The sequence below is a fragment of the Cyprinus carpio genome, chromosome B22, assembly GCF_018340385.1.
Source record: "Cyprinus carpio isolate SPL01 chromosome B22, ASM1834038v1, whole genome shotgun sequence".
In the NCBI taxonomy this organism is placed as follows: Eukaryota; Metazoa; Chordata; class Actinopteri; order Cypriniformes; family Cyprinidae; genus Cyprinus; species Cyprinus carpio.
The window spans coordinates 35,324,533-35,396,266 of NC_056618.1; the positions used below are offsets into that span (position 1 = coordinate 35,324,533).

The 71,734-nt window shown below is 36.5% G+C and overlaps 2 protein-coding genes and 1 pseudogene across 6 annotated transcripts; 2 read left to right on the plus strand and 1 right to left on the minus strand.

Moving 5' to 3' along the window:
- Window positions 1-1,885: 1,885 nt before the first annotated feature.
- On the plus strand, window positions 1,886-34,472 carry LOC109071215 (protein TASOR-like). 3 transcript variants are annotated; one of them, XM_042748838.1, is made up of 24 exons: window positions 1,886-1,990; window positions 4,662-4,754; window positions 4,910-4,982; window positions 6,216-6,307; window positions 6,391-6,522; window positions 6,639-6,772; window positions 8,312-8,343; window positions 8,669-8,774; window positions 8,852-8,955; window positions 11,006-11,112; window positions 11,184-11,256; window positions 11,345-11,422; window positions 11,966-12,544; window positions 15,936-16,303; window positions 17,625-17,675; window positions 20,037-20,087; window positions 21,163-21,289; window positions 21,920-22,944; window positions 26,344-26,466; window positions 26,589-26,748; window positions 27,982-28,090; window positions 28,226-28,404; window positions 30,541-30,696; window positions 33,148-34,472. In XM_042748838.1, exons 2-24 carry the CDS (start codon window positions 4,665-4,667, stop codon window positions 34,116-34,118), a joined length of 4,920 nt encoding a protein of 1,639 aa, XP_042604772.1. In that variant the 5' UTR covers window positions 1,886-1,990; window positions 4,662-4,664; the 3' UTR covers window positions 34,119-34,472. The 3 variants fall into 3 exon arrangements, with proteins under 3 accessions (XP_042604772.1, XP_042604773.1, XP_042604774.1); XM_042748839.1 differs by lacking the exon at window positions 20,037-20,087; XM_042748840.1 differs by lacking the exons at window positions 17,625-17,675; window positions 20,037-20,087.
- A 113-nt stretch (window positions 34,473-34,585) lies between these two features.
- On the minus strand, window positions 34,586-48,685 carry LOC109052095 (coiled-coil domain-containing protein 66-like). Of its 3 annotated transcripts, none has more exons than XM_042748859.1 (19): window positions 48,532-48,685; window positions 47,968-48,026; window positions 47,314-47,354; window positions 46,899-47,199; window positions 44,863-44,980; window positions 43,777-43,883; window positions 43,196-43,296; window positions 42,718-42,828; window positions 42,482-42,613; window positions 41,040-41,257; window positions 40,470-40,554; window positions 40,222-40,383; window positions 39,221-39,383; window positions 39,059-39,151; window positions 37,696-38,099; window positions 37,475-37,518; window positions 36,396-36,604; window positions 35,217-35,317; window positions 34,586-34,914 (listed from the first exon to the last, which is right to left on the minus strand). In XM_042748859.1, exons 1-19 carry the CDS (start codon window positions 48,546-48,548, stop codon window positions 34,819-34,821), a joined length of 2,562 nt encoding a protein of 853 aa, XP_042604793.1. In that variant the 5' UTR covers window positions 48,549-48,685; the 3' UTR covers window positions 34,586-34,818. The 3 variants fall into 3 exon arrangements, with proteins under 3 accessions (XP_042604793.1, XP_042604791.1, XP_042604792.1); XM_042748857.1 differs by having other exon boundaries at window positions 34,587-34,914; window positions 36,396-36,607; XM_042748858.1 differs by having other exon boundaries at window positions 34,588-34,914; window positions 36,396-36,607; window positions 44,863-44,977.
- A 1,184-nt stretch (window positions 48,686-49,869) lies between these two features.
- The window catches only part of LOC122141433, a 49,253-nt pseudogene continuing 27,388 nt past the window's right edge, over window positions 49,870-71,734 (plus strand).

A 71,734-nucleotide genomic window follows, 5' to 3' on the forward strand; every position in this document is an offset into this window, starting at 1 on the left:
TGCGGTGCTGCGGGACACAGGACAGAAAGGCTATCAACTTGTTAATTCGTTCCTACGACTTAATTTGTGGCAACTGTCCATGTTTCATTAATTTGTTTCTTAAATAACCCTTGATTTAACTGAAATAAGGGAACAAATTAATAAATCGAACAAATTCTTAATTCATGAAATCTTTCATTTCCCTTCCTGCATGTTTACCACAGGAAGAGATGCGAAAACAGTGATTAAAAGTGAAAGACAGTAAAATAAACCTGCAAAATTATAGGGTTAGACGGTGAGGATTTAGGAAAAGAAACAATGCCTAAATATTATTGAATTTGTGGAAATTCGGGACCGACCGGCAAACCAGAACAAAGCCGCGTAATTGTAGGCTATGGGCTCGAACGGCATCCAAAAGCATGGTAGCGATGTAACATTTTCCAGCTAATCAATTATTCACTTGTCATAATCAGAGCTTATAATTTGTAAATAAATAAATGCTGGATTCAAAACAGCAATTAAAAGGCGATGTGACTGACACAGACAATACGTTTTCCCGGAGCATTCAATGATGTCACTAAATGGTTTTCTGCATGGACCTAACTAGGGCACAGGTTTTCAAGCCCTGGGACAAAATGGAATGCTTTAAGGAAAATGTATAGCCTATATAAGTAATAGGCCTAACTTAAAAATAACAATTTGTTTTCATAAAAAAATAAAAAATAAAAAACCAAAATATATCTGACTTAAATAAAGATAATGAATTTAAAACAAGTGTGGCGGCGCTCCATAAGTTCATATAAAAAAAAAAGGATGACAACCACTGATCTATATACATTATAAATAATAGTTTAACATTTAAATACATTGCGAATGTGGAAACATTTGGATTTGTGCCGAATGAGACGTGAGCAATTACCTCCAAATACATCCAAACGCGCTCGCTCGCTCTTGTGTGCACGCACACACGCACGCTCTGTCACGATCTAATGCACTGTAAATGTTGGATTTTTAAAAGCAGCTCCAATGGAAGGGATTTTCTGACTGCGCAGCACAGCCACACGCGCCACAGTTAGGCCTATGTTTGGGATGATTTTATTTTAAATGCCATAATGTCAGTTGAAATCATTAAGTGACAGTGAAAGTGAAAGTGACGTGACATTCAGCCAAGTATGGTGACCCATACTCAGAATTCGTGCTCTGCATTTATATTACGAAGTGCACACACACAGAGCAGTGAACACACACACCATGTGAACACACAAGAGGGGGCCAGCCATTTTATGCTGCGGCGCCCGGGGAGCAGTTGTGGGTTCGATGCCTTGCTCAAGGGCACCTAAGTCATGGTATTGAGGGTGGAGAGAGAACTGTACATGCACTCCCCCCACCCACAATTCCTGCCGGCCCGAGACTCGAACTCACAACCCTTCGATTGGGAGTCCGACTCTCTAACCATTAGGCCACGACTTTAGAACACAGTTGTGTTCTAAAAAACAACAACGAGCACCACGAAAATTAGGTGCGTTCACCGGTCTCCGTGCAGGGATAGAAAACAGTCAACAAAGTAAATCTAAAAAACAACAACGAGCACCACATTTTTCAAGTGATCTTTCACACCTATCCTGTTATAATCCTGCTACTAGCATTTTATTCAGAATAAAACCCCTTTAATTCAAGTGCGGAAAAGCAGTTATTTATTTTTATGAGTGGCTTTGCAATCCTGTCAAACCGGTGACTAAATGCCACTGCCACGCAGTCACCGGTATGAAAGGATTTGTTGATGGTTATTTTAAATGAATATATAGATATAGATATTGACGATTGTTGTCATTAGTTGTTATGGTTTTTTTTTTTTTTATTAGCTGTTTTTTTTTAGTTGTTTTCTGAGTATTGTGGGTTTTTTTATGTCGTGCTGCAGATTCTCTCCTCCAGCTACAAGGACTCTTCCTCCACCGGGACGTTTGTGTACTCCAAACCTCGCCTCGTCCACAGTGAACCGCTGGAGAAAGACGTGAGTGTTTGATTCCTCTACTGCGGTGCATTTTACTACATGTTATGGGCTGTTTGCCAACGTGAATTCTTTTTTTCAAATGGCTGCAAAATGTATTGAAGCATCATTATAAGTGAGGAATATTAATGTAGATGGATTGTTTGTCACTGTAGCACTGAGTGTAACATCTAATAGTGGACACTTAACATGATGGGAATTCAGTGTGTTTTATTTTTTTGTTCGATGCTCAAGGTCAGTGCACACAATCTTATCAAGAGAAGGAATTGCCTCTCAAGACTCTAACAGTTTTTTAGGCTAGTAGTTCAGATTTTCACTTGCCCTGCCGTTGCTGCAAAAGCTTGTTTTTCTATGTACATATTTTTAAGCACTGAATTTGTTTGTTTTTATGTAACATTAGATTTTCTTTGCAAGACAGTTTATAACCAAAAGTGTTTTGCTTTCATTGTTTTGGACCATGTAACATTGTATTGCATGGCTCTATGATTTCCGTAATGCGAAAAACATGGACAGAATCACAGCATCCAGTCATTGGAATGTCATTGAATTTGTTAAAGTTTAAATTAATTAGTCAAAAGTAGGTCAGCATACTTGAATCAAAGCGTGATATGGACTAGTAGGGCTGCACGATTATGACAAATCATAAATGTCGATTATTCCCTTGATTTTCAATGTGTTTTTATTAATTTGTGTTTTTTAATTTTTGTTTTGACAGTTTTTTTTGATGTTTTTTGTTTTGTTTGATTGATGTATTTTTATATGAAAATAAACAAGCTGAAAACACTCTAACTGAAAAACTCTTAGTGCTTTTCTATAGTATTAAGCCTCAAATGCCAACTCTACATCGGATTAGTTTCTTCTTTAAATTATAAAAAAAAGTAAAAATATGAATGGTATTATTGTTATACTTAAACTAAAATTGAAACAATGGAAACCCTTAAGATAACATGTAGAAAGAAAAAAACGTATCTTAAGCATGTAGAATAACATTGGATTTTGTGGATTTTGAACGATTAATTGCCGCTTTGAATGATTATGTAATTGTGGCATCCATAATTGTAATTGCGTTTAGAAATTCGATTATTTGTGCAGCCCTTTGTGTCTGTAAATACTGAGCCACTAAAAGACTTTTTAAATATGAATACTGCATGTGTTGTGTTTCTGTGTGAATGAATGGCGCAGATGCGCCAGGAAAAACCCTGGTGTGTAGTAAACAAAACTGTTGTTTACACTTGGTTGTACAAATGATGGTACCATCCTGATCATGTACACACATTGCACCCATTATTTATTTATTTATTTTTTTTTGCCAAATTCTGTTTTCCGTTAACTTTATGGATTTCATAAAATTTTATTAATCAAAATCATCTCTAATTAATTGGTTTTATTTTTAAAAATATTATTTTACTTTTTTCCAGAAATACTGTATTTACATTTTTCTGCTAAATAAATGATGGTAAATAATTTTTCAGGTAAATATTCCTTTACAAATAATGATTTAATAATAGTTTTATTAGCAGTAGTACTATCTTTACATAAAGTAATATATGTTTGTCACTGTTCTTCAAATTAACTCAAATACATCATATCATATAAACACAGAAATTTATAGGTATTCACGGCAACCCGTCAAAATAAAAGTTTGGCTTAACTTGAAGAAACTGTAACAGAAATATATAACTATTGAGCAGTGGAATGTACAAACTAATAAAATTATTAAAACTTTATTTTTAGGAATAAATAGAATTTTTCTTCCATGTTTTATGTATAATAATAAATCCCCATTGAATGCCAAAAAAAAAGGTTGTTTAATTTTCATTAATTAAAAGATAAATTAAATTAATGTTTTATGCTTAATGCCATTATACAACATAACTTTCTTTCTTCCATGGACGACAAAAGGAAATGTATTGAAGAATGTATCTGGCTGCTCTTTTCAAGCAATTAGAGTGAAAGGAGACTGGAGCTTTCAAACTTCAAATAGTCAAAAATAGTCCATATGTGACCCATGTTCCTTCAACAAGACCAAGTACATTCTGCTTGTTTTGTGTGGTAGAAATCAAGAAATCATGAGTTTGGAACAATGTAAGGGGAGCAAATTATGACAGGATTTCCATTTGGGTGAAATAATCCTTTAAAAACACGTATTCAAAAAAAAAAAAAAAAAGGTGTAAAGCACATCTTGGTCAGAATTGCAATGCATTTTATTGGGCGAATGCGCACACATACACAGACAAGGAATTTGTTATAGTATCTGGGAGCTCTGGGTACTTGCATGCACATGTGGATTAAGTAATGTACGTAAACTTCAATATAAATATGCATTTAGATAAATAAAACATCTACTGATAGTGCATAGACAACATAACACATTACACCATAAAAGTAAGATGACAGTAACACACTATATTCATACACACAATTATCATCCCAGTGTGTCTCGTCAGACTGTTGTCTGCACAAATCCAAGTAATCTCATTCTTCATTCCTTCTGAATAATTATTTTTATGCGGTCAACTGAGATTCAAGCGTGGCTTTAATGTTGTGTGTGTAGTTATATCTGTGGTTATGAGACCAATTTTGAACAATAATACTTTCGGCTTTGTCTCGATGTTTGAGATCGATCTTTGTGCGTCAAGTACAAAAGTAATATTGTGATGTTTTGAATGTGCAGTTCATGGAAAAGCGAAGGGAGCTCAAGCAGGATGGGCGCACAGAGAAAGAGCTGTCTGAGACTTTCTGCTTCCTGCTTTGTGATGCTCAAAAGGTAAACAACTTCCTTTGTTCAGCCATTCATTAGTTCAGTGCATTCAGAATATCACGCAGTGACGTTCAGCTAAACAGATGATCATTTGTCATTCTTTGGTCACTTTCTGATGTGGTTTTTCTCTTGTGTGTGTGTGTGTTGTGTGCTGGTTGCAGGTCTCGGTGGTGTGTGAGAGAGGACTGTCTGTTGGTAACAGCTGGATGAGTATGTTGGGGAATCCATCTAAAGGTGAAATAACACTTCCTGACACTTATTCTTGAGTTTGGTAGGTCATATTTTGCTAGTAGTCACAGGAAATGAAATGAGAACCACGCTTTATGAGTGTCAAAAGTTCTTAATGTGCATTAATATTATATATTTGTGTGTGTGTTTTACCAAAACAAAAAAAATAAAGTTCTTTTTTAGCAAAAACTGAAAATTTTCAAATTTTCCTTTATAACATTTTGGTCGTATTTCGTTAGGAGTCACAGGAACTTTTTTGCTGTGCAATACTATTACTAGATTAATATTTCTTTATTTTCTGATAGTTAGTTAAAAAAATAATAATAATAAATAAATAAATAAAAATACAAACTATTTTAATTTGTGATGCATCAACATTTATGTATGTTTTATCAAAACACCAAAATTAAACTTTTCATTTAGCCTTAACTGAAAATGTAACCAAAAACCAAACATTAAATTTGCACCCAAGGCAGTTTTTGTCAAATTTATAATTATAAACTTCTCATAAAATTAATATTTATAACAGTGTTTCTTCTCCAATTTATTCTTGAAATGTAAACAATTAAATGCTAGATGTAAAACATTTTTTAAACGTATTCAAATTAAATAATGAAGACAACAGGTTAAGTAAAAATATCATGAATAAGTAATATAGTGCATATATTTAGGAAAATGTTTCTCTCTAGGGTTGTTTGTTTTTATAGCTGGATAATGAGTTTTGGACATTGAATGGACTTCCTAAAGTAAATGTAATGTTATATGGCATATTGTTTAAAAAGATGTATTATTGACAAGTTTTCGTGGTTGAATCACTGATTGAGTGATTACATCAGATGTTCATTCATGTTTATTTTGTGCTGTAACTAGTAGTAAAGAAACTGTATACAGGCGTCTACACAGCGATCAGTCACGCCACAGCATCAAAACGGCTTTTAATGTTTGAGTTTCATGAGGAGTATTTTTTAAAAGAGAAGACTGGATGTGGGTGTGCCACCAATGGAAAAAAATCAAGAACATAATAAAATAATTGTGGTGAGAGATTGGTAATGAACTGCTAGGAACAGGAGGAAAACACTCGTGAGGTCATTTATGAACTGTGTGAAATGGAGGGCTGTTTTTGAGATTGTTTCATGTTCTGCAGGAAACTCAGCTTTGTTGTCTTGACCAGTGAAGTGTAAGTTTTGGCATCTGTAGTGCATCCAGTGAGTAATGATTATGTTGCTGTTGCTGTTGCAGGTGTTTACCTTTGTCAGTTTTCTGATTTACTTCAAATCAGCCCCATCGAGCCTGGATTTACAGGAAACATCATCATATTTAAAGTTATAAAGGTACAGCAACAGCTTGAATGATGTTGTTTTCAAAATAAACAGTGTTGTTGAGTCTGAGAAATGTCCGGCCTTTTGTCCTCCAGGGTAAAGTGAAGAGTGTACATGACTGTATGTCCAAAAATATGGATCCTACACCTAAATTTGACAGCCATTTCTCCAAGAACTCAACCAGAGTGACGTCCTTACAGTCGTACAGGGCATTCGAGTACACTCAGGTAAAGTCCTTCAAATAAACCAGAGTAAAATATCTCCTATAGGAATAAATATATTTTTTTTGATCAAATGATCATGATCACATGTATTTGCTGTAAGTTGGCTGCTTTCTTCACAGCAATACTTCTACGAGTATGTGGATTTTGAGGTTTCGTCCAGGCCGAGACACGTGTGTCCGTATGCGGTGGTCTCTTTTTACTTTAAAGGCAAAGAGGCTTCAACAGCGGCCCCCAAGCCGCTGCCTCCTCTCAGGTATCTGACTGCTCTCTTTTACTCTCAGTATTAAAACAAGGACTAGGAGACTTAAGGACAGTTCCTTTCCCAGAGCCGTAAACATTATGAACTTTAATATGCACTGACCTCATATATATATTCTTCACTCTGAATGTCAGTCTTTGTGTAATACACTTTCTTTTCCTACTTTGAATATACATCCTAGTGCAAAAAAACTCTTTGTGCAATACAGCCCTTTATTTTTTCTTCTTATTATTCTGAATGCAGTACTCTCTTATTTTGCAATGTAATTCTTAATTTTCTTATGTTGAAAGTTGGGCTGCAGCAAACAATTATTTTGATTAATGATTATTAGAACGATTAATCGACTAATCCTCGATTACTTCTATTAGATTTTGATTATTCAGCTTTTGCAATTAGTTAAATTAGTTATACATATTTTAACAAATAAATAAAGGTAAACAGCTTTTAAAAATTATAATGCAATTAATTTATACAAATAAATATACACAAAATGAGATGACAGACAGAGAAACTCTCTCATTCACCATTTAATTATCTCTATACATTTACATTTACATTTATGCATTTAGCTGACGCTTATATCCAAAGCGACTTACGGTGCATTCAGGCTAACATTTTTTATTTTACCTAACATATATATAAAAAAAATAGCTGAATGACACATCATTCTGCCTAACATCTTTTGTAAGTCATATGGATAAGAAACAAAATCAGTTAAGTCATAAGACACTTTATTTTAGTCACAACACAATCTCAGTCTCTTAAAATACCTTATAGGGTTATGTTAATCAAAACAGTCCTGAGCTAGTTCAAGCTTTGATCTCTGAAAACCAAACTGTCACTTTAATGAAATAATTTGTTCCCACTAATAAAAAGATTTTAATCATTAGCTGTAGCTCCACACTGGAGAGCTGCTTTATAACAGAAAATCAAGTAGTAATTCTAACTGAAAGCAACACTGACTCTGGTTTTTCATGCTGTAAAGCTGCTTGATTTAAGGCTATCGACTATATAAAGTACTATATAAATAAACGTGAGGTGACTGGACTTTACTGGAGTACCGAACAAACATGCACATTGCTGTAATCAGTTGTGTTCTTAACTGCTGCTTTCTCACCGCTGTCAGTTTTTGTTATTTCATTATTGAGAGGAAAGCGCGCAGCATATATTTTCATATTCATCCATACACCGCTCATATGCCATCAACTAATGCTTAAAATGAATGACTACTAGTCACCCAGAAAAAGCTTTAGTCAAGGGCAGCTCTAAATTTGTCAACAATTGTTTAGTAAACATTGTCGAGAATGTCAACTAATCATTTTAGACCTAGATGAAAGTAAGTCTTAGTGCAGTTCAGCTCTTTAATGTACAAGTATGTAACACAGAGTAACGTTTGTAATTCATGTTTTGTTCTATGTGCACTATGTGATGTATGTAAATTATACTGAGGGGAAGCTATGCTAATTTGATTGTACATGTGTTAAAGGAACTCATCATCATTCATCATTAAAACTCTCTTGTGTTGTTCCTCAGGTCTAACAGTCAGCCATCAGGGACGAGCAAAGGTGGGCATTACTTTATTCAGCAAACAGCATTTTGTTTCAGTTATTAAAGGAACAGATCACCAGTGTTTTCTGTGGAACACAAAACCATTTTTTTTTATGAATTCTCAGATCTCTTTTCTATACTGCTCCAAAAAGGACAAAAGAGCACCATAGAAGTAGTTTGTAGTAGTTTTACTATCACAATAAACTGTCGTTGTATTGAAAAAAATCTTCAAATTGGCCTTTTGTAGAATAGGAAAAAAATAACCGAATAGTTGTTTGGAATGACATGAGGATAAATAAATAATGACAGAATTTTGTTAATTTCCCCTTGTTGTTGTGATAGGTAGGCGCTGTTACACGGTATGGCGAGGGCATTTTGTGAACGGGGGGAAAGACGTGTACCAGGCCAGCCTTCGATCGCTCTCTCAACCTTTCCTGCCCTACAAACTGTGAGTCAACAGCAGTCACCATGTGTGTTAAATGACACTGGGCATGTGATAATGAACGATGGCTCTTGTTGTTTCAGGCCAGAGAAGATTGAGATCGGTAAAGTCATGAGCCTGCAGCAGGTCAAGCAGAAGATCCCATCAGCCCTCTTCTCCTGGAGCCTCTACACGGGCAGCCATGAAGGTTTGTGCACTAATTTAAAAGCCTGTGCTTTAATCGCCTTGCAGAGTCCAAGTAGTGGTCAACCGATATATCACCAGAGCCGATATTATCAACCGATATTTGCCATTTTTTTATGTTCTGCATCAGCCGATACGTTTTATTTTTTCTGTTTGGCTGTTGAGTGTTGTAAGCAGGACTTTTATTTTGATAGAAATGGGAACACAGGATCTGAGTGCAGGCACACAACTCCCATTCTTCAGTAAACTTCAGTAGTTTACTCTTTGACCATCAGTTCTTTTTGTTATACAGCGTCCCAAGTTCAAATCCCGGCTCGAGGACCTTTCCCAATCCCTGCCCCCCATCTCTCTCTCATCGCCACACTGTCCTATAGTAATAAAGTAAAAAAAAAAAGGGAAATGGTAGAAAACTTTTTTTTTTTTTTTTTTTTCATATACTGTCTTCATTCAGCAAACAGAGCTGGGTAGTAACTGATTACATGTGATCTGGAATATCACGTTATCAGATTCCAAAAATTTAGGATTTGTAATTAAATAAATTTACATTGTAAAATACTTGTATTCAGACTAGTTACTTTTTATTGATTACGTGATTACATTGATTATTTACACGATAGCAAAAGAGTATTCATTTGTAATTTTTTGATTCTCCCTAATTCCTCTTTTTCATCTTTTAAATGTTCCTGTCTAAAATAGAGTACTGCTTATATGCACTCAGAAAGTCTTCAGGTTTTGTGGACGTTCACACAGGGATCAGTCATTAGTCAGGTTTACACAGCATTTGAGAACTGGATGCACAAAAATCATTTCAGGTTTAAGAAGTGTTTCAACATTGCATCAACACATTAATGCACACCATTTATTTTTATTTGAAGAATCACTCAGTCGGTTGTATAACCATGTATTACTGTCCTTGGAAGGCGTTTATCTTTCAGTACTTATTTCTAATTCACCAGAGCCGATATTATCGGATCCGAATTTTTAGGATCGTTATCACATGATCCTTTAGAAATCATTCTAATATGATGATTTCATTATCAAAGTATTGGAACAGTTGTTTCTGCTGCTTAATATTTTTTCAGAACATGTGATACTTTTTTAGGATACTTCGAAAAGATGGAAAAAAGTAGAAAAAAAAAAAAAAAAAAAGAAGCTATGGTTTTTCAAAAATATAGCAAAAAAAAATATTTGAACAATGTAACAATAAAATAACTAAATTTACTTCATGAATTAATTTTCATATTCTGTGATGCAAAAGCTGAATTTTAGGTCGGTCAGTATGATAATTGAAATTATTCTAATATATATGATTCTTTCAAGTTGGGTCAGTATCTGTAATATTTTTTCAGCACAGGATTTTAGGATCTTTTTTTTTTTAAATAAAATTTTAGAATACTTTTATTCAGTAAGGATGTTAAATTCTTTTTTTTTGATAAAAAGTGATATTCGCAAAGTGTAAAATAAATATTATTAGTAAATATATATTATTAGAATTGTTTTTTTTTTTATTTTGAATAAATGCAGTTCTTTTTAACCTTTTATTCATCAAATATATTAGACAGCAGAACTGTTTCCAACACTCATAATAAAATCAGAATATTAGAATGATTTCTAAATGATTATGTGATTAGACTGGATGTTACATGTGACACTGAAGGCTGGAGTAATGATGCTGAAAATTCAGCTTTGCATCACAGGAATACATTATTTTTTTAAAGTATATTCAAATAGAAAAACTATTATTTTAAGTTGTAATAATATTTTCACAATATTACTGTTTTTTTCTGTATTTTTGATCAAATAAATGCAGGCTTGATGAGCAGAAGAGACTTCTTTCAAAAACATTAAAAATAGTAATGTTTCCAAACTTTTGACCTGTACTGTATATGTCGACAAGTAGTCGTCATATGACATGATTTTCAGCTAAAGAATAGTATATTATTGTGATATGTATGTTTGTTTTGTTTCTTTGTTGTTATTTTGCATATTAATGGCAGGATGTTATTGAGAAAAGATGATGTGATGTAAATAATGGATCTGCTTTGTTATTTTAGTGTCTAAAAGTGGCATGTTCTGCAGTCTGTTTGACGTGGTGGAGAAGGACAGAACTTCTCCGAAGAGCTTGACTGCATTGCTGCAGAAGCTGGAGGAGGAGGGTCTGGTGAGCATCAATCCTGATTCATATTTCTGCAGCTGCTTGTGCTTGAGCTGACTGTCATCTCGTCACTGCAGGTTTTGGTGAATATGGTGAGGGACAGAGGTTTCCTCTTCTTGCTTTCTGCCAGTCAAATGGCCAACTCCAGCGGTATGATCTAATGATGGTGAAATGCTAGTGTAAAAGAAACTGATCTTTGAAATATCTGAATGAAATCGACTCTATTTTGATTTTACAGAGCGACGAGGTGGTTGGAAAATGTCCTCTATACAAGCACTTTTTGTTTACCGTGAGAAGCGTGACTGGTTGAAGAGCGGTGAGTATTTAGAGAGGTGCACACGGTTAAACTGATGCATTTCCTCTTAAAGCCAGACATATATTTAATGCAAGTATGCAGACACAGACGGGAGTGCTTGGCTAAAACATTGCAAGCACTTAGTCTCACTCTTAACGGTTCTTGTGGAGAGAATAAACTTGCATTGCCTTCAAATGTCTGTGATATTAAACAGATGTTATCGTTCATGTAGATAGTCATTAATGTACACAGTTTATCTTAATTCAGCTAACTTGGTCAACGAGGTTCTCTTCAAACTAATGTTGTTGCAGTGCTGCCAAAATTCAGTAGACTTACTAATACTAATGAGATTTAAAGAGTCTCAATACCAAAGATGAAATAAAATACACATTTTAACTGTTTAACTTGGTTTAATTTTTTTTTGTAAATAATAGCACTATTAAAATAAATGAATATAAACTTAATAGTAAGTTAAAGCAATTAACAATAACACTTTGCTGAAAGCCTATAAGTATAATGCATTGTAAATGTATTTATAATGAAACCGTCTTTGTCTTGGTAAAGCATCGAATCCCTCTGAGAGCTGCAGACCTGTGTCATCAGAGCATCACAGTCCCATCATGCCCCAGCACGACTGCTTCGTCTCCGCTCTCCACTGCGCTCTGAGCAAGGCTCGCGGCGAGCCTCCCGCTGACCTCAGCGCCGCTGTAGAGCAGCAGGTTTACGACTACCTCACTAACCTCCGCGAGGGCAAGCCCCTGCAGCGCATCCGCACTGACTATGACCCCAAACTGGATGCCAGGGAGAAGCTCTTTCCTGCGCCCCGGCAGAAGACCAACTGGGAGAGCTTCGTGCGGCCCTACATCTACAAGCCGGCCGTGTTCACCATGCTTCTGGAGAGCGTGAAGAAGAAGGTGGAGGAGCTCCGGGTTCAGACTGAGAGAGCAGCCACTCATAATGACCCGGACAAAGTCCAGGAGCTGCTGAAGCTCATCCAGAGGAACAAGAAGAGCTCGAAGGGACAGGAGGGAGATTCAGAGCTGGTGGAGGACGCCTGCACGCTGAAGAGGAAGCTGGATCTCGACGCTCATGAGGGAAGCTCAAAACGCCAGAGAAGTCAGCCCAACGCAGAATTAAGAGAAGGTGAGGAGAACGAAGAGTAATCGTGAATCATGATTTCTGTTGCTCTCGATTCATTACGCATAATCAGCTGCAGTATTTGCCCGTTGGTTGTTTATCATGTAAATATTTTTTGCCATTTGCATTATCTTGCATCAAGCTTCCACAAGCTTTCATGGTTGTGGTCGCCAGATTGTGTGTGTTTTGAAGTTCAGTGATCTTTATTGAGATATTCTGCCCAAACAGGGCAGGGGATGTTCACACAGAACTAGTGTTAATTTTGTTTAATTTAGTCGTAGTTTAAGACTACAAATCGTAAATGAATCTCAGTCCTGTGTCACATGTGCTTTTTACTCATTATTTTAAGCCTCAATTTAGTCCTGAAGAAGCTCTAGTCTTCCTGGAAATCAACTTTTTAAATTTTTGTTATGCTGTTTAATGGTTAAACTGATTTAAATTAATTATTTGTGCTCAAAAATATAATTGCAGTGATTGTTGTCATTTGAGAAATTTATCCTTGCATTTCAGGTTTTGCACTTTCACTAGTAAGCACAAATCAATAGAACGTGGACTTATACAAATTTGATTTATATACAAAGTTTATCTTACCTCATCTAGCGTACTGATTTATTAAAAGCTATTTGTTATATAAAATAATAACAATGACTTAGATATGCACTCTCTCGGTCTACATTATGAACACTGGTAAAAAATATATATATATATATATTTCAGTAATTACAATAATGTTTCTCTGTTAACACAAGAGTACCGGTAAAAAAAAAAAAAAAGCAAAACAGTTGGCAAAAAGCTCTGATTTGAGGATTAAAACTTTTGATATTTAGCAACTCAAACATGAAAGATCACGTAGGAGAGGCGTATACAGCAGTCCAAATATTTTCTCTCTCTTTTTTCGACAAAAATAAACACAGGTTTTGGTATAGTTTTTATTTTTTAAAATACATTTTAGTCTCGTCTTTTATCGTCAACGATATTCCATGTGGCATATTGCACGAGCGCCACATTTTTAAGAAGCTGTGTCAGGTTAAAATAATTTCTACTTTAACGCTTGTGCCGCTCATCAATGTCAGTTCCAAAACAGTGGACCAATCAGTAGTTCTGATGTAAAAGTGCAATAATTTTGAGGAAGAAATGTTCCAAAATTTTATGACCGCAGCCATGATTAAAAAATGTGATTTATATTTTTGAGCAAAATAACTGTGATTAACCATTTTACCGTTATCATGCAGCCCTAATGAAGATGATCTTGTAAAAATTGACAGGAGATGAAGATGCAGCTTAGTCTGAGTTTGAACTAGGGCTGTCAAAATGGCTGAAAAACTAAAGTCAAATTTTGTACTTAAATATGATCAATATTCGAATTTAAAATGCATAATTTCAGTTAGGGTGAAAAAAGCTTTTGGCTTCTCTCCTGAGGCCACAAGAGGGCACATAAAGCAAAATATTGCTAATGCACGTTTCTTCAACGCAATAAAATAGAAAAAAGTGCAGAATGTTTATAAACCATATATAATTAAGTTGCTTAAACAATTAGAAACAAAACAGCATCATGTATGTATGTATGTATGTATGTATGTATGTATGTATAGTTTAATACAGTGGTTCCCAACCTTTTTCTACTCGCGGCCCACACAACCAAACACATATGTTTGCGCGGCCCACTGCAAAAAAATTAACTGACCCCGCTATTGTTGGGTTAATAACTTAGTACTCAGAAGCTAGATTGTTAACTGTATTTATTGAATGAACTAGGGCTGTGCAATATGGACACCAAAAAAAAACCTATCGCGATTTCTTTGATCAATTTTGCGATGTCGATTTTAATCACAATTTTGACACACACAGATATGCTTTACAGTCATAAATGCATTCAGGATGAATTTGAAACATTTTTCCAAAAGAAAACCAATTAGAGCTTTATCAAAAAGTTGTAACGTCTCTAGAACAGACATAAGTCAAAATAATCACTATAGTAAAGGTGTAACAAAATTTCTAGACTTATGGCAAAAAATATAAATAAATAAATCCTGTGTCCAGGGAATTTTTTTCTTTTTTGCCATACATTGTTCATAGAGCTCATTAATTGTAGCGGTGCCTCAGGTGTTGAAATAGATTTGTTATGCAGTGCGTATACAGTATGTGTATGCGGTGCAGAAGCAGCAGCGAGAGCGCATAAATGTAATGCGAAAGCACATTAAAATAATGCGCGAGCGCGAATCTGTCCGCACGCAGATTTCTTTTGCTCTGTCACAAAACCAGACGCGCTTGCTCAGATACACGCTGCTCTCGCCCGGAGAAAGTGCGCGCACTTAAAACGTGTCTTCTCTCGCTCAAACTGCGTCCTGTGCAGTCACAACTCTCTCTGTGCTCATGTGCTAGATATTAATTCTTTTCGCACGTTTTTATTTCTAGCCTTTTACCGCGTGCAGTGTGAACGCTCTGATCCGTTAACATGGGCTCGGAAAAAGGCGCATCACATCTGTTCTCGCGCTAGGCGTGTTGCATTCTGATTAGATCGGATGGCTTACTGCGGGAGGTCAGGGCCGCGGAAAATCGTGCTATAAAGCGATTTAGAAATCGCGCACGCTCAAATCGTGATTTTATGACAATTTCTATCGCACAGCCCTAGAATGAACTGGCAATTAACAGAAAATAACTCGGGCTTATTTAATTATATATATGAAATAATGTTATTATGTTATGACTTAGACGTTTTTACATATATTAACAATATTATTATTTATTTTAATAGTAATTGGCGGCCCACCTTCAATACCATCGCGACCCACTAGGGGGCCGCGGCCCACAGGTTGAAAACCACTGGTTTAAAACAAAGGACTGAAAACCGATCACAAATAGTACATGCTTCATTTAAAAACATGAGATGCAGTGGGATAGGGAACAAAAACCGGCATAAATTCTCAAAATATAGACATGTTTTGAACTAACATTAATTTTAAACATGTGGCTCTCTTGTGCGAGATGCAAGTACAACGCTGATAGATGTCCCTATCAGAAAATGTGATAAATATGCGTTCTTTGTGAACGGCTTGGTTTTGACGTAAACGACATTATCTTCACATTGATGTTCTCTTTTTCGGCAATACTTTGAATGAACAACGCAGCAGCGCCGCATCTACTGGGTTCAACTAGATAGGACATAAAGATGCAATGACAACTACATGGTCTCTTCGCATTTCATGCGCCACTGATAAGGCTGTCTGACGCACACATAAAATTCAAATGCAACGTTTTTGCATTCGAATGTGAATTTTTGTTAAATTCAACACACATTCTAATTTTTATTTTATTTTTTTGACAGCCCTAGTTTGAATTGTGTGACAGCTGTTTACTGTTGCTGTCAGTGGTTAATCTAGTGTCCTCTCTTCATCAGCGGACGACAGACAGTCCCCTCCATCTCTGGCTAATGTTCTGAGCAGCGTCGGTCTTCAGGACACAGACCTGAGGAAGAACAAGACTCAGGGAGTGCTGAAGATCATGGAGATCCTGGACAGCTTCGGAAAGCCCAGTCTTGACACGGACCTGCGCAGAGGCAAGAGGCAGGGCGCGCTAGAGGTCTTAAGAATGATAGACACCCTGACCAGAGGATCCGCAGAGGCGCCTGAAGACACCGAGACGACAGACATTTCTGACACCGCTCTGTTCGACAGCATGTCGAGACTCGGCCTTCCGACCGACCGCGACATCGACCTCAGGAAGAGATTTGTGGAGGATGAACCCGAGAGGAGCGACTGTCTGGAGGTAGATCAGTGTGCTCAAATTTGAGATGTAGTAATGAAAATCAAAACTCAACATTTACACCCTCACAAACTGTACTTTAGTAGGGCTGCCCCTAAATAGATGAGGAGAAGAGGCTTAGTCGAAAAAGGTGGTCTGTGTTCGTAATGGACAGATGGCTGGTCTTTGCGGTAATTACATTATATCGGGCAGGAAATACAAACGTTTGTCTATCATTTATCCATCTCAAATATGGCTTATCATTTCAAAGTGAAACATGTACCCTGCCATTCAAAAGTTTGGGATCAGTAAGATTTATTTATTTTTTTAAAGAAGTTTCTTTTGCTCATCAAGGCAATCTATTTGATCAAAAATAAAGGAAAAACTGATATCTTATGAAATATTATTACTAATTATTAATAAACTTTAAAATGTAATTTATTCCTTTGAGGATGAAGCTGAATTTTCAGCAACATTGCTCCAGTCTTCAGTGTCACATGATCCTTCAGAAATCAGTCTAATATGCTATACCTGGGTGCTTTCACATAGAGCAGCATTAACTACACAGGGTCGTTGTTCACTGACAAGCTGCGCAAAAACACAATTATATTTTGTGCATGTTTTGCGCAGCTTGTCAGTGAACAACGACCCTTTGTAGTTAATACTGCTCTATGTGAAAGTGCGCAGGTGATGGAGATTTACCGCTGATTACAGAACCGGCTTTACTTACGAGATGCACATTAAATATCGCATGCGATTTATGGTGCAGCCCTACCTAAAATGAACCAATTAAAATGTAAAAAGAAATACTGTCTGATTATGTAATACGTATAAATGGTGCATTTCTCTCGCAATGTTCGTTCACTGTACTGCGGAGATCGTCAGCTTCATCTTCATTTTTCCCGACACATTGCTTCTGTCATTACTTATGCCGGTGCATTGCAGCAAGCTTTATGCATGTGTTTGAGTGCAGAATGGGCTTTATATTAAAGGCCCCCGAGTATATATTTAGGTAATTTAATTAATATAAATGTGTGATTAGTCAAACAACTATAAGATAAAATCTGTAGTCTGGGGCACCTCTAAAGTTAAGCAGTACTTTTACTTGGGCTTTAAATAATTTTGTTATCTTGATGCAACAGTTTTGACACATGAATACATTGAAGGAGAGGTTAGTGTAGAAATTTAAAGGGAAGAGTTTGGGGTGAGAGGTTTTACAAGAAGGGTACTAGATGCCATACTGATGGTCTAATGTTGACCAAATAGCATTCCTAAAGTGTCAGTTTTGGTTTAGCTTCCATTTGTTTTGAGAAAAGCTGTTAGCTGAAGTGCTTGATTTTCACAGAAAGAGCGTGCAACAGACTACGTAGAGAAGACGCAGGTGAAGAGAGGAAAGGTGGGTGAGAGAGAGAATTTTATGCTGGTGATGGGACAAGACTAAACAAGTGAAAGTCACTAAACAAACTTAAAGGGGTCATGAAATGAACTTGTTTTTTTTGTTGTTGTTTTTTTGTACTGTTCTCTGAGATCCATTTATAATGTTATCAAGATTTTTACATCAAAAAACATCATTTAAAAACTAATAGGCTCTTTTCTGTCCTGTTTTTGACCCCCTTCATCAAAACACTGTTTAAATCGGCCTGGAGGATTGTAGACTCGGAAGTAAACACCCACTGCTGTGAATGGCTAACAGTTATGTATGTTTGACAGCCTATATCCTTCACAGATGGAAGCTGCTGTGATTCAAGTCAAAAACTTATCAATACATATCAAACCATTTGTGTAGACAAAGCAATAGTGACCACAATAAATAGTTACTCACTCTACTGTTTGCGACATTACTGTCAGATCCAATAGTCACACAGCATCGTCTTTTGGTTTCAGTCTTTCTGAAAATCCTGCGTTGAACTGTGCCTTTGTTTGTAAACGTATTCTGTTATATTGTAACAGGGAGTTATGTAGGATCAGTGGGCGGGGCTAAACAGACAGTGCGGTAGAATCGGTGGCCGTGGCTAAATAGGCAGCACTGTAGAATCGATGGTCGGGGTTAAACAGGCAGCGCTTTAGAATCAGTGGGTGGGGTTAAACAGGCAGTGCGGTAGAATCGGTGGGCGGGGTTAAACAGGCAGCGCTGTAGGATCGGTGGGCGGGGTTAAACAGACAGTGCGGTAGAATCGGTGGCCGTGGCTAAATAGGCAGCACTGTAGAATCGATGGTCGGGGTTAAACAGGCAGCGCTTTAGAATCGGTGGGCGGGGTTAAACAGGCAGCGCTGTAGAATCGGTGGGCGGGGTTAAACAGGCAGCGCTGTAGGATCGGTGGGCGGGGGTTAAACAGGCAGCGCTGTAGAATCGGTGGGCGGGGTTAAACAGGCAGCGCTGTAGAATCGGTGGGCGGGGTTAAACAGGCAGCGCTGTAGAATCGGTGGGCGGGGTTAAACAGGCAGCGCTGTAGGATCGGTGGGCGGGGTTAAACAGACAGTGCGGTAGAATCGGTGGCCGTGGCTAAATAGGCAGCACTGTAGAATCGATGGTCGGGGTTAAACAGGCAGCGCTGTAGAATTGGTGGGCGGGGGTTAAACAGGCAGCGCTGTAGGATCGGTGGGCGGGGTTAAACAGGCAGCGCTGTAGGATCGGTGGGCGGGGTTAAACAGGCAGCGCTGTAGGATCGGTGGGCGGGGTTAAACAGGCAGCGCTGTAGGATCGGTGGGCGGGGTTAAACAGGCAGCGCTGTAGGATCGGTGGGCGGGGGTTAAACAGGCAGCGCTGTAGGATCGGTGGGCGGGGTTAAACAGGCAGCGCTGTAGAATCGGTGGGCGGGGGTTAAACAGGCAGCGCTGTAGAATCGGTGGGCGGGGTTTAAACAGGCAGCGCCCAGTGATGTAGAATCGGTGGGCGGGGTTAAACAGGCAGTGATGTAGAATCGGTGGGCGGGGTTAAACAGGCAGTGCTGTAGAAGCAGGCGTTGATTTTCTGTGTAGGCGGTGCTTATCCACACTATTACATCATAAAGTAGAACATTCCACAAGCGATTGTTTTGGCAGATTGGCTTCAATATAAGCTGTTTTTAGACTCACAAGATAGTTTTGAGTTCTGAAACTTACAGTATGTGTTTATATTAAAATGACCATTTCTGTCAAAGGATCAAGGGAATTTTGGTTTCTCAGTTCATGACCCCTTCAATGATTATTCATACACTAGAAAAATATTTAGTTGGGGTCAGCCCTAATATTACTTGAACATGTACCTTCTATTGTCATCCCAACCCTGTGAGACAATGTCTTTCTTATATCTTAGAGAGATATTGGGATGTTTACAACAATAATCTGTCAAGCTTCAAAAATAACCATAATAGTCCAGCTTATGCATTATGTACTGTTTTTTTTTTAGTTTTAAAGTTTTAAAACTGTTCATCATATTTAAATGAGGGCCCAGAAAATTCTTAAAAAATTCAGCCTTTGTGTTCCTCCGGAAAAAAATACTTTTTTTTAAATCATACAGGTTTGGAATGACTTGAGGGTGAGTAAATAAGAACAGAATTTATTTACTTTGGCTGTAAATGGTTTTATAATGTTGATGCAACAGGTTTGTGACTAATTCTTTTAAGAAGAGGTTAGTGTAGAAATGTAAGGATAGAGTTTGGGGTGAGAGGTTTTCAAGAAAAGGTAGATGCCATTCTGCAAGTCTATTGTTGACCAAATTGCTTTCCCGAAGTGTCAGAGAAAAAAAGCTGTTAGCTGAAGTGCTTGATTTTCACAGAAAAAGTGCACAACAGGCTTCGTAGAGAAGGCGCAGGTGAAGAGAGGAAAGGTGGGTGAGCAGAAAGAGAATCTCATGCAGGTGATGAGACGAGAAGTTACAATGTGGCACTAAACAAATAAAAAAAAAAAAAGCTTTTGTCATGACATTATGACATCAGATATCTTCATAAAATTCTCTGTAACAGTTGTGTGATACTGTACATATAACAATGACTATCTTGAATCACACCTGCGTAGGCTATGTTTGGAATGGCATACATTGCGTACTTCATACTACGAACAAAGGTTATGTAACCGTAAGCATTTCAGAGAGTGGCATTCTACATCGACTTGATTTAAAATGTTGAATGTAAAATGTTTTTTTAAACTCGATGCCATAATTTTACAAAACATTGTCTTGTGCTTTAGCTTGAAATCATCAATCATACTGTACTCCTGTACTAAAGCCTGAGAGGCACTATATGTGACCCTGGAGCACAAAAGCAGTCATAAGTAGCATAATTTGTAGCAATTGCCAAAAATACATTGTATGGGTCAAAATTATCGTTTTTCTTTTAAGCCAAAAATCATTAGGATATTGAGTAAAGCTCGTGTTCCATGAAGATATTTTGTAAATTTCCTGCCGTGATATAACATATATCAGAACTTAATTTCTGACTTAAATTTTGATTAGTGAATGCTTAATTTTTTATTAGTTTTCTGTGAATGCATATGTGCATTGCTAATAACTTTATTTGGACAGATTTAAAGGCAAATGTAGTATGTCATCGGGTTTTCCATGCATAATGAAAATCCACATACTGTACTCGTCACAGTATATATTCTGTGTAGCAGTGTGCTGTTCCTTTCATAGCCAGTGTTGTGCAGTGAATGTAGAGCAGTGAGTTGTTCTGTTTCTCCACCTGTAATTAAATTTATGTACTCTGTTTACAGAACAAAACAGAGCAGATGAGTTAGAGTACTAGAAAACTACTGCATATGATTTATGCTCTTTACTTAAATGACAGTTGCCAGGTTTGCATCTAGACAAAAGTATTGTTTATTTTTATGTATTTATTCAGTCATTTGATTTGAAGAGTCCAAAACTGTTAGTGGTGGTTTTGATGATGTTTTTGCCATTTCAGGAGGAGACCGCTGGTAGTTTGAGTAGTTTAGAAGCATTTAGCCCTTGTTCAGATTCTGGAGGACAGCAGCGTGGTGTTAACCTGCTCGGGGAAAAGACCATTCCATGGGTGCTGATTCCCATCACAGGTAAACTCACTTCATATGATGTGAAGAACAGTGCAGAATGTCTAATGTCTAATAATAAGTAACACTGAGGGGGGGAGAGACTTATTTTCTTATTAGCATGCATATTACTAGCACATTGACTGTATATAAAGCACATGTTAATGCCTTATTCTGCTTGACCATATTCTAGGTCCCTTAACCTTACCCAATACCGACACATATCTCCTACAACAGCTACCTAAAAAGCAGCAAATGAAGAATTAATTGAGGGAAAACTCTTAGTTAATAGTGAATATTATCTGTATTCACTAATCTAATGTCTATACAAGTTCTGCCCTAATAAAAGACTGTAAAAGAAATTCAGCATTTTTCAGTTTGGAAGCTGCATTAACGTATTTGAGGTAGAATTGGAGGCAGTCTTAATTTCTGATCTCTGGAAATCATATAGATAGATACATACATACACAACTCGCACACATATATATAATGTAAACAAAAACTTTTATTTTGGATGCGATTAATCACAATTATTTGTTTGACAGCACTAGTAAAAAGTAAACCTCAGTAATTTTCATTGCATGCCATTTGTTTGCAGTTCATAAAAATACAAAATACTTTAAAGAATCTGGATTTTCTCAATTGCTTGCTTAGGTCTGAAAACAGAGAGATATTCCCAGAGACAGATGGACTATCCTGAAGATCCACGCTTCGTTCAAAGCCCAACCGTGTCTACACATGCCACACCTGACATTAAGGACCTGTCCCCTCCCTACCAGCCAGACAGCAGCAACACAGCGATGGATCTGGATGTGCCGACAGCAGCAGAGGTTGAGGATGAAGAGCCCGTCGCTCCAGCTGTGACCACAGAGTGTCCTGCAGACGGCAGCGGTTTTGACCACATAGTCGATGAGCTCGTCTCTGGTTTCTCCAGTGAGGTTGAGCAGCTCTTGAGGGCCAAACGTATTTATTATGTCGCTTGCTCCAGCACCCAGGGCTCACGGGAACCGCTCCAGACTCCAGCTGTGCCACTTTCCAATTACGTCTCAAACTACAACCCTCCGTTTCCCGTCAGTAACTACATCAGCTCTTTCCACGACAGCCTGATGATGTTCATCGACCCTCAGCACGTCAGTCGAATCCCCGGAGCTCAGGAAGATGTGACTTCTTCCTCATCTGCTGCAGAAGTTCCTTCAGATGTCCCTGATACGTCCTCCAGCTTTAATCCGTGTGCTTCCTCGTCTTCCAACAACACCTTTGAGTCATCTCTGACACCATGTTCCCCTTCTAGTGCCCTACCTGAGCAGATGACACAGCCTCAACATCACTCAAGTTTGCCCGACCCTGATCTCCAGCAGACACCCCAGCAGATGTGGGCATCAGAGCAGGACTCGGTGACCCAGAAGACGCAGGAAGTAAACGTCCCACATGATCTTCATGAGATAAATGGTAGTTTGGCTGCTGAGACTACAGGTGCTGTGGAGGGTAGCCCTGGCATGCCAGCTGAAGACGGCCAGATAGGACATGCTCATTCTGCCATCAGCAGTATCATCGATCAGCTGCAGCCCGAGGTGATCAGTAACCTGGTGGAGATCATTAAAGGAGTTCAGAAGAACATAGTCTACTTCTACATCCATTCCACGGATGAGGAGGAAAGTGACGTCTGCTGGGAAATTAAGGTACATGTAGTGCTGCGGTGGCTCTTTGGCCTTGTCCAAATCCATAGTTGCGGGAACATATTTTATCTGATGTTGGGGGTGTGGCTTGATGTTGCAGGGAGGGGCCTCTGTGTTGGTATATAGATCAAACACTTATAGCTGAACATACAAATGAATGAAGACAGGTATATGAGAACGATAATTGTGCTTTTGTGGTTTTATCTTATATTTGTATTATTTTAAATTTTACTAAATAGTAACCTCTAATTTATGCACCATTTATCATCTGCAATACCACGGTGTAACCACTAGATGGCTGTATAGCCCTATATATAAACACGTATAAACCGTTTGCTGAAAAAGTACGTGAGAGCGTTAAGACAAAGCACGTGTATTAGGTTATTCATGTGGATATTTTTCAGACATTTTAAAGAGTGCTTTTAGTAAAAGTTGACTTTATTATTGATTTGAAGTGTCAGTTATTATTATTGCAGTTAAATCTACACATAGAAAAAGCATTCGTTACTCACACTTGCTACAGCGTGATCAGTCACATGAAAGTCATCAATAAATATTGGTTCAGTGTTGCATTCCATGAACAGAGATGTCTGCGGTCGAGTTGCATGCAATGAGTGACTGGAAAATTCAGACTCAAGTAGTTAAAAAGGTTTTACAAAGCACTGACAGCACTTGGAAACAGTGGTTGAGCATTATGAAATTTCGAGGCTAAGCGAATCATGCAGTGAATGACAGTGCTCTGATCCAGTGGCTAAAAAGCTATGTATGTATGAAGTTATGTATGTTTGAGTATCCTTGTAAACATTCATTTAGTTCTTAAGTTAAAGCAAACAGCTGAAAAAGAAAACTTAATAAAAAAAATTCAGTTGGATCCAAGCAGCTCTTAAAGTGATAGCAGTCTAATATTCCTGCTGTCTGTCATTCATGTTAATCAAACAACAGTGAATGAAAATCTCTCACTGCTCTTGACTAAGTCAATTTTGTAAATTTAATAATAAGAAATTTAATTTACAGTGAAAACCATGTAGTGCCTTTGATAAATGTATACAATGTATGTTAGGGATGGGCGATAATTTCTGGTATTTATTGCGATAACGATATCAGTGATGATTATTCAGGGAATCTTATGCATCCACTAAGAGACAAAAAAAAATTAATCCTGTTTATTTAGAGAAAAGTGTTGTCTTTCCTATTTTTACCCTCGTGTTGTGAGCATTACTGAGTACACATGTAATGACTATTTCATACTGGAAGCCGGAGGGCGCCCTTGTGCAGAAACTCCACAAATTCATTGCAGAAGTATTAGCACTGAGACACTCTAGGAAATCCCTAATATGGACAAAGGTATCCAGTTATCACTGTAGCTGAATAAAACACAGAAAGAGAACTGAGGAAATTTAAAAAATAATAAACATACGATTGCACAAAATCATCTTGGTATTTTAATAAGGATAAAGTATATTTATAATGCAATGCTAATCATCAAAGCCTTTATCACTGTATGTATATGATACTATAAAATAGTATGATTTCTGCCTCATTCTCTGATATGAAACCACGTCTGATCCGAGCGGCAACCTCGCGCTCTCTCTCGTGAAGCCAACAAGGAAGTGACTAAAACTGTAATTCATGGACTGGCCGCTTGAGGCTGGCTGCAAAAGGGAGTCAGCCCAATAGACTCCCCATGTTAAAATGCCCAACTTTACAGCAGAAAAAACATGTTTACAGCCTGTGTTCAAAAAATGATTCTGGTCTATATTGTTAATTTTGCCCTTCATGACAACTGTGTCGGGGGGTGATTTTTTTTATTTTTCATCCGTTTAAATTATATTAAGCCTTTTAAAGTTCTGCATAATTAAGGGCGTGGCCTTGAGTGACAGGTGGATTGCCGCTGCTGACAATGCCGTCGCGCTAGGTGGGCGTGGCTTCAGCAGCCAGCTCCCGCCTTTTTGCCCATTTTCGATTATCCGGGAGAGTCGCGCGGTGACGCGCTGCCAAATGGCGACGGCCCGCTCTGCACACTTTGAGCTTCAAAACCGCTATTGAGGAGTCTATGGGTGACGTCACGGACACTACGTCCATATTTTTTTACAGTCTATGGTCTGATCACAAAGTTCTTTCAAACACTCGACTGATGTTATGAAGTTAATTTGTAGAAAAAGCATATCAATAAATGATATCTTTGTTGGACAACAGGTTTGTAAACAGGCTCATACACATGCGAAACTGTATCGCACATGTGCTACTGCACTACATTTATTCAAGGCTCAGACCGATATTTTTTTTGTGGCACTGTACAGCTTTTACCAAACCAGTTCCAGCTTAAGGAGCTCCTCGTTTAGTGTAATACTCCTCGGTTTCACATCTGCCTCCCGCCATGTCGCTCCAGTCGCACTCAAAAATGTGTCAACAACTAGGCTTTATTATAGGCTTTTTTAACACAGGAAGACTAATTCTTATCATGGGAAGAATTTTTACTGGTATATCCCAAACTATAAATTATCACCCATCCCTAATGTATGTAGCATTTTTATTTCATAAAATCCTTATTAAAAGCTAAAACTATATCATCATTTATATTGTTATCGCGATATAAAATTACTCAAAGATTTTGGTCAACTTGCCCACTTCTAGCTTAATGTTAATGATTATTAAATACTGTTAAAATGCTGGCACCAAAAATAAACCTGCATTGCACATATACACTTAACACATGAATTTTATGTTTATTATTTTTAAGTATCTTGAAACTCTCCCGAGCATGATGACAATAGTCGTAGAGTGCCCTTAGTTTATTTTACATGAATGCGCTGCCTACAGGTGATTAGCGAATATATTTTTTAAATCATCCATCGAATTATCATCACATCTCTGTCAAGTTAACAATTCCACCTCAGTAAAACTGTATTGCAAACTGTATTGCTGTCATTGTTTTATTCAGTAAAATGTAAAATCGCCACGGGACACTCAAATCAGATCTGAACGCAGTTGCGATGCACAATGAGGACAGTCAGTCATTTAGATCAGATTCTAAGCAGATGTGCACACAAATCGGATGTGGACAGTGCGAACAATGCTTTCTTACACTTGTCATAAATGTGTCTCTAATGCATATCCATGGCACAATTTATAAAAATAACCCACACCATTACAAATTCACAGCATCTTTACACCTGTATTAAGTGCTTTTCACTTGAGGTCAGATGTTAGTAGCAGGTGTAAATATGGCCAATTAGGCAGAAATGTGTCACTGACTTGAAGTGTGGAAATGTAGCTTCAGTGCGGGTGTAACTTACTAACAAGTGCTACATGAATTGAGGATATAAAGGCTATTTGTCACACTTAAGTTGCCAAGAGGTCTGGAGACATACTAACCCTGTACTGTATTGACATTCGTAACAGGAATATTTGAAAAAGTTGGGGAATTTGGAGTGTAACCCACATGGATTCCTTGAGAAAAGCAGCAGTCAAGACAAACTGCTGGTCATCATTCAGAATATGGACATCGCCGCACAGGTTCACAAGGTGAGCCAGAGCTCAGCACTTCGATATGAGATATATTATTAAAAAGTATGTTGATTCCTTTTCAATATTGCAACCGGTTAGAAAAACTGGAAAGCACTAGATGTTGTGTTCTCTGCCCATAGATACCTTCTCTGGTTTCCTTGAAGAAGCATCCGTCTGTGAGCTTTGCTGGCGTAGACAACCTGAGTGACATCCAGAACCACACCTACAACGAGCTCTTTCAGTCCGGAGGCTTCATCGTGTCCGACGAGCACGTCCTGAACTCAGCTGTCATCACTGCAGGTAATGCAGTTTCAGCAGGTTTTCCCTGGGGCTGGGACGATAAATCCATGCATCGCGATTCGTGAGATTGTTGGAATCCATCGCCATTCTCTATGAAATAGATTCTGAGTTTAGTATTTAACAGCAGGTGGCGCTCTACGCTAGTTGTTAACCACACACTCAAATGCTCATGAAGAAGGGCGCTTGTGTGTCATGTAAGTGTTTAAAACTAATATCACGTCATAAAAGCATAAATGCCAGGGTGCAAGTAATGTAAACACAGCCCACTATGAACACCCTTGTAAGTCCCTGTGTGTCAAGAACTGGAAGCAAGAACGATTTATTAAACTAAACTAAAGCATAAACTTAGCTCAGAATCGATTCCAGAGAGAATCGCGATGCATTCCTACAATCTCAGAATCAAAGCACAATGATTTATTATCGCAGCCATAGTTTTTAGGTATATTATTGAGTGTTATTGACATTTAGGTTTATTTTATCAACTTAACATAGGGCTGGATGATTAATCGAAAAACAATCGAAACCGAAATTCAGAAACTCTAACTGACGTAATTATCTAATGCCGATTATTTATTTATTATCCTGTTAAAATTTTGCCCTTAAAACATGCTACTGTTTGTATATCCGGCACTAGACACTTGTATGGCCGTTGCACTTTTTTTTCAGCTTCTGCAAGTTATTACTTTCTACTTTTCACATTGCATTTACTCACTTAAAGAGTTATTTAGTATCATTTTGCCAGAAAAAGTTTTCGAATTTTTTTTCAAATGTTAATGTAACGTATCTTGTGTAATGTAATAAAACATTTTTTATTGTATGTGTCATACTTGTATTTTTTAATGGTTTTTGCCATGAAAATAACCTAAGATGCTGACATGGCATTAAATAAAAATATACTACTACTACTCACATTGCATTATTTAACATGTTTATTTACAAGAGTATTTTCTGTTTTGTTGCGGTTTCATTTTATGCAATGTGTGCTATATTTCAGTTGTTCGAAATATTCAATTAATAACAATAAATAGTTTTAAAATCACAGACATGCATAGTTTCATTAGAAAAAAACAATATCCCACCTTGTCATTGAACAAAAAACTAAATAATAAATAAAAATAGTTCATTAACCGTAATCAAGGTAAAATGTGCAATTAATCGAGCTTTCGATTTTAAGTCTTATCTTCCAGCCCTAACTTAACACGCGTTTCAGCAAAGCATTTTTTCTGTTTTTAGAGAAACTTCAAGATATCCTTGAGTACATTGAGCAGCTCAGCTCTCCTCAGAGCCCCTGGAGGTGGAGGGTGCACTTCAAATCACACAAGAAACTCAGAGAGCACAGCAGGTTCGACACTAAACCCTTTAAAGTTTGGAAGCACAAGCACCGTATTTGTTTATCAAGTGGTAACACAGAGAATGGAATCTGGGTGAAATAGTTTGATTGCACTGTAAGAACTGCTTGTTTCTGTGTCGTTTCCAGGCTCAAACCTGATGCTTTGAAGCTGTTCGAGATCCTCAGTGAATATGAGAAGAGACACATCGTTGAGATCCTGTCGTACCACGACTGTGACACTCCATCACGTCAAGCGCCTGACCTCGATTGTCTAGTGGATCTGCAAGCCAGATTCATCAAACAACGACACCTGATATTTCTGACAGGTATAATGACACAAGTGTACTGCCCAATTCATGTCTTGTGGTTTGTTGCCAACATATTGCTTCTACATTTGCATGAAATAACTGCGTTTAACCCATGTTATGCGACTAAAATGTTGTTTTTTCCTCTCGCGATAAGTCATGTCGATGGATGTTGGTAGGTTTATGTATACAAAAGTGAAAAAATCTTTTCCCATTGTAGTTTTGCGAAAAAGTCATTTTTCAGATTGCCTGAAAAAAGTGATTTATGGGAGTTTTTACAAAATTGACGTGTTTCCAGTTTGTGCAATTTGAACGGTAATGGAAACGCAGCTTCAGTCTCTGTATATCATGTCTGATTCGCCGGATATCCTTCCGCTGTCGTCTTCTCGCACTTTTCCCCTTCGTCATTGTAGCTTTTGTCAGGCTTACACCCTCTTGTGGTTTTAACACCTTCAATCCCATGTCGTCTTCTTAAGATCTGTGGTTATCTGCAGACATTAGGTTCATGAAATCACTCATCACACCCTTTGCTCATTTTTCATCCTGTTCTACTTTATAAACAAAGTAGGTCAAGAACATTTATTTAATCTCTACTTCAGTATAATTTTAAGTATTTCAGGCACTTTCAAATCACATAGCAACCAAACATTTTGTTCAAGCATATATATTGCATTAATTTAAAAGCAAGCAACATAATGTTTCTTTGAATTGGGTAAATAGCAATAACGTTATCAAAACAGTTGGTAGGGAGGTGTATCAAGCAAACTTTGTGCCATACAAGGAACCCAGGGAAATCCAGCACTAATGCAGAGTCAGTGTGGTTTTACAAGAGTAAAAGTTAAACTAAGGCAGAACAGAAGAACAAATAACGAAACCAAGCTCATGAATATCTTAACAAAGTGCACACACACAGCAGTGAATGAACACACACACACACATCCGGAGCAGTGGGCAGCCATTTTCTGCTGCGGCACCCGGGGAGCAGTTGGAGGAGTCAAACTCTCTAACCACTAGGCCACGACTTCCCCCAACTTGTAATCAAAAAGTGGTAGGGAATAACAGTTAGCAGAGACAGTAAAGGCTGTGTTTGAGATTGAACAGTTCAAATTCTGTTCTAGGAACCAGAGGCTGTTGGCAGATTACGTAGGGCCCTATGAAATCTGTTTTATTTATTTCCCAAATTCCATTTACTTTATTTCTAAATTCAGTTTTTTCTGTTTTCATTTTTCTGGATTCCGTTGTTTTTTTTTTTTTTTTTTTTTTTTTTTATAGTGTTTTTTTTTTTTTATTTTTTTTTTTTTTAAAAACATGTCTAATTAAAAATTTAAAACCTACTTAAACAGCAATTTATTGAAATTTTAACGAAAATGTAATTTTTGCAGGCCCTAGGAAATATATATATTTTTTTTTTTCACAAATTATTTTTAACAAATTCTGTTTTCCATTAGTTTTCTGAATTCCATTTTAATGGTTTCATTAAATATTAATAATCAAAAGCATTTCAATAAATTGATTTTATTAAAAATCTATTACATTTTTTGTTTATTTATTTATTTTTCTGAAATAATAATTGTTCTGGTAAATATTCCTTTAAAAATCATGTTTTAATAATTTTATTAGTAGTAGTAGTGCTATCATTACATTAAGTTATATATCTGTTACCATTTCTTCAAGTTAAACCGAACTTTTATTTTGACGGGTTGCTGTCAAGACCTTTAAGTTTCTGTTTGAATACGACTCTGAAATCTTTGTGAGCGTTGTGCACACTTCAGTATGTGTGTAGTAAACAAAACCGCTCATCTGTGCCATTCATTCATACAGAGACATGCAAAGAATCATGCAGGGATTCATATTTAAAATGTATTTTTGTGGTTTAATATTCACAGACACTTTCTATATTTTGATTTGAGTGTGCTGACCTACTTTTCATGTATCCGTCCGCATTGCGGAAATCATATTTAATTATCTTCAAATTGCTTTATATATATATATATATATATATATGTATATATATATATATATATATATATATATATACACACTATTTTAATCAATTGTGTATTTTAACAGTAAATTCTTGGGGGTTTTATGATAATGGAGTTACTTTGGGTGAATGCTTATGACCAAAGTAATGTTTGTTTAAATCCCGTCCAACAGGCTGCCAGTTTGAGATGTTTCCCCAGTACTCCAGCAGTGGCTTCGTCATTGCCAATGTTGATGACATAAAGTTTGTAATAAGCAGTTTAGCGTCTGAAGGAAATGTGGACAGCGCTCCATCAGCAGAGACTTGCGGCTCTCCCTCTCCAGCGTCATGTAAGTGATTCTGTGGTAAACCCGTCTGATAGCATCTCAAACTACACTGAGTCTTGCTCTCACTGTGAATGAGCCTGAGTGATCTTTCTTACTCGTCACTGAGGAGAGGCCAGGTAATACTCGAGTCAGAGAGAAGCTTGTAATGTCCATGAACTGCTGAACAAACAGAATAGAAAATAACAGGACTAAATGGTGTTTGCTAGAGGAGTACTGAAGCTTCTCGAACATGCAGCGGCATTATGCCATGATAATAACAACCGAAGTAGGAGCCGAGGCTGAGGACAGAGGAGACTGTAAAGCAACTGAAGTTCATGTTGTGCTTTGTAAAGCCTTTTCATCTCGTGGGTGGACGAACACGGACGAAACACTCAATAGAAATCATCTGTTTACCTTTGGGATCAACTGGTCTTTTGTGAACATTCACCATCAGCTGTAACCAGGGTCCAAAATAAATATATAGTGGGTTTTTTAAAATGGTTTTTCAAATTTTAAGTACCTTAAAACAATATCAAATATTTTTACCAAATTTCTATATATTTTTGGCCTAATAATAATGTGAATAAATATAGATTTTATTTTTTTTTTTTAAACAAGACGAGGCAACAGCGCCTGTCACAAAAATTTGACAACATTTCCTATTCGTAATATATATTTCCAAATATATTCATTTTGGTAGGTAATGTCAGGAGTCGCCACATGGAGTTTTTGGAGGGAAAAAAGGCATCCTAGATATATTTGTGGTGATAAAATGATGCAAAATATGTCTCAAGACCGCATTCTTGCAGTGCACCTGTTTCAATGGCCCAGGTGTCCTTGTTACAGTGTGATTATACATTTAAGTACTGGGTAACGTTAACTACATGTACTGTACTTACTGTATGGTTAGGGTTAGGATTAGGGGTGGACTTAGGGTTACTTGCATGCAATTATGCATAATTAATTTTTATTATAATAATAAGTACATGTAATATGTACCTTAAAATAAAGTGTTGCCAACATTAATTTTAAATTTTCAACAAAATATCTGCTGCTTTTTCAAATAAGTAACAGCAGTTACATTGTTTTCCCATTTATTCACTGACAACTCTTCTGTCCCCTTGTTGAGAGGAATTCGGACAAGTACAGAGGCACTTCCTTCAGCAAGAGGTTTATTCATTTCACGTTTGATGTGAAAGAGCCTTTACAGTTACCAAAAACAAATAAGCAAGCCCAGCCCTGCTGACAAAAAGTAATGTAAGAGTAACATCATGCATTATTTTTCATAAAAAGTAACTAATGCAGTTAGTAACTTTTTATAGAGAAATGCAATATTGTAATGCATTGCTTTTTTAAAAGTAACTTTCCCCAACACTGCCTTAATGAGCCAAACTAAAAGAGAAAATGTTCAGAAATGCTCACAATGAGCCAGACTTTAAATATTTGATAAACCATCCATTATGCTGCAGTCACTGAAAGCTACCAGTCAACTGGACGGTAACTCAATTGTTACCTGCTGCTTTTTGCACTTGGCGAGTGTTTGTTTTGGACCCTGTGTGTGTGTGGGTTTGTAACCTTTTGCAGGTGTAAAGATTGTTGTTTTAAGATTCAAATTAGATGTAAAAGTTTGCAGAATTCTATACGTCTTAAAAACACAAAGGAAAAAAAAAAAGTTGTTTTAATGTGTAAATACAGAAAGGGTTTCTGTTTGGAACCATAACTTTTTAACTGTTACATCACAACAGAAATAACCCTTAAAACCAATAAAGTGAACTGGCATGAGTAATACTTTTTGTATCTGGTTAGGGAAAAAAAAAAAACTGTATATATATAAAACTCTTCCAATAAATGTATTTTGATAAATCCTAACTTTATCTCTTTATTCTTCATTACATTTTCTGTGTGTATTTCATGGTTCATGAAAATAAATAACTGTAAATGCCAGCAGAACTGGTGCTTGGGATACTACAGTAACGTGAATGCAGCTCTTCCATTTTTAGAATTAAAATTCATTTTGTGGGGTGTAGAGTTATTTTGGCATTGTAATCAAAGGCAACGTTTAATGTACTGAAAATGACCAATAATTCTGAATCTGAATTTTATTTTGCCCACCAACATGCAAGTAGCCATTTTGCCGTCATTTGAGCAAAACTTGATTGTTACACCACTTGACAATCTTTGAGTCTTTTATTGAAAATGACTGTTTGAAAAAAGAATCCATGAAAGCAGCTTGAATATAGAGATTATAGACCTATTTCTATGCTCAAAATCTCTTGAAAATCTGTATTTGTCACTGACTTTATGATCTAATGACTCTGACTGTAAGGCTAATGTTGTGATGGATAGTTGAAAACTCTGTCAAACATATTGAAATCAAATTACGGATCAAATCCAGTTTATTGGGAAACTGCTATGTATTAAATTCATCTGAAGCTGTGATCGTTGATGGCTGTAACCTCTCTCTTGTCCCTGTAGTGAGAGACGATAGTATGTCCTTGGACTCGGACCTGGATTCTCCAGATAACCCTATCCTGGTCTCAGTCTCACCGGAGACGCCCTGTGTTGTCCCAGACCAGCGGCCGCTCTCCGAACCCTCTCTCCAGGACCAAGCCAATCCAATTCCCGTGATCACAACCGCCAGCGAGACGCCAAAACCAATAGACTTCGTGGCTCTCAGTGAAGCGATTTCTCAGTTCAAGACATCCAGGATGCTTTCCAAGTTGGACTCGGGTGAAACTCTTCAGACGTCTTTTGGAGTCGATCCTCACCAGAGCTTCCTCAGCCACAGCGGTCTGTCTGATTCCTATCCTCGTTGCTCCTCGGTAAACCACAGTGTGTCTCATACTCAGCCTGAGATGCTAGTCAAAGCTGAAGCAGCTGGGGCTCCACTGAGCTCTTCTTCTCCAGTTGAAGCCAGTCATGAACTGGTCCTGTATGGAGAAACGGCAGCTAAGAGCACCAGCAGTATACTGGATATTTCCAAAGCTTGGGAGCAATCCAGCACAAGCTCCACGGTCACGGCTAATGCTGGACAAATGTCCACTGAAAGCGGCGTTTCAGAGAAAACTACAGTGAGCAGCGCTAGTTCCTCTGAAGCAGCAGGACAGGGCTTTTATCCAGCGCTGCAGGGCTTCACGGCGGGCCCAAGCTTCATCTCTCACAATGCTGCTGTTGGGCTCAGGCATCCTCTTCTGAACTGCACCGTTCCCAACAGCGTCGGAGTCGTGGGAGCTCCGGCCTTCACCGGGTTCTTGCCCAATCCAAGCATGCAGATGTCCTGGAGCGGTGGTTTAGCGCAGGGCTCGGCACCGGGCCTCTGGGGGGCACACTATGGCGTAAATATGCAGCAGATCCAGGGTTCGGCATTCCTCCAGACCTGGCAGGGAAACCCTGCCTTCCAGGGGGATGCATATCATCCCAACAGAGGAGGATTCAGTGGCTGGTGACCCAGCGGCGTGTGTAGATAGTTTTCAAACTCTTGTTTACAACTCCCAGTCTCAGTTCGACTTTTTTGTATAATAGAAATCAAACGAGATAGTTTTCAAACTCTTGTTTACAACTCCCAGTCTCAGTTCGACTTCTGTATAATAGAAGAGAAATCAAACATTTCTAGGTTTTCACTGAGCGTGAATTAAAAAAGTGATTTTCATATTTTTCAAGAGAGCATTATATTTGTATTTTGCATTTGCATGTTGGTGGAGCTTATGTCGGTTCATTTTCCTCTTTTGTGAAGAAGCTCAAGGCCTTGGTTTTAATATTTTTACAAAGCCGATAATATACATTAAACAACTTTCAAACTAGTCTGTGTAACTGAGTGTGTCTGTATTGCTGATTCAGAAGTAATATTGGTCATGTATATTGAGCAGAACCAGCGTGAAAAGTATGGTCAATAGTAGACACAACTTCAAGTTTAGTTTAAATACATTTAATTCACATTTAGGGAAAACTTTAAAATTCACATTCAAGTCATAAAAGCCATTCACATTCAGTTCAAAATCAGCCCCAGAAACGTGGCTGATGCGTTACACGTCTACAACGAGTCATTAATAAGAGCGTCTAACAGATTCATGTGTCAGACAGCAACATCTCCACTGTTCATATCTTGTAGTATAAAGTGCTGGTCTTGTTTTTGGAAGCAGCTCTGGATCAAACGGGTCTGAAAGGTGAGAAGTGGTTTCTGTGTTGCGTTTGCACTGCAGGGTTCAGACTGGTTTCTAGCTCTCGCTGTCTCTGCAGCAGACCCTGAAATAAAAAAAATCAACATCCGCATTTCATTTATGGACTGCAGTGTTTCCTGCTGGGTTCTGTTTGTTGCAGACAGGAAGCGCGTCCTTAATAACGTCCGAAAGTACACAGAATTAAGTATGTGATGCACAGTTTTGTTACAGTTAAATCATTACAAAAAAGGAATCTTGTGAATGCATCTTAAACTGCATGTTATATAGAGACTCAGTAAATGAGTCCGTTTGCTATCCATGGCATGCTGACAGACTCAAACAAGAGAAACGCTCTGAGCAGTCCCTATCTTGTTTTGGAGCATTTACCTGTCTCAGCTCGGACAGACCCTTCAGGATGGCCTGCTGCCGTTCAGTGCTTTTAGGAGGATGCTGGACCCGAGGCGGCGCCTGCCTGCTGCTGCTCACAACTGCAAGAAGCATCATAAACTTGACTTGTGCATTACATACACCTGCAGTTTGAGTCTGCTTTGGCAGAGGGAACGATTGGTACTGTACCATGACTTTTTCATCACACAGCACAGAATCATGTATGTCCATTAAGATTCAAAAATAGATCTGATATTGTGCAAACACACCACGACCGGTCATTTAACAAGCAGAACCAATGCCTCTTATGGTATGACTTCTGTTTTGAGCTTAAAGGGTTACTTCACCCAAAATTAAAAATTCTGTCAATTACTCACCCTCATGTTATTCCAAACCCGCAAGACATTCGTTCATCTTCGGGACACAAATTAAGATACTTTCATGTAATCAGAGAGCTTTCTGATCCTCCATAGACCGCAAGGATCCTAACACGAACAAGGCTCAGAAACATAAGGACATCAATAAAATAATCCAAGGGTTCAACGGTAATTTTACGAAGCTAAAAAAAACTTTCTGAATGAAAAAAACAAACAAAAAGAATGCCTTTACTCAACAATTCTGAACATAATGCTGAACATAAACAACATTGATTACGTTGATTATGTTCTGGGGTACTCTCCAAAATGGCAGAAGATGGTAACGATGTTATTTTTGTTTTCTTTGCACACAAGAAGTATTCTCGTATCTTTGTAAAATTACGACTGAACCACTGATGTCACATGGACTCTTTTAACAATCTCCTTGCTACGTTTCTGAGCCTTGATCGTGTTAGGATCCTTGCTGTCTACGGAGGGTCAGAGAGTTCTCTGATTTTATCAAAAATATCTTAATTTGTGTCCCGAAGATGAGGTCTTACAGGTTTGGAACGACATGAGGGTGAGTAATTAATGACAGAATTATAATTTTTCGATGAACTACCCCTTTAACAGTTATTATGGACCACTGTATGGAAAAGAACTGCGTGAAGCTCTTTCTTCATAGGGGCACAAAAGGAGGGAATGTCAGGTTTGCAACAAAAGTAGCAAAATCCTTGCCGCATTAGATGCAGTCACATTTACCGCTGTTCTGCAAATTTTCACACTAGAAATAGTCATTTCAATAGGGATCCATGCAAGTCACCTGTAGTTTGCTGATCTGTGTCAACCCTGTGCTGGGCTTCATGTGTCGGGGGTCTGGACAGCGGAGCGAGGGGGTCCATGTGATACACCTCGTCTGTTCGCACATACGGCACATAGTCTAACGACGGTGGGCGACCCGTGTCCTCCGTCACGTGGTGAGAGGACTGATGCACACGGGTCTTTACTGCAGGAGCGGGAGGAGACAGCACCCTGCTGGAGACACAAGACACTCTTTTAGCACTAGAAAACACATCAAGCATGCTAAAAACATACGCGTTCAAAGGTAATGCTTCATTTTAGAAAGAAATTCATCTTTCTGTTCACCAACTGGACTACAAAACAAAACGGTACACATTACTGTTTGTTTAAAATAAAGTCTCAGCTGCTAGACATCAGGCTTTGCCATCACAGCAATTACTCTAGTCTATAAAGAAAACCTTGTGTTATATAATTCTTGAGAAATCCTTCTCATGCTGAATTGGAACTCAAGAAACCTTTCTTTTAATTCGTACAGCTGGAAAAGATTGTACTGCATAATGAGAAGAAACAGTACCACAGTGTCTTTCCAATTTTTGCATTTCTTTTATGTCACACACACATACATTAAATTTTTCATATTTATTTGCACTTTATGTAAGTAGTCTGTTAGATTAGATTTACATTTGCATCATTCCATACATTTTACAATGTATGGTTCTTCCCCTCTTGAGTATAAGCTCCATATTCCCGAAATATCATACTATATTATCCTTTAAAGCCTGATGTATCAATATATGATACTGAACAAAAACACAGACCTGTAAACTTTATTTTATGTTTAAAAAGGTGTAAAATGGTTTAATATACCGATTCTTTAAAAATGGTTTAAAAGGATGAAATAAGCAATAATAACAAACTTCCTATACATTTTTTTTAAAAATCAGTTGTTCATCAGTGATAATGTTTGTAGTTTAAAGGGCATCCATTGCCTACAAATTGCCTTTGGCTTACGTTATGATTTATGATCTTAAATAGTAACTGTAGTCCACAGTATAATGTTTAAGTAAAAAGAGATGAAAAAATCTGGCTAAAAAAACTCACCTTCCAGCGCTGAAGGCTGGTGCTCCTTGGAGTTGATTTTCACTCTGAACAGAAGAGAGAAACTACATCAACACTGAAATGCATTTATCAACATTTGCACAACATGCATTAAAAAGGGATGGCAACTGTGAGGAATTTAACAATGGTTCTGGTTTCAATCACATCAGTCTTTTAGTACTCGACATGTCACTGTTCTTAACTACTAAACTAAAGCGACATACTCTTTGCCCCTGTGCTGGAGGAGCCGTCCTGAGTGTCTGTGTTTGAGGTTTGTGGTTATGAAGCGGCTGCGGTGTGCTTCTCTCCAGCAGCGTCATCAGCTGCTGCTGCCTCTGTTTCCTGCTCTCCTGCCGGTGTCTCTGCAGGGCTTCAGGGTAGCGCTCTGACGCCGGGACGAAGGCTTTGCTGGGTCTCTGTGTGTTCCACTCGGGCCTCTTCTCCAGGCTGTGGATCCTGCCGCTCCGTGCGTAAGGCTCGTAAGCGTCCGCTTCTCTCAGATGCTGTTTGCTGTGGCTCTTTGCAGATGCTTTCACCTCACATCGCTGGGAAGTGTTGTTTGGTGGAGCCGGGCATGTGACTGCAGCTCTGGGAATAACGGTCTCATTCTCTGGCTGAGGAATGATCTCTGCAAAATCACAGAGTGATATTGAGCCAGTGCTCATACTTTCGTTTAGCAAAATTTTTTTTAAAAAAAATTAGGTTTTTAAAAATGAGGTTGCTGTCATTATTTACTCACGATCCTCTCATTACAAATGCTGTTTGTACTTCATTTACTCAGCTCTTTTCCTTACAAGTGAAATCAAAATCAGACTGGTCATTTACGAAAATCTTCTTCTCTGCCAAAGCAGAAATTTCACAACCATTTTCAGAATTAATTGCCATATGGATGCAGTTTTGACGTCATTGTCTTTAGAATGTCAGATTAAACCCTGGACAACAAAACCAGTCATAAGGGTCAATTTTTTAAAATTTAGATTTACTGAATAACTAAGCTTTCCAGTGATGTATGATTTTTTTTTTATGATATTTGGCCGAGATACAACTATTTAAACCTGGAATCTGAGGGGGCAAAAAAATCTAAATATTGAGAAAATCGCCTTTAAAGTTGTCCAAATGAAGTTCTTAGCAATGCATATTATAATCAAAAATTACGTTTTGATATATTTACGGTAGAAAATTAAGCAAAATATCTTCATGGAACATGATCTTTGCTTAACATCCTAATGACTTGTGGCATAAAAGAAAAATGTATAATTTTGACCCATACAACCCATTTTTGGCTATTGCTACAAATATCCCTGTGCTAGATATGACTGCTTTTGTGCTCCAGGGTCACAAATGTGAAAAATAGATCATATTTGAGAGCTTTGGCTGAGAACATTTCTCATCATTTCTCATTGAAGGCTTCTCAAAAACTTTTAAAGTTAAATTCTTTTCCTGCTTTTTGGAACTTGAAAGCCATTGTCAATGAGTGTCTATGAACATGATGTTGTTGTATAAAATCATTTATGCATTCAGAATCTTTCAGCAGATGAGGATGAGTAAATGATGACAGGATCTTAATTTCTGGATGAAGTATCAAACCTGTCTGAACAGCGGTGTCTCTTCTTGGAGATGTTGTGGAATGAGCTGCTGTCCCCATCGCTGATGGAGCAGGCAAGTCTTCAGCGCTAAGGGCTAAAAGACTACCTTAGAATAGTGCATACACAATCTAGTGAAAACAAAGAAAGTTTATTTCCCTCATACCCTGTGAGACGGAGTCTGCTTCCAGGCTGTGCAGTAGTTTGGACACATTGTGGCCTTTCTTGGCCAGGTTTCTGATTCGTTGGATGTGTTTGTCTTTACAGGCCTCCTCCTGGGCTCTTTGAATGCTCAGATACAGCTCCTCCGTTTTACGAGACTGCACCTCCTGGAACAGAGTTCTCACCAATTTCATACACCGCATTCCAAATTATTATGCAAGTGATTTATCAATAGGATTTTGGTACAATAAAGAGTCAGATTTTTGTTTGTATGGTTTTTCACATCTTTTTAGATAACTGGTATCAATCTCAGACAGGTTTGCTCAATAGTTTGCCAGGTCTTCAGAGGTAAATGGAAACCCTACTTAAAGAGGTTGTTCCAACCAATAACAACCTCTTTAAGTTGGGTTTCCATTTACCTAAGAAGGTCAAGTGTCAAAAATGTCAGAATTGTGTGATGTAAACTCACAATTATGAGAACGCCTGAATGAACATAAATCTGAATTGTGAGAAAGTCAGAATTGTGAGATAAAAAAAAGAACACTTACCTTTTTTAATATTTTTATTCTGTAGCGGAAATAAGCTTCCATATGCACAAAGCAGGGACATTTTATATGTGCTACATAACCTTTCATTAAAATAAATAATATATATATAAATTAGTGCTGTCAAATGATTAATCACATCAAAATCACATAAAAGTTTTTGTTTACATTAATATATGCGTGTGCAGTTTATATTTATTATGTATATATAAATACACACATACGGTATATTATATATGTATATATTTATATTACAGATAAATATATTTAATATATAAACATAACATATATTTCTTAAATATATACATTTGTGTTTGTAATATAGACATAATAAATATGCACAGCACACACACAGATACTATGTAAACAAAATCTTTTGTTTTCAGATACGATTAATCGTTTGACGGCACTAATATAAAACAGATTTAAATTATTTTTGTGTAGTGCATTTGTGTTTTACCTCTCTGTGTCTCTGTCGCTCGGTGTCCTTCATATACTGCTGCTGGAGTTGTTCTCGCTCTCTTTCAAGCCTCCTCTCCTCGTCTTGTTCCTGCGCCTGTCGTGTGGCCTCCTCTTTCTCTTTCTGGCGTCTGCGCTCCTCCACCTGAGCCTCAATGGCTCGCTGCACATCACACAGTGTCACAGAGCTCAGGAATGTAAGTGTACAGCAGTGATTTCCTGTGGGTTTGGTCGAGGGTTGAATCTCACCTGGTGCTCCAGCTGTTTGAGTTTTCTGCGTTCTCGCTCCTCGATCTGAGCAGGGTCCAGCAAGGCTGTCATTGTGCGAAGATAACTAAACAACGAATCACAAGAGCATAAATCCCTTGAACAAGCCAGACTAAGAATATTTAGAATTGATTTAGTTATTCCAGAAAAAGTCTAATTTTAAAGTCTTTAGGCCAAGATTTTTATTTTGGTACATTATCATTATAAATTAACTTCCATTCTGTTTAAAATGATTGAAATTTAAACAAGAAATTTACATTAAAAATCCCAGCTGTAGTTGCCAGAACTTTATTATATAAAAAAAACAGTAGCAACAGTTTAGGTTTAACAGACTGAGTACAAAAATAATTATCATTATCTGAAGTCGTATTATACTAAATTACTAAAATCTGTTTTCCATCATAATATACTGACAAGACTTATCATTAACCAATTAACAGGTTTTTAGCATAGCATTTTCATCATTTAATGTTATGAGCACACCTATGATTGTTTTTTTATGGTATGATTGATCTGTTCTGCCACCTCAGGGTTTGTTGTGAGCTAACACACCTGGATCTCTGTTGGTTTCCCTGAGTGGTGTCAACGCTGGCCCGCCCCAGACTGTCCCCTCCAAACGCACTCGAGCCGTCCCATGCCGTGGACAGAGCTCCAGAGACAGAGCGGTGAGACAGACAGCTGCTGGGGTCAGGGACCCCTCGCTCGGGGCCCACAGCTGAGGGCTGATGAAGAGAGTCAAAATGAACGGCCCAGAGCTCGATGTCCTCAGCCTGCGGAGGTTACAGGATTGAGAGAAACGACTGTGTGACAAAGAGCACTGTCAGAGGATTGTATCGCACCAAACAATCTGCTGACAGCGGGTGCAATGCGTGGTCTGTCCTGCGGTGGGCCCCGTAGAAGAAAATTAAAGACCAATGTGGTGAGGTGAAACCGTATGAAGAGAGAGTGGTGCTTGCAAAGCTGTGGCCGTTTATGAAGGATTCATCCCTCTGTCTGTGTTTAAACAGTTATATAGTTCAGTTACGCTTTTTTTTTAGGTGTCCTTGTTACAGTGTAATTATACATTTGAGTACAGCTACATGTACTTACTATATGGTTAGGGTTTGGCTTAGGGTTACTTGCATGTAATTATGCATAATTTATTTTTATTATAATAGTAAGTACATGTAATGTGCAACAAGGACATCTTAAAATAAAGTGTTACCGTATAACTCCATACTATGATTTAGTCATATATAATCATATAATTATATAAAGAAATAATTTTAATCTAATAAATATCTGGTATTGCTGATTAGGCATTAGTTTGTAAATGAGATGGTAACACTTTATTTTATGGTGTCCTGTTACAGAGGTTACATGTATTTACTATAGTAATAAAAATAAATTATGCATACCTACACACAACTAAACCAAACCCTTATTTTAACCCTAACCATATAGTTAATAAATATTATTCAGTACTTAAAGGTACAGTGTAAAATAAAAGCGACTATTTAAACATAAAACAATCACGACAAATGCATTAGGTTACAACAAAATAAATGGTTATGTTTTTTTTTTTTTGCATTTGTGGCCAAAAGTTTACATACACCTTGCAGAAGCTGCCAAATGTTTTTAATAAAATAAGAGGGGCTGTGTTTTTAGTGCTGCCCTGATGAAGCTGTTTCACATAACGGATGCCAACACTAGACAAAACAAAAGCTGAATTTAATGCTTTTGGGATTGTGTATTTTTTAATAGTCTTTTGTCTGTAGCTATTTTTGGTTCATTGGTGGTATTGTTTGTTTGTTTGTTTATTAAGTTTTTTACGCCATGTTAGCATCATGGCTATTTACATGGCAAAAAAGTTCAGTATCATCCATAAGATTTACATTATATAAAACATGCATTCAGGCTATCAATTTTTACCTATCATACTGTACCTATAATGCATCAGAAGATACTGGAAAAGACAACATCTAGTTAGTTGTAGACCATTTTCATGAGTTCACCTGGCTGTTGATCTCTTTGTCGTGTTGTCGGCGTAGTTTGTCCTCTTCTCTCTGCTTGTCCAGTTCCTGTAACCAGCGTCTCTGCTGCTCCTGTCTCTGAGCACTGAACAAGTCCTCCACAGGAGCCGCTTCCTGCACACAACAAACACCACAGATGCAGTCAAACATCATGCAAATCAATGGATCGACTGCAGAGCAGACCAGGGGCATTAATTTGAGTCTGTGATGAACCTCACCCCCACTATGAAAGCAGAGCGGCTGGCAGCAGGGAGCTCTCTCTGAGTCTGGACTGGAGCTCTGCGGTTTGAGCTCTCCGCTCCAGCAGCCCTCCGTGAGCTCGGCCCGTCCTGCACCAACACACACACCAACAGCTCAAACCATTTAAAATTTTATTTAGTTACATTTGGCTGTTTGTGATGTTTGTCATCATGTTAATGTTTTATGGTTTTATTGTTGTTATTTTTTTTATTTTGTTGTGTTAGGTTTTGTTAAGATTTGTGACGCTGAGCAGTCTTAAGTGGCACAGGTATATTTGTAGCAATAGCCAACAATACATTGTATGGGTCAAAATTATCCATTTACCTTTTGTGCCAAAAATCATAAGGATATTAAGTTCCATGAAGATATTTTGTAAATTTCCTATTTCCTACACTGACCATAACACAGCAACGGCAATATGATTTATGAAGAGCAAAGAACATAATATCTACTCACGGTCTCAGGCAGGTCTTTCAGCCTGGCTTCACATGATTCACTGTGAGCTTTCATATCTTTGAGACTGCCTTTCTGCTGCCTCTTCAGAGCCATCTGCTCATCTGTAAAGCAGTAAACTGATTATTTCACCATAGCTAAGTCAACACACTCTCTTCGCAGTTCGTAACTACTTCACTAATTCATACAAATTTGTATCTCATTCATAAGTTTTCATATGATCTGCTTAGACCCACTGACGGTTAGGTTTAAGGGTGGACCTTTTAAAAAAATAATATGTTTCTGTATTAATTACTTTGAACATTTGAAGAAAGTTGATAACCAAACAGTTTCTGGTCACCACTGACTTCCACAGGCTACAAGCAACCAACATTCTTCAAAACATACATGCATACAGTTTTGAAACATGATAGTGAGTAAATGACAGAATTTTCATTTTTGAACAAACTATCCCTTAAGTGTCAATTCAATGTAATGAATATATCCATCACATTCACAGAGTTTCTATGCCACCCTCATTAATAATTGAAAATGTGCTACGTAGTCATCAGAAAGGTTTGTCTGATTGCACAACACGGCAGTACCCAGCTCTCTCCTCCACTGAGCTCTCCTGGCTTCCAGTTTGTCTCGATCTCTTTCCCTTTCTCCAAATGTGCTGAACAAGCCTGAGTGCTGCTCATCTGATAGAGGCCTGATTCAAAACAACAGAGAGACACGAGCATACATGACACACTTCATCATGGTTATTAAGAAAGACCCAGCAACAACAGGTAACATTCTGCCAAGGTTCTTACACATTTATTAACAAAAATCCTTTCAGAAATGTTAACAATTTTCGTTCAAAGTTATCTCGTCTTTAAACAATGTGCTCAAAATGTCAGTACAAAAATACTAATATATAATTAATATATAATTGTTCAACATTTTTCTGAAACTTTTTAGTTAGACATTCATCTAATTATTTTTAAACATTAATGCTTACTAGTTTCAGATGGATAGAGAGCATTCAAAAGTAACTTTCCCATAATGTCTTCAAAACGATCAAATGGAATGTTAACAAATCCAAGAACAAGAATACATTTTTAAAAATGTTTAAAAACAACGCTTTGAGCATTCAAACAACATTCAGGAATAACGTTTTCATAACTTCATGGGAACGTTAGAGAAATGTTCTTAAGTACATGTTCTTGTTAGCTGGGTATTTAGCACGTAACTCACTTGGTGAATCTCACAAAACATGTCAAAAGCATGCCATATTTCATGTCACTGCTCATATTTAAAAAAATAGAATTTGATAAAGTTCATATATCAAAAATATGCAAATAATGCTGCTAGGGTATAAAGCCCATTAATCGGTGCTCTTTGGGTGTGGGACTTCTAAATTTATCAAAAAACGAATCACTCCAAGTCACTTGAAATTATAGTGAAAAATTTTAAAAGCCTTTATTCACATGGCTTTAGGGCACCCTGATGATGGCTTGTTAGCTGCAACGCGTCGGTGCACTTGTGTGTTGTGTGTTTTTCACTATAAATTTGAGTGCCTTGGCGTGTTTGGTTATTTGATAAAGTTCCTTTCATTCTAGAATTGTTATCATGACAACTAAGCTCATGTGATAAGATTCACCTCGTGATATACTGCATCTGATCTTAAATCAAGTCAGTTTTCTTACTGTCTGTCTGTCTTTTCTTGTGACGCTCTGTGTCTGTAATTATGGTTGTCCAGGATCAACTCTTCAGCGGTTCCTGTAGTTCCGGGACAGTTTTCCTCTGAGCTGGCCACAGGTTCTGCTAACAAGAAAAAAAACTTGTCCTTCAGAAAGCAATGGATGAAGTTATTAAATCCTAAAAGGGGCAACGTTTCCTGGAGGATACAAACATTTGAGAAGCTGTGGGGAGAAGCAGTGAAAAGTTTTTGTGGCTTTTGTTTTAGAAAATCTAATTTTTTTGTAATCTTGACAAAACAGATATCACTGGAAAGGTCTGACAGCGAAGTTTTGTAATAGAAGTGATATTGTGACAGAAAACTGCATCAAAAAATTAAATAGAGTTTGGGTGTACCCCAGTGGTTATTTTTGGTATAGTGCCCAAACAAAACCTTCACATTTGGTAATATAAATTGGTTAGACATATGGCTTTGATTTTATACTTTATAGAGTGCAGCATATTTCATAAAATATTTATTTTATATAAAATCTAAACAATTAGTATACTACATTATCTTTACTGTGAACTTAAACTTTTATAACTGTTTTATACTTTCTTATTTTGAAATGCTTTTACTTACATGATGATAATCTGCTATGTGTCTTCTTTAAAAAGAGACCAACCTTAGGTCTGTATTCCAAAACATTCTGGAATTACAACCATGTTGTAACAAGCATTGATAAACAAGTGTTCTGTTTGCAGTGAATTTATACCCCGAAAGGAGCGAAAAATCATGAAATTGTATTATTTGAGTCTCAATAAATAAATTTTCTGATGTCTCTTTATGGGTTTTCCCTTTTCAGGGTTAACTGTATATTGATCATGAAATACAGGGGGATGTTTCATAAAAGATGCTAAGAAAAGTGGGGATTAAAGTCCAAAACCTGACTTGAAATAACCTAACAAACCAATCGGGACTAAAGCGGTTTCATAAACGACAAATTAAGTTCACGCAATCTCACTTATTTGATGCAGGTTCATTGAGTCAGGATCATTTGATGTGCATGCTGATTCTTACACAGCCTTTAATGTCGATCATGGATCAACTGATAAACCGTGGCAAACAGCGAATATATTTGTGCTGTTTAATGCATTTGAGACGTTGTGTTTTCCCCTGTGCATAACAGACATGTCACAGTTATATTCTTCATCTCTAAATGTTAAAAAGGCATACACTCTGCGACCATTTTGCTGTCAGGAGTGGGCGAGTCTTCCGTGAAATATTTGTTGTTGGACATTAAATGTGACACATGTAGAATTTTTATCCTACATATAAGTGTATTTTTATGATAGCAGTAACTGTAAATCAGATGAAAGCTAGCTAATAGAGCCCGAATTACAAGCTCAGATGAGTTAAATGTGTGTTCCCCTTTTTTAAGTTAAAATGTTGTCTGTTTTCATTTTTAATTCAGTGATTTTAACTTTTAATTTATTGTTTTTAAAGAGCATTTTTATACTGTAATGTTTTAATGTTCTACTATAAACACAGCTGTCATAAAACCCAAGAGAAAGGCTGAATGGCTAGAAACTGCTGTTAACTGAATGCACATGTAGCAGCATGTTAAAATGTTCTCATGTATCTTTAAAAAAAAGTTCATTAAATTTTGGGCACAATACATTAAATATAATCGGTTATAGCCTAGGCCTATATTTTTATTTATTAGATTTATTAAAGTTGCATTTTCTGTATACTTCTTTTTTTGGACTGATAATAAAGAAAAATAAAAGCATGTGAGAGTGTCAGTGGTTGTAGAAAATATCAATGTGTTCCTATCGGTCAGCGTTAGAGGAGCTCAGCTTAGCCTGACAGTTAGCCTGCTCCTGACCAGGTTAGATTCCCAGCATAAGTTGCCACAGTGACTGAGCTTGAGCTATGGTAAATTCACTTTAGAAAACCAAATGAAGTGACAATACGTCAGAATAACCGAAATAAGCCTGGCTTATTTGGTAAACTAGTTTTATGAAGCAGCCCCCAGGTCCTATACTCACTGCAGTAGCTCACCTGTGTGAGTGTGTGTGTTTGCAGCTGATGAGCTGCTGATGGTGCTCAGTATCTGCTGGAACTGCTCCTGTGTCAGACACACCATGCTCTCTTTCTGCTGCGTGACAGAGTCGTTCCTGCTGCTGTCCGACTGGACTCTCACAGCCTCGCTGGACCTGCTCTTGGGTCCGCCTGTGCTGTTCTGCCCAACACAACTGACAGCTGCTGTGTTTTTGCTTCTTTTTTCCCTTTCGGCTTTGTCTGGTTGAGGAGGACATTGTTTGGAGTTGATGATTTTGTGTGTTTTATTCCTTGGAGGAATCTGAGTACAAAGAATACAGACCACACACAAGTAAAAATTAACACATTTACACAGACTGAGCTTATTGACTTTTTTTTTTTTAAACACATAAAGGCTGCACAGATGTTTACATACCTGACAAGAGCCCTTCTTATTAGTAGACTTTGATTCAGCACCTGTATAAGACGAGATACAGTCTTACTTGTATGTCTATGTCATGTCATTTGTGACCCTGGAGCAAAAAAGCAGTCATAAGTAGCACAGGTATATTTTTGTATGGGTCAAAATTATACATTTTTCTTTTATGGCAAAAATCATTAGGATGTTAAGTAAAGATCATGTTCCATGAAGATATTTTGTACATTTCCTACTGTAAATATATCACAACTTTATTTTTGATTAGTAATATGCATTGCTAAGAACTTCATTTGGACAACTTTAAAGATGATTTCTTTCAATATTTAGATTTTTTTTGCACCCTCAGATTCCAGATTTTCAAATAGTTGTATCTCAGCCAAATATTGTCATATCCTAACAAACCATACCTCAACGGAAAGCATATTTATTTAGCTTTCGGGTTTTCTATAATTCTCAATTTCAAAAACATTGGCCCTTATGACTGGTTTTGTGCTCCAGGTCATAAATGAGAGCTAGTGAATATACAGTGTTCATGAAACACAAACAGTAGGCAAAAAAATGCCCTCACTGCCAACTACTTCCACTGAGACTCTGAAGTGTGCACACATCAAAACTGAAATAAATGACATTCAGTGAAGTTCATGTCCTTACCATATTTAGCCAACACAAGCCTGGGCTTGCCATTCTCCAGCTCAAACAACAGGCCATCACTGCAAAACAAATCAACACACCTGAGAAGAGTAATGTTACACTGACACTCTAACAAGTACAGTGTTAAAACCATGCCATTTTTAATGATTAATATGATCAGTGAAATCATGCATTGCTACGGGTTTAATTAAGAAAGTGCCAATGTAACTTACACTATATACTTTTTTGTATTATTGCCACACTGTTTTCCTATTTAATACTGTAAAGCTGCTTTGACACAGTCTGTATTGTTAAAAGCGCTATATAAATAAAGGTGACCTGACTTGACTATATACCACACTGTATCTTACTGCAGCGGTCAGTCTTAAATAAATAGCTCAGAGTGAATGTTTCAGATCAATCTACATTCATAACAAAAGACTGCATCCTTTAATCATCTGCGTTTACCAACCACTAAAGCAGCGTAACACCCGCTGACAGTTCAGTGTGAAACACTTCTGCAAAACGTGAAGAGAGAAGCATACTTGATTAAAAAACCAGTGAAGTCAAGGTAATATCACTCACCCCAGATTCTTCATCATTTTAAGCCCGCAATGTTTTGACGCCTGTGCGTTCTGTTGCTGCTCGCGACCAGTAAGCGCTCCTCTGATTGGCTGAGAGGCGGAGTCTCTTCCTCTACGACACAGCAGCACGGCAGCAAACAGCGAGAAGCGCTTTAGCGCCTCTTCTGGTGGAGCGTTTTCAACTGAAAGGGGGAAAAAGTTAATTTTATATATATATATATATATATATATATATAATATCTATATATATATATATATATATATATATATATATATATATATACGTATATATATACGTATACATATATATTATAGTATATAATATATATATATAGTATATAATATAATATATATATTATATATATATAGTGATACTGTGTCAATGAAAAAGACTTTAAACGTGAAAAAGTGAAAACCTTGAATAGTCCGCATAATCTAACATACCTGTATTAGATGAAAGAAACTAATGTCAATGAATACACTCATATAGTCATATAGTTGAAAGAGGAAGATGAATATGCATTTTATTGTAAAATATTTATTCAATTAAATTAGGGATTTTTTTCTGAATGCATGTTTGCATTTGCATTATTTTTTGTTTTGTACACAGCTAAGATGCAGATGTTTTTGGTTTGTATATCGAAAACAAAGGTGTAGAGTTATACTTTAAAACAATTTAGAAATTTACTTTGAATTTACTTTGAAACAATTAAAAAACACTCAAAAAAGTATTAGTAAATACAAATAATTACAAAGAAACAGTAAGTAATATATTGAATTAATTTTTTTAGATTTTGAAGATTTTTTTATTTTTTTTTTGGTTGTAAAACACAATAATTTTTACAGTGTTCAGTTATATAAAACATATAAAACTGAAAACATTACAACGAGAGAGATGCTAATAAGAATAATTTTAAAAACTGAAGTTTTAATAAGTCAGGCTGAAAAATAATCTGAGAAAGAATTCTGCTAAAATATAAAATTCCCCAATTAATGCATGCAGAACAGATTTAGAACTAGATAATTAAAATTCAAGAAAATCAAAAAACATGTTACAGTATGTAATTAAGATGATATATTTTGATCTGAGTGCTGACCTCATGAACCCAAATGTGTCAAGCTGACCACCAGAAGTACAGCTCAGCTACACCAAGACACATGATTAAAACACAAAAAGAAGATTAATTAGAGTAATATTTCCCTTAAGGAAGTAATATTATGAAGGTATAATAATATTAGTAATTTATTCCCATATGTCCTGTATGTGTATATGTATCCTGTCTGTAAGTGTGTATGTGTGAATCCCGACAGCTGTCTTTCTCTGAGGCTCTGTCAGTAGAGGGCAGTGTGTGATGCTGAGTCTGACACTCTCTTACACTACTACAGTATCGCTCGCGCGCCTGCGGTCAGTGTGTGCTTTAGCTAGAAAAAGGCTTTAAATGCGGATGAACGCACTAGCTAGTCGCATAGATTAATGAGTTAGTGTTTATAAAACGAGATCGCACCTTTATTTGATAAGCTTTGTTACTGTGTTTGTTAACAGAAAGAAAACAACAGAAGAAAGACAGGCAAGGTTAGATGAGAAAGAGTCCATCAGATAGCATAGAAATTCTCTGTTAGTGACAAATACAGCGAGGGTTTGATCAAGTAAAAGACTAAGATAAAAGAGCAAAGCGATATTTTTATGATTTTAGTTGCTAGATTAAAAGCTTTATTTTTTTGGGGATTAGCCATTAGAGCTGCACGAACGAGATGAGACCACAACCGCTTATATCTGCCGATTTATGTAGCATTTAATTTTATCAACTAACTAAATAATCCATAAAATGTGTTCTCAGCTCCTTATGTTTAATATATATGTATTTTTTAAACCTGGTGATATTTTTAAAGCAGGTTTGTGAGATCTGTTTGTGTGGGTTAGCATCAGCCTTAGCATCCACATACTAGACGTGTGTAAAAAAAAAAAAAAAAAAAGAGATTTAGATAGATAAAATAGTCATTGAAATCTTAACATTATTATCAGGCTTTTATTTACTGTTTTGGAGTACAGAGGGTCTGTGGACAGTGCAGTTAAATCATATTAAATCTGTTCTGTTGGTCACATCTGAAGACATTAGCCGGCGAGCTAACACGAAGGACACCAGGAGTTTTTTTTTTTTTTACATCAAAACATTGACTTATTTATTTAACGTTACTCATTTATTAATAACGAAATATATCAAGTCGTGAAAGAAGGACGAGGCATCTAAATAAGAAGGCTTTCCTTGAGGAGGAATTGACATCAGGTATGTACGTAAATATAACGACCTAATTTCTTATAAATTTCGGGTTTTAAAGGTTTAATAATTGCTGTTGTTGATTTGTGAGTGGATAAATGAGTTATTTAGTGATGTAATGACTGATTAGCACATGTATGATGATGTTATTACATGATGAATCTTGTTAAAGGAAGGTCACTTGTATAATAACGTGCTGGGTTTGAGTTTATTTTTGGACATATAGTGATTATATACCATCATTATGTCGGTGATAGATGACTAGGTTCGCTTGATGATGGGCATATGAGCACTGGACCATTACATAAGTCTCACATTGGAGTAGAAACGTGTTTTCGTGGTTTGCATGTAAAGTTGCGTAGCTGTATGTTTATATGTGCGTCAGTGTGTTTGTGTTCATGTTTATCTCAAATACTGTTACATGCACATGAGCTGGAATTTGCTTCTTCGTTCTTTGATTAATGGTAGCTATTTTGAGCGTATTACCTTGGAGGTGTTTGTTTTTATTTATTTATTTTTTAATTTATTTCACTTTTACAGTCTCTCATCGGACACGTGTGTGAGACTGAATGTCTGATCGAGCATTTATTTTGCTTCAGACTGGGTTTTTACAGGTGAAGGATGCTGATGTTGGCTAAAGCTGAGAAGAAAGAAACCCGTGCATTGTTGTTTTAACTGAAACAGTGTCTATCCTGGACAGTCACGTTTTATGACAACATTACATCTTAATTAGACACAAATTACATGTTGCTAAGAGATAGCCGTGTTAATCTGAGCTAGGGATGTAAGGATACCACTAATCTAGTAGCTGGTACTGTAACCACCAAAAGTACGGGATACTGGATACCTAACCATGGTTTAAAAAATAAATAAAAAGAACAATAATACTTAAACATTACCTCCTTTATTTAAACCATTTAACATTACAAAAACACAACATTAGTGGAACATGGCCTTCAAATAATAAATAAGATGAAAGAGTTAGGCATAGTATTGCCTCTGTATCTGCATTTCAGCGAAAAATATTGTAATGCAATTAATAATTATAAGTAAATACGTTCAACCATTATGTAGGTTTCAAATATTGTTCAATTATGTAAGCAGTGTATGAAAAATCTCAAATGAAATTAATAGAATAACACTTTACAGGTAGCAGAACAAGTGTCTGTTACACTTATTGTGCTTGCACACGGTGTCCAAAATTTTTTATAGGCATTTTTTTAGGGGGGGGTGGGGGGGGGTGTTCGTATTCGTCATCCAATCAAATGCTTGCTACAGATGCAAAAACGCATAAAAACGAACCCGATCCAAATTTTTTTGTGACGGACAAAGGTTTCGGAGGCAGTCGTGATTGATACAATGTGAGGCCATATTTATTTTTTAATGTGCAGAAATTTTGGATGAGAATTTCGGTCTCAAGACCATTGCACACCGAGTCTGAAATTTTCACACGTTGAAAAATAGGCCTAAGTACAAGCTCACGTTGTGTCAATCATGTTTACACTGAAAAATAGGCCTAAGTACAAGCTCACGTTGTGAAGCCTCTGAAACTTCCTCCATCATAAAAAGAATTCGGATCAGGTTAACTTACGATTTTCTGAATTTTTCACATCCGTAGCAAGCATTTTGAGAGTTGTTTTGACAATTCAGAGACACCGTACAAGCGTACGCCAAAATCCAGAACGGCGATTGTCAAGTTGATCCGCTTCGTCTCGCAGCACAAAGCACTGTAAAGATCTCTCACTCTGAGTTCACAGAAACGGATTGTCTTCTTTTTAATATGTGGCTCTAATATCGCTAGCAAAGCATCAAACTGAGCCAATCCTGCTGCTTCTTAATTTATTTGTAATTATATTTAATATAATTAATTTATTTGTTTTTTAGTATCAGGATTGGATGTTATTTATTTTTTTTTTCTTTTTTTATTTTTAGGAGGGGAGAGGAAAATAGTTTTATCTTCTTTGATTATACATTTAGTACTGTTTTGCAATTTTTTTCGCAACGGATTAATTAATACGCATCTGACTCAGTGTGCAAGGTTTCTGTGCGTGACAAATTTTTAGGATGATAAATAAGAAAAAAAAACCTCATACGAAAATTTCGGACTCTGCAAGACTTAGTGCACAGATCTATTCCGACACACCAGATTGGTTTTGTCCTGTCTGTTGCTGTGTTCAGACATCACAATATCAGATTCAGTGCCACATTTTAATACATTCAACATTCCTGAAACTTTGCAGTGTGTGTACTTAGCATGAAAAATAAAACATTAATTTAAATTATGAGTGGGTTATATACAGAAAGTGAGCAAAGAAGCTGATATCAGTCGAGTTCAGATGAGTTCAGTAAAAACGTCTGTTATAATCAAAAAATCTGTCTATACTGCACAATAAATCTCTTATTCACATCATGTTTATACTTTGTTGGTTATAGCTAAACTATCTGCGAGAGTGCAGAACAAGCTCTTGTGATTTTTGACTTACACGCCTCTGATTGTCCATTACATTTACATTTAGTCATTTTTATCGAAAGCGACTTACAAGTGAGGACAATGGAAGCAATCAAAATCAACAAAAGAGCAATGATATGCAAGTGCTATGCATTCACACACTCAAAACACATTGTAAATTGAAACCTTTGATGCTCTTCACAGACACTCAGAAAAGTAGTACTCGGTGCTACCACTGCTGTGGAAAGGATGGTATCCTTACGTTTAAAATGTAAGTTTTGGCTTGATACCGGAGGACTGGTTCTTCTGACAGCACTGATCAGAGCTACAGTGACAGATCACGCAGCAGTCAGTTTGTAGTGAACATGGGATGTCCACAGCTGCTGCTAACCCTGGCAAAATCAGATGAAAATTTAAAAGCAATGAAACAAGCCGGTTTCTGGAATAAACAATCCTTGGTCCTGCATTATTGATCCTTTACGAGCCAATCAGTCAAATATCTAGAAATCTGATATACAAGGAGTGTAAAATTCTAACCCTTCATGTCATGACACGGCCATCACCTGTAAGCTGAGATGTTCGTTCATTAGTTCCTCTGAGAGGATTTTTATTCATTGAGCTCATCCTAGAATGTCTGTTGAAATTTCAGTAGTTTTCAAGCAACTAGACCTGTTTAGTTGATTTAACAGCTGCATTCTGTTGCTCATTTTCAATTGTTTTGATTAGCTGAAACATTTTTTTTTTCACAGTGCTTTTAGAGTTTTAGAGGTCTCTCACAGTTTTAGATGATTTCCACCAGCATGCTCAATGCTTACAGAGAGTCTTGACCTGAAGAGGATGAAAACCTAAATTTAAAATGATGTTGTTTTGGTTCTGATAAGTTTGCATCAGCTCTTTGCATAGCAAATGTAAGGCTTGTGGAGCACATGGATAAGAGATCTGGATGTGTATTGGTTAGGACCGGCAGTGTGACTGAATCTCATCTCACAGTATGAGTAATTTTATCACAGTAACAGCATACATCATGATGCAGTTATTTTGGAAGTTCAGTGAAAAATGGTAACTGCTAGTCAACAGCATGTGTGACGCTTCAGTGCCATTGGATGTGTTTGAGGAAGGGGCGGGTCAGATGTAAAGGCCAGTTCACAGCACACTGACACATGCAGACCAACACCGACAGCTGACTGAGCACAGTCACTTCTCAGACACTCCAAGACCCCACAAACAGCGATTCAACATGTTCAACGGGTAAAAAAAAACAAGTGGCACAATGAACGTGTCTGTTGCCGTCTGTCAGTGCAGTGTGAATTGGCCTTAAAACCAAGATGGTGCTTTCATCTTGCTTCTGCTTGTTTAGAAAGACAAAGATGTATCCTCATCCTTATGTGCATGTAATAAAAAGATCTATACCAAAGAGGTTGATTACAGTATAAATATCCTTGAAAAGATCTTGTTTACTTTTACTTTGTAAAATAAATAGCATTTTATTAATGTGTTATTGCAGTGCATGAAATTATTTTAAAAGGTAAAGTCATTACCTTTGACTACATTTAACCAGATTGTAAAAAGTTAACTTGTGTTTGAATTTAAAGAATAAATAATGTAAATAATAACCTATGGGTTCTTAAAAAGAACCAAAAACGATCATTCTGTCATTATTCATTTATCCTCATGTTGAATTTCAGAACTTAAAGTATATTCTGAAGAATGTTATTTTTGTTTTTACGTTTAGAATGAACGTATAAAACAACAAATTAATGAATAAATAAATAGAATAAACAAACAAAAATATCCACTTATATGTTCCACAGAAGAAAGAAAGTCATACACATTTGGAACGATGATGTCAATAATGAAAGAATTTATTTAATGAGTTAGCTTTTGCATAAGCTGTGGTTGTTTTTAGTAAAACTTTACTTTCTTGAATACACAGTTATTTTTTGGCTGACTGTCAAAAAGCGACCTTTTTTTTTCCAGCATATACCAAATGTGGAAACACTAAAACTGTGGTATTCAAATGAATGCATAAAACGATTACATATTATTAAAAAGTAATCCCATTAATTTGTTGGCAAAGAAAGTTCTTCACAACAGATATTTACTGTTTAATTAAAACAAAATGAAAATTGTGTGATATAATAATTTGTTACTTTGATAAGTACATTCTATTAAAGAGTAGTAATACATTTGTCATAATTAAATATTTTGTTAAAGTTAAAGAGTATTTAATTCTAGGGCTGGGTGGTATGGCCAAGAAAATTACCACAATATATATATATATATCGACAATTATCACAATAAATGTCTTTATTTCATTCAAGTTTAAGGCCAGATTTTTTTCTCCAAAGTGAAAGTTGTAGAAACCAGACCATTAACTTACCTTAACAAAATACAAATCTTAATAGACAAATTAATTTCTTAGTTTCTGCATGTGATATTGTTTCAAATCAAGAAACAGGTTTGTGTTGCCTGATAATATTAATAATAATATTACCTTTTTTCTCTTAGAAATGCACATTGATAGTAGTAGCTTGAGTAGCAAAATTAGTCAAATCTGTAAAAATGGTAGTAACCTCATTTTTATATGGTGAAATTTTATTATTAATTTTTTAATTAATCATTGGTCTTCCATAGTAGCATACATTAAAACAGTATACAGTTAACACAGTTGAAACCGCACATATAGCACACCTCAGTACCAAGGTAAAAATATAACTATATGGTTTTTAGGTATTTATATTAGTAGTCTAAAAACATTTAGTATAGGCTAAATGCACACACGCTATAGCTTAATCACAAAAAATACTGTAATTATATTCCATTACTGCTTTAATATATTTAATTCATGTCTACATTAATAATATAATAAAATTGGACACAAATACCCACATTTCTGACACAATACCATGATGCAGTTAGTGTTCCTACAGTAAATCCATGGTAAATGATGGCGATTTGTAGATTGAAATGTCTTCTGACTGTCTCATTGCGCACAGTGTTTCTCCTGTTTGTCAGCACTGTTTCATCTCACTTTAAAATCACAGAGTAATTTGTGTTGTTTGCTGAATTCAAAAGCTTCACACTCCATTGATGACAAAGTTATTTAACTCACACTGTATGCATTCACTAGCGCAACGGTTCAATTCCAGTCAATTTCAATTTTGCACGTCTCTGTTTGTTAACACACCTGATTCAGATAATCAGCTCCATCCAGTGAGCTCCATCCATGAACTGTGTTCCCATTGACATGGTCCCTACACAGTGTTCAATGCTCCCTACTCCCTGAGCAGGGGAAATCTGTTGAAGTTTACCTCACTTCGGAACATTCATTCATGGATTTGTGCTGCCCAATGTCTTCACACACGGACAAGTGTGACATCATATACCTCTGTAAATAAATACAATTTAAATTCACGTCTTGCACACTTAAAAATAATAAAATAGAACAAACGTCTGAAGCCATAAGAGAAACATACAAAATGTGCAGAGCAGGGGTGCGCAAGGACCTTTAATTGAGAACTGCTGCACTAGCATAAAATAAAATGTAAAAAAAAAAAAATGAGGTGCAGTGTTGAAGAAGAGTGTTGTTGATGACTTTAATGGAAACTCTCTCTCTTGGAGTTTTTGGAGCCATTTTCTTTGCTGAAACAGCAGTGTTCATTGTGCACACACCTAGTCATCTCAGGTACCACGTATCAGCACATAAACAGAGATCTGCATTCTGTCATCATTTACTCACACTCACTTGCTTCAAACCTGTATGACTTTCTTTTTTTTGTGGAACATAAAAGCTCCAATGGTTCCTACGTTCATCTTTTGTGTTCCACAGAAGAAAGTGAGTCATACAGTTTTGAAGCACATTAGGGGTGAGTAAATGATGTTTGGGGATGACTATCCCTTTAACAGCTTCACAACCTCTGGCCTGACCTGTGAATACAGGTTGAAGCCATTATACGGTGTCATATTTTCCATGATGTTTGAATATCTGCTTTAATCCGTTGTGGCCCTGAAATCAAACGACCAGTGCTTCTGCATCAGATGGAGCAGCATTCATATATTTGAGACAAGCATTCGCTCTGCTTTATTTTGTGTTATGGCTCGTCTCCAGAGCCATCTGGACAATGTGTTTGCAGGCACTCGTACTAAAGGGGCTCCCGCAGGATGACTGGCGCTGAGGTCATTACATTGGGGATGTTTGGAAGAAGAGATTTTTGTTTAGTTTAACAGCTTCTGAATTATCGTAACTACATGTTTAAAACACATGATCAAGATTTGGCTCACCTGAATTAAGTTTTAACCTGAAGCAAAGGTCAAGTAATATCCACTGTTAAGAGGCATATTTGGCAGAATCACTGATAGTAAATCAAACTCTGAAACATTTAAAGGGGACCTGTTATGCAAAAATCACTTTTATAAGGTGTTTGAACACAGTTGAACACAGAACACAGCCTATAATGGTACAAATCCACCCACTCATTTTTTTTAATAATCCCAATAAATTATAAACAGTCTCTCCAAATTAGCGGTTTAAGATTCTTCCTCTTTACACGTCATCGTAGGGAAAAAGTCCTGCCCATTTGTGACACTCTGTGCCCTATTAGCATAGACACAGGCCTGAGTGAGAAGCAGCGGTCTGCCATTATGGGTTTCCTGCTGTAACGATAGCTGCTGGAGATATACAATGTAGGCGCTAAAGAGGCATTACAAGTGTTGTGTTTTGGGATGCATCAACGGATGTAGGAGTCTCCATAGACTTGCTGAGGACACTGTGGTTAAATTTAATTTTCAAAGGAAATATCCTGGAAAAAAACGGTAAAGTCCTCTATATGTTTAGGGATCAATACCAATGTTTTGTGCGTGAACGTCAGCTCCAGACAAAGTAAATGTCAAGTAAGTTTTCCAAATGGCCTTTCTGAAAGAGCCTTTTGGTACTATGTAAGGCTCATTGCTAAATCTACCATTTTTTTTGCCTGTTTTCACTGATGCTGCCTTCACGTGCTACCAGAATGATAGTAAATAGGAATTTTAAGATTCTATTGATAAATTTGAATTTAATGTTTTGCCACGATTTTATTTTTTAGAAATCGAGTAATCACGATTTGGAAAAGAATGATCCAACTACATGTCGGTGCATGATTAACCGCTCATTTGTGAAGCACTCAGTGAAGGAAGGTGAGTAGAATGTATCGCTAGGTGCCATTCACACAGAATGTGCTTTTGCGTTGACTTAAGCCCTGTTCAGACGGTAATTTTTTCTCAGGGGGATGTAAGTGATTTTCACCATTTACAGGGGGTAGTTGGTGATTTTAATGCTGTCTGAATCCAGGATGTCTATGTTTTTCTCTCACCACCTCTGTAAAAGACAAATACCAAGGTCGTGTAGTAATTTAATTGCTGTACGAATCCACATCTCTGAGTTAACGAGAAGAAATAGATTCCAAATTCAGTGTTTAAATCCTTTTTGAGTTGTACTTCGGTGTAATTTGCATACATATTTATTTCTGAAATGCTGGAAAGTATTTAAAAGAAAAATACTTCATAACTGCTTCACCACAGCGTCTGGGAGCAGAAAGAGAAGAAAAGCATGTAAACATTCGAAATGGGTCTTTATTATGGCAGCAGCAGTAATACAATTTTAAAATGTGTATTATTATAAACAGATATACGTATATGTATATCACGTATAAGTATATACAACTATAGTGCATCTATTTTCCTGTTTTTAAACAGGAGATTTAAATGATAAAATAATAAATAGGATATTATAAAATGTATATATTATAAAATATGCTTGGAATAATAAGAATACATTTTACATAATAATAAGAATACATTTATAAATGAAATAAATTTTGACATGAGCAGCGCGTTCCCAGGTTCGTAGGATCACAGAACTCGTTCCTCCTCTGTGAATATATTGCCATCCGAATCCATGAGTTTTATCACTGAGGTGATATGTAAATTAATTTTTACGGACGTCCATATGAGAAACAATTACCGTCCGAATCGGGCTAAAAATGCGATGCGGGCAGTGGAACAGGAAAAACTTGCAAGAAGATGGGAGTGTACTTCTTTTAACTTGAGCCCAGTGTTTTTAGACTGACGTTACATGCATGAAATGCTGCAAGAGCGTGCATCATGCATCTTTTCTGCAAAGGTATTTAACAAATTTGGGTTTACTTCATGTGGTGCACTTGGAAATAGAATTTTTAATTATATATATATATATATATATATATATATATAGAATCGGTCGAAAGTTTTGAAAAAAAACGAGATTTAAATTTTTTGGCAAATCGCACAGCCCTAGTGGGAATTTAAAAGTTGCATATGAAAGCACTAAAAGAAATTTGTCAAGCTCATAATCACACGTGGGACATTTGTGGGAAGTTTGTGATAGCAGCTAAGGTACAATGAGACCAGTTTTACTTTTTTTTGTTTTTTGCTTGCCGTGTTGTAGTTTGTGTAATTTCATTTAGTTTGTTTAGTATGATCAGATGACTGACTTTTAAACTGAGTATGTTTTCTGTAAAGATAACAGGCTTATAGTAATAGTAATGTACATATGCCGGAGATTGAGCTCTTGAAGCTCAGCCCCCTTTCTGAATGGGGGCCAGGAGCACCAGCTCATTTGCATTTAAAGGAAAACACACAAAAACAGTGCGTTTTGGCTTTATACCCTAAAAGTGGCAATTTAACAAGCTATAAAGAAAAATTATCTTTAGGGTATTTAGCACTAAACCTTAACATACACGCTCTGGGGACATCAGATACTTATTTTACATCTTGTAAAATGGGGCATAATAGGTCACTTTAAGGTCTCTTACACGTGAAATAATTAACATTTGTAATTCTAAACCCTAAGTAAATGGGATCCTGGGTAATCTTGTTCATGTTTCAAACTGCTCATAATTTGCAAGTTAACAGATAATCCTGGATATTCATTATCTGATGTGTCACACACTGTATATAACCTTGGGTTACTGTTATTATTTGCATAATTATTTGTAGTGGCAACAGTCATGACTAGATAAACAAATTCACATTTGGTTTTTAACTATTGAAAATTGGTAAGATTCAACAATTTGGACATGGAGCTGCACTGAGCTCCCAATATCTCTGGGACTGAAAATGAAGATTTCTTAAGAAAAGTTTCTTAGTAACCAGAATCTAAAATCATAGTAAGATATCTTTAATACTTCTTAAGTTACAGGCATGCAAACTTTGGGAAAATAAAATTTTTGGCACTCAGACATGTCTGTTCTATGCAAGTGATTTGATGGAGAGAAATTAGATACATTTCTAGTTTCAACATTACTTATTCTTCAGACATTCCTCTTTAAAAGAAAGAAGAAGTATCAGCTGAATGCAAAGTGACCCACATTTGGTTTTTGACCACTGAAAATGTGTACATTTTAACAATTTACTCCTAGATACATATTGAGATTCAAGTATATATCTAGAATGGAACTAAATAAGGCCTTAAAAATAAAAATGACAAAAGAAAAGTTTAAGACACAAAATCTAAAAGGACTTTAAGATATTTGTAATACTTCTTGAGTTACAGGCATGCAAATTTTGAAGAAAAACTTGAAAAGAGCCTTTTCCCATTTATAAATTGGCACATAATGCAACAATGATTGCTATAAAGTCAGGTTTTATTAATAGACCTACAAATCTCTGTGTAAAAATCACTGAAGTCTGAAGTCATTTTTACACCCTTGTAATTTGGCTCTGTATCTCATGTTAAAATTGCCATTTTGACCCTCCTCTACAAAATAGTGGATTACTCTGTAAATATTCATCTGACATTTAAAATATGTTGGCTTTCATCACTATAAATGTTCATCTTACTAAAGAAAAAAAAATAATAGCAAACTCAAAAAAGAGAGCCAGGGACCTCTGGCTGAGTTGAAATGGAATGACCCAACAATTGTTACAAAGCACATATAAATGTTGCATTTTAACTGCAAAGTCACACAGTTATCTTGTGTATCTAGGCATAGCAAGCTCAGTAAATTACTGGAAATAAATACATAATGTATACTGTTCACACAAGCAACAGTGTTTTATTGATTTGCCGATTTTTCCAGATGGCCCTATTGTGTTCATACATGATCTCAAAATGGGAATTATTTCCCAGTAATTTTCTGGAGAAGACTGTATATGTGAAAGCACGTATAGTGCACGTATTGAGTCTATTGCATGTATTTTAACAGAAAACTGTTCAGCTGCGCTGCTACCAGCGGGACAATAAACACCGTCAAACCTCTCTTGAGCGGTAGCACGGTCTCGTGTTGTTTCCACCAGCGCGGCAATTTTTTTTTTCATCACTAATTGATGGATTTCTAAAATATAAAAGTAAAGAGAAGTCAAAAATATGTGGGAGGCCCGGCCCGCATCTGAACTGTGACGTGAAAATTATCCTGAATGCTGGCTCGAGGGGTGTAAAAAAGTCGGGGTACGTCACGCTCGGGCTGAAATGCAGGGCTCTGGTGTCTGTGGTTGAACCACAGGGAGACTTTCAGAGTCGCGGAGACTTTTTTTCCCTCGAACGGCTGGTCGCATCGGTGGGACCTCTGATTTAATTTAACACAATGACTGATGTGATATTAAGATAACCAAAATGACAATATGTAATAATAAGTTTCTTTTGGTGCATGTTAAAATGTAATGTTTTTTTTACATTTTAAGTAAATGAACACAAAGAATGGATGCTCAGTCATATTTAAATGTTACAAGAGGTACAAAAAGTGCATTCTATGTCAGTATGGCTATAACATAATAATAATAATAATAACTTTTTATTTAATAATATGACATAATAATAATAATAATAATAATTATAATAATTATTTTATAGCTATACTGATATACTGTATAATCACGAATGTATAGTCTTGGCCAAATTGTCCATCCTTAACAAACAAGCAAGCACATTAAACCTGGATTTTTTATTTTTATAATTTTTTTTTTTTTTTTTTTATGTTTGAAATTATTGTCACAAGTTTTAATACAATAAAGTTTCCCCTGATCATGCAGTCCTAGTGACTGTGGTTTCATCTGCCATTATATTCCCCAAACAGAGCTGCATGCTGTGGTGTGAACACTAGTATAACAGCTCGAGTGGCTCTGATCCCTCATACCTCCTTTAGATCCATGATAATCTCCCCAGCCTTTGATGGCACCCCTGATACATACTTTGTCCTTGTAATCCAGGCATGACGAGAACTAAAATTAACCCTATCATGGCCTGCAGCCAGCAGTCAGTGTGAGGCTCTAGTCTGCCTGCGAACACTCAGGTGGCCATTCAAAGAGGCTTAGCGAGGTCACCTGTCTCTGCTTGTGTCTGTCTTACACTTTCACTCTGTCTCAGTCTCCTCCCCATCGAGTTTCCTCAGCCTGAACCACTCCCACTGACATGTCAAAACAGATCTGTCCTTGAGACGTCTTTTTCGGTCCAGACACTGATGCTGCCGCTCTGTTTTGGAATAATAGCTGATATGTCTGACTGAAATAACCCATTGCGACGCATCTAGATCTATCGACACACATTCATGCATGCAGAAAGATGCAGAAAGTGAACTCTGATCCTAAATGGACACGACTGCATCCTCCGCTTTTCTGCTGGATCTGAACCCATATTTAGTAAGTAGAAACTGTATTGACAGCCATCTACAGTGAGTGTAAATCACTCCCATTTGCGACTACATTGTGCGATGGGCAACTAAATAATGTTGTTAATCTTTAGCCACTTGCTAATAAATGATCATTTTAATCACTAGTGATTGAGTTAGAGGCTGAGAATAAGTTAAGCACAGATATATTTTCAGTCATGCTTGAGTTTCGCTGTCTGTGTGTTTACAGCACTGTATGCATTATTCCTATTGATATCAGTGGATGCACAACATAACACATTGAATTGATCTGCTACATGTAAATGATATTCATTCTTGTTTTGAAGTTCAGAATTATTCAACTTTTAAGACTTAGCAGAAACCACTAGTTCATGGTTATTTCAGTAGTGGAGGGACTAATGTGTACCTGGCAATTTTATTGGCTATTGCTGTCCATGTTTTCATTTCGTCAATTTAGTTTGAGCAAATTAATAGTAGCAGAATTAGAACTGGTAGTGTTATGCCAAGGAGAACTGTGGTGGCTAGCCATGTCACTCGCTACTGTTTAGAGATGATCACATGTAATTATTAGACATCTGTGCCATTAGTTTAGAGGCTGATAAAGTTATAAATGTTGGCAGATGGGGGGTGTTTAGGAAACCTTTTCGAAAACCCATTTGGTGGTGTAGAAGCTACACACTTCTGCCTATTGCTGAGTCTGTGTAAAGTATTGTCCGTCTAAAATACTTTGGTAGAATGGAAAAAGCAAGTATAACAACATATTAACAAAACATTAACACAAATGAGCAGACATTGCACTGTTTTTAAGAATGTGACTACGAGAGGATTAAATATCTACTGTGCTGGATGAGTGTAGGTTTGTATTTTTAGTTCAAAATGAAGTAATCTGAAATATTTTGCATGTAGGCGATGCACAGTTGCCACTGGTAGAAAAACAATGGAAATGTCAAGTCAAATCACATACATTTATTTAATAAGTGACAATAGTGTCATTATTCAGCTCAGTTTATTCAGTGTTGATTCAGTTCAGTTCAATAACTGGCACTGTTCAGCAATCAAGTTAAAGCTGAATTATGAAACAAATCAGTTCAGTTCAAGTTTTGTTCTCATCCAATCAAATTCAGTCAAATCAATTTCTTACCCTCTACATTGCGAGTAAATCACTCGCATATGCGACTAAATCTTCACTCTGGGTGACTAAATGATGTCTAAATTCTGTATTATGACTTTCTCACTTGCGTATGAGTCTTAATTCTGGGTGTGTGTGTGTTGTTTATGTGCCCGTTTTGGAATAGCATGAAGATAAAATATTTTCACAATCAGAATCCATGCCAAACACTCTTGACTGTGCGCTTTAGAGTTTCACTCTCCATCAAGTGATCTGTACTATTTTTCAGTTAATCTCAATGGATGCGCAGCGCACCTGTATTTGACATAACGTAAACTGTAGTGTGAAGGCGCACACCTTGCCGTCGCTTTGTCTCACACACACGCAGAGAGAGAGAGAGAGAGAGAGAGAGAGAGAGAGAGAGAGAGAGAGAGAGAGAGAGAGAGAGAGAGAGAATTGACATGCTACATGTAAACGATATTCTCTGTTGTATTTTCCTGTCAAAATAATGGCGTTCCTTTCCTGTCAGTATAAATGAGGTTGTTCTTGTTGGTTTTTTCTGTGGTGGTGGGGACTAATGCGCAAATGAAAATCTCATTGGCTGGCGCTCACCTATTATCGTCCCTGTATTGATTTTAGCAAATCAGTTCAAGCGAATGCGCATGACCTGATTAATAATCATGAATCCAGTAGCTCATTAATCCTTAGTGTGTTTTATATTGTTCTTATTAGTAAAATTCGTATCATTATCTTATCAGTATTTTAATTTTTTTTCCAGTTTGTTTTTACAGAAGCACTGAATGACCAAAAAAGCAGCACCACCAGTCCAGTTAAAATGTTCAGTTAAAATGACTAATATGCATTCAAATGTGGTTATCAAGTTTTAATTCTAATTACTAAAGTTCTGTCATTAAATAATACTTGATTATCATATTATAATGCTTGACAGACTGATGTTAAAAGTGTACTTTCAGTTATTTAAAAAACTGTGCCATTTTTATCATATTATAATGCTTGACAGACTGATAAAACATTTATTTTATATATATATATATATATATATAAATACATACATATATATATACATACATATAATATCAGTTTGGCGAGTAAAATAAAAAATGAACTAGCCAATGGGGATTCAATTGCCAAGGTGTCCGTAGAGGGTTGATTTCATTCTGAATATTTACGTAACTTGTACAATGTGTGTCAGTTTTACTTCGAAGTTATTTTATATAAAATACTTGCGTTGCATTGATGCATTGAGTTGCACATTTTCCTGATAATGACGAAAAGAGCTTAATTGATGGAGTATTTTTTGATTGTACAGATAAGATTAATACATCATTCGTAACTGTAAAGGGTCTACTTTTATATGTATATACTCATATCAACAACAACAAAACGTGGTGCTTTTGTAAAATAAAGAAAACAAACAAACCTGTAAACGCCCATATCACCACCATAAACAAAGCAGCAAGATTCAACAAGATGCACTGTGGGGAATAAGGCTTGTGTTTACTTCAGAAGAAGAATGCGATGTGTTTATCAGACATTTTTAACTCCAATTTTTACTTATACTGGAGTGTCTCAGGGTTGTGTGAGTCCACCGTTTCCGTACAGATGATTGTACAACTCGTATCAATTACATACAGTATATGTTTTTTAATTTGTGTGAGTTGTATACAGTATATGTTGATGTTGTTTTTATATGATATTTATCTGATGTATATTGTGATATATGATTGATTACTGATTATTGGTCTGATTTTTTTTTTTTTTTTTTTTTGAGTTACCAGGTATGGTTTACTTATTTCAACAGCTGAAAAGGATCTGTTTCCTGTTTGTTTGCATGAGTAGCGGCTGTTCAAGTCTCTGTTTAGATCAGTGTGCTCAATAATGTGACTCTGACCTTTATTAAGTATGTTTTAATTAAATTATGTAAATAAAATAACTAATGGGCCCATTGTATGTAAGGTGTGAATCACTAAACATTCATGACCATTGTCTCGCATACGGCCTTTCTAACACAAATCATGTCTTACAAAAATTAAATTAATATGTTGCTTTCTGTGAACAGGATGATTTTCACATAATTTTATAGCAAAAACTCTAGTCTACCACATCCAGTTCTCAAAAGTTTTGTGAACATGTTCTGAACGTGTTTTAAGGCCTGTTCACACCAAAGACAATAACTATATGAAGATAAAGATATCATTCTAAAAATCCTTCTCAAGATTAAAGAACAGCTAAGTACGATAAAACAGCTATACCACCACAGCTATAACGATAAAAGTTTGGAATCGTTGGAATCACTTTCAGAAAGTTTTTTTTTTTTCCAGCTGATAAACGAAAGCATTGAGACCCGATCAGAATCCATCCTGATATAATGAGCTGGATAAACTAAAGCTGCGGATGATGAAAGCATTGAGACCCGATCAGAATCCATCCTGATATAATGAGCTGGATAAAGGTATCTTTATAGTTATCGTTCAGATGCGATTGAATTGCGCTCAGTGATGGTGTTGTTTGTTTGCATGTGTAGCGCCTGCTCAAACTGAAGTGTAGGTGTTTGGTGAATGAGAGTGTTTTGCTCTGAGATAGCATGCGCAAAAGTGGCACAGCTGCTGTTTAGTGAATAGTCTGGGCTGTGTTGTAATATGTAAGGACATAAAACATTCATCTAAGTTCAAAATGGCTTTGTGTTTGTTTACAAACCAATCATTCCTATGACAATATGCTAGTCAGTATTTCAGTCTTATAATGTTTACAAATATTGCAGCCGTTTTGTTCTTTCCTGCTTTCTATGTGTTTTACTGAATGTCTTCATGTGTAACAAAATTGAAGCTGAAATCTAATGGTAACTCACCTGATCAGACTTGAAAAATTATTTGATCAAGGTCAAGGTCAAATAATCTTAAGATTAGGGCATAATTTGTCTTTGATGTGCTTTTATATCATTGGAATTTTTTCTCATGTTTAATAATTGGTTCACAGCCCTTTAAATAAGAGGTTTTGGCTAATAAAGCAGAAGGCTGAGTGAATGAATGCTCAGTTGAGTAAAGATGAGCCCTTAAATAGCCACTAAAGCTGATGCGTGTGTACTGATACAGAGACGAGTGATGTAAGCAGGCGAGCCCTACAAATCTCATTTACTGTGGGGACAGTCTCCATTCAGGCACGGCGGAAAGTCTTCAGAGCAGATTAATGTCGTCTGTGAGTCTCTTTCCAAACAACATTTGGAAGATGAGCCAGCCTTCAAAGTTGCCTAGTTGTTCTGAAATAAATACTAGCTGAGTTTGGTTTTAAGTATTAGTATTTAAAGGGAAAAGACAAAATTCTGCCTCATGTCGTTCCTTTTTTTTGTGTGTGTGTGTCTTTATAACTGGACATGGTGAAGTGCAGGTGGAGGAGTTCGCAGCGTGTTTATGTTTGATGGGCTGATCTATGTGTTTACTGAACATTTTGAAGTGTGAGATTGTGATTGTTGTTTGCTTGTGATTTGTTTGAATGTTAGATGAGAAGTTTTGGTGGAGAATTGATATTGATAAACTGAATTTTTTGATCTCTGTTGATGTAAAAGAGAGACTGTAAATTTTAAATGCTTAGCCCTTTTCCAGCGGTTGACCAATTTATCACCAAAGGCAAAATAACAGCCAATATTTGGCATTTTAAATTATCTTTAATTAAGCTAGAAAACATTGTTGAAATCAGCCGTGAGATCATCTGAAGTGTGCATTTTTAGATTGCATAAAGACAAGTGCACTCACTCTGTGTAGTAGTCGGTCCTTGTGAATTAGATGTGGACAGGATAGTGCTGATTGTGCTGTCACTAGACATGCATGAGAGAAAAATCTCAAATCCTTGATTTCAAATGGTGCTGCACTATATCCAGTTTGCCGCTGTGTTGTATTTGTCATATTCGCTGTCTGCTGTATCTGAAAATTAGCACTTCCTTTCCCCAGTGCGCACAAACATTACTCAATGCACTGTTAGTTAGTGTTTGCTGCCTTTTTATTTTTATTTTTTTAACAATTCTTTATTTGTGAAAAATTCTATAATATAACAAAGGAATCAAGAAGATGGCATCTAAATAAATAATTTTATTTTTTATAGGGATGAATGATATTGGATTTTTGCCGATATCTGATATTTTTCAACTCATTTTGGCCGATAGCCAATGCCCATACTGATATATTTCCTTTTGTTTGGAAACAACACCCAAGTCTCTCCTGTGCAAAAATTATATGCAAATTATTTTTAATTTTGGTTAGTTTTTAACAAGAAATTATTTGTCAGAATTAAATAAACAATAATGAAGTTATTTTATAATGACAGCACACTGAAGATTCTAGAATAACTATAAATAAACTATATTCAGTCGCTGCATTTTTATTTTTTTTTCAGAAAGATGCAGTGGAAACCTTAACATTTTATTTTAAGATTCAACATTTGTAAATGGTCTAAAGCAAAAGAGTTGTAAAAATTCTGAAAATCTTTAAGAGTTCATACTTTGTTTAAAACATATAACATATTACGCATTAAAGAATAAATCAGTATATATAAAATAATTTAATTTAAGTGTCAGGTTTGTGATTTTTTTTTCATGTAAGCTGTAGCTTCTGACCTTTAAATCAAAACATACTCATGATTTTATGGCATCAATTACTGCTTTATTTGATCAGAAACACAGTGTAATTATTCGTGTATTTTGCTTTTATTTTATTAGAAGTAGGGCAACAGCGCCCCCTACGGAATTAGGTTCATGCTATTTCTGTTTACTCTATCATACACCGAATGCGTCGTTCTGTACGTGCATTCTCAGTTTAAATGCAGTGATCCAAACCAATGAATCTAATCATCATTCAGACAAAACTTTGTTTCAAGAATAAGCCACACTGCTGACGTGATCTAATCACTAGCACACCCTGAGCACATGTGAGTTAATGTATTCCTCTTACCGCAAGACATATCGGTATAATTTTTCATATCGGGCCGATGCCGATATTTACATTTAACCCTCTGAAGTCGATTAACACGCGTTTTGGGGTATTTTCTCTTTAAAACCCCGAAATGAACTTAAATTACACTTTCAGTTTGGATCGTACAGATAAGAGCAATACATCAATCGAATCTGTAAAGGGTCTACTTTTTTGTATACAGACATAATAACAATAAAACTTTGTGCACTTATAAAATAAAGATAACAAACAAGGAGTGCTGTCTGCAGCCTTTGTCTGCGCTTATCTTCATTTTCAAACGCGTCATTAAAATGAACTGTAACTCAGTGAATACTCAACGAAGAGACAGGAGAGAGATATCTATAGAAAGCCTGACATGTCTACTTTTAAACTAAACAAGTGCTGCCGAAAACAAATATTCTGTGATAAAGTAATCCCTATGAAAACAATGCGATGTCCGTCTTTCACTTCTCCCTTCATTATCTTCTAATGCGACCACGCCCCCGCGCTGAACGCGCTATTCAGATTATAATGTTTCACTGAAGCGCGCGGCTTGAATACGCCCACACAACAGAAGACAACGCATCGAGACTGTTCTTCAAGATTTTATTTTACTGTTTGCTTCGCCGATGAGAGGAATAAGACATAATTCACCCCAAAAAGATGTGATGTGGTTGAGGATTTGAGATTTGGATTTCCTCAGAAAAAAAGAATGAAGCAATTTATTCAACAGAGATCATAAACATGAGTATGTCTCTTTTTATTTATTTATATACTTCTACTAGTTTTCACATAACGTGTAAACATTTAACTAGTTAGACTTTTTCCAAACTATAATTCCTGACTAAATGTATAATCAAGTGAAATATTATTAAGTTTCAATAACAATATACAATACTATACCATTCAAAAGCTTGATGTAATAATATAAATGTAACAAATAAATGTAACTGTAACAAATGTAAACAAACAATGCTGTCTTTTCTTTCAATTTATCCCCCTAAAAAACCTGAAAAAAAATATTCTCAGCTCTTTTCAACATTAATAATAATAATAATAATAATGATAACAATAAATGTTTTTTTGTAGAAAATAAGATTGTTAAAATTCTGAAGGAATAGTGTGACAGGAGTAATGATGCAAAAAATTCAGTTTGAAAGTTAGCTTTGATTGTTTCTAATAAACTGTTTAACTGCACTCACAAGTGAATATTAAATTATGTTGTGGGATAATTAAATATATTCTAAATAAACTACAAATATAAAATTATATACATTTATTTTGTCCTTACATTCTTTCTTGTAACTCATCCCTCTCAGTGTCACAGCTGACTGAATGGCTCATTATGCAGCTCATTATGCAGGCCTTTGTCTTCTCAGGTGTGAATTCATGATAGTTGACGCCTACTCGCATATGACTTTTACCAACAAAAAAGTGTCTTAGAAAATTTAAATCAATATATTGTTTTCTGTAAGTGAGTAAACAAGAAGATTTTCACATCATTTAGAAAAAAAAATTCTAGGCTACAAGCTCCAGTTCTCAAAAGTCCCGGGAACCAATTTTCTGTATGTTTTATTGCCTTATTCAAGTGATTTAACATTTTTAGTTTTTCACTAACCACGCATAACATTTTTTTTCTCAAAAACACAATCATGTACATACATGCTGCTCAAATATTATTATAGCCCAGTTTGTGCTGATTACAGTGAGATTAGAGATTAGCCATTTAGATATTTATAAGAAACTGAAAAAAGCACAAATGTCAGAGCATGACAAAACTTCTCCAGGCCCCAAAAATACCCTTAGACTCCAGAGGGTTAAAGCCATTATCGGCTGATTCCAGTATTGGTCCGATAATATCGTGCATCCCTTATTTTTTATCAAGTTTAAATAATTTTCTTCCTTTTTCTTCCATATACAAAATTTTGTAAATATGATGTATAATAAAAATTAATTTAATAAAATCAATTGTTCTGCATATGTTTTTACTGTATTTAAGATGGTGTAAGAGCATACTAGATGATAGATAACCTTAAAGCCCAAACATGCAATTTAGGGCACTGTGCTGTTCTTTTTCTGGGCTCATTTGCTTGCTGATTACTGTATATAGTGTGCATAAACAATAAGTTGTATAGTGGATTTGAGATTAATGTATTTTGTGTGAATAATCAATAAGTTGTATAGTGGATTTGAGTGAATTATGGGCTTGTGCAGCTATTTGTTTTAAGAGTTTTAAAAATGAAGGTTCACATCCTTAATGCAATCCACACTATATATATTAACGGCGTGGTTAGTGGGGAATTTCCTACACAATATTTCTGTTGCCGCGAGTAAGGCAATGAACGAAAGGATTTCCTATAACCATTTCATGTCACTTATTTAATCATGCCATAGTAACTGTTGTCGTTAAATGATTCTGCTTCTCATTTCTGCTAGATATTGGCCTTAAGTAGTATTGACTTAAGTGCTCAAGCATTGATTGCTCCGTAGATCCCTATTGGTTTTCTCTTATGATGTACTTTTTTATTAGTTATTATATTAGTGTATTATTATTTATGGTTGATGTAGGTCAGTTGCTTCGAATGCACTGGAGTTTCATTATATCCCTTAAATTTACTTGAGTAATTCTTTAGATTTTCCTTCGGATTATTTTTTTTATTGTAGGCTCAAGTCCTGTAGACATGAGAGAGATATCTATAGAAAGCCTGACATGTCTACTTTTAAACTAAACAAGTGCCGCCGAAAACAAATATTCTGTGATAAAGTAATCCC

Coding starts and splice junctions, on each gene's coding strand:
- LOC109052095 (XM_042748857.1), bottom strand. Junction 40,555..41,039: donor GGAAACCAACAGAGATCCAG/GTGTGTTAGCTC, acceptor TTCGTTGTTTAG/TTATCTTCGCACAATGACAG. Junction 40,384..40,469: donor TCAAACAGCTGGAGCACCAG/GTGAGATTCAAC, acceptor TGTGATGTGCAG/CGAGCCATTGAGGCTCAGGT.
- LOC109071215 (XM_042748838.1), top strand. CDS start 4,665: ATGGAAAAGCGAAGGGAGCTCAAGCAGGATGGGCGCACAGAGAAAGAG. Junction 12,545..15,935: donor CAACGCAGAATTAAGAGAAG/GTGAGGAGAACG, acceptor TCTCTTCATCAG/CGGACGACAGACAGTCCCCT. Junction 21,290..21,919: donor GGTGCTGATTCCCATCACAG/GTAAACTCACTT, acceptor TTGCTTGCTTAG/GTCTGAAAACAGAGAGATAT.